At 44.6% G+C, this 64,399-nt stretch overlaps 1 protein-coding gene and 1 long non-coding RNA gene across 2 annotated transcripts; one reads left to right on the forward strand and one right to left on the reverse strand.

Annotated features, from left to right (window-relative positions):
- Positions 1–5,147: 5,147 nt before the first annotated feature.
- LOC114070865 (Golgi phosphoprotein 3-like) lies at positions 5,148–47,443 on the forward strand (the record flags this gene model as incomplete). Its single annotated transcript, XM_027908474.1, has 2 exons — positions 5,148–5,360; positions 47,312–47,443. Coding segments are annotated over exons 1-2 (345 nt in total), but the record flags the coding sequence as incomplete, so codon positions are not given.
- On the reverse strand, positions 24,261–32,980 carry LOC114070864. Its single transcript, XR_003573973.1, has 3 exons — positions 32,951–32,980; positions 29,696–29,698; positions 24,261–24,410 (listed from the first exon to the last, which is right to left on the reverse strand). It is a non-coding gene; the product is annotated as an uncharacterized LOC114070864 (long non-coding RNA).
- Positions 47,444–64,399: the final 16,956 nt, after the last annotated feature.

Consider the following 64,399-nt stretch of genomic DNA (forward strand, 5'->3'; position numbering starts at 1 on the left):
GTTCGGTGTCCCTTTTGTTCCCTTTTGTCCCCTTTTTCCCTTTCCCTATCCCTGCGGGGGGGTGGACCCCCTTTTACTGTGTATATAGCATCTTAACTGTATATAACTGTAATTTATGTAAATATAGATATACTTTTATATAAGCAGCTTGACTGTGGGTTCTTTAATTTTTATAGTTTCTTTTCCTTTAACCAAAGGGAAGAAAGGAGAGGGGAAGAGAGCTGCTGTCGTAACTTTCAGGCATTTGGCAGGGAGCCAGGTCCAAACCGTCACAAGGGGCTACAAGGATGGCTTCTGTGAGAAGCTGCTATAAACTTCCCCCATGTCAGACAGAGCCCGTGTCAGCTGGCTCCAAGATGGACCTGCCACTGGCCAAGGCTGAAACAGCAAGCAACGATGGTAGTGCCTCTGGGATAATGTACTTAAGAAGGGGAGAAAGTTACCATGCAGAAGCAATTTCAGCCAGAGAAGAGAGGTGCAGGGGTTTGAAGTTGATTACTCACTTGTCTATCATTGGTTCCTGTGTTGCCATAGTTATTATATTGTCTCCTTGTATTGGCTATCTAAATGGCCAATCCCCTCTTTTCCCCACCAGCCCTTATAAGCTGGGGGGAGGTTTGAATAAACTCTCTTTGCTGCTGGACTCCCTGCGTGCTGCGTGGTCTCTGGCTCCTGGCAGAGGTGCCTCCGCTGCCTGTCCCTGCCACGAGGGACGGGCAGCGGGGGGTGGGGGTGATCTCAGCCCTGGAAACCTTCACAGAGCAGCCGGGAGAGACCCTCGAGAAACCACACAAACTGCTACAGAGAGGAGTGAGAATATGTGAGAGAAAGGACTCTGCAGAGGGAGAGGGAGGAGGTGCTCCAGGTACCAGAGCAGAGATTCCCCTGCAGCCCATGGTGAAGACCATGGTGAGGTAGGCTGTCCTCCTGCAGCCCATAGAGGTCCATGGTAGAGCAGAAATCTACCTGCAGCATGTTGGAGCAGGTGGATGCCCAAAGGAGGCTGTGACCCCATGGGACGCCTGTGCTGAAGCAGGCTCCTGGCAAGACCTATGGACCCATGGAGAGAGGAGCGCAAGCTGGAGCAGATTTGCTGGCAGGACTTGTGACCGCATGGGGGATTCACGCTAGAGTAGTTTGTTCCTGAAGGACTGTATCTCATGGAAAGGACCCACACTGGAGCAGTCTGTTCCTGAAGGACTGCACCCTGTGGAAGGCACTCATGCTGCAGTAGTTTGTGAAGAACTGCAGCCCATGGGAAAGACTTCTGTTGGAAAAGTTTGCAGAGGACTGTCTCCTGTAGGAGGGATCCCATACTGGAGCAGGGGAAGACTATGAAGAGCCCTCCCCCTGAGGAGGAAGAACCAGCAGAAACAAAGTGTGATGAACTGACCACAACTCCCATTCCCTGTTCCCTTGCATGGCTGAGGGGGAAAGAGGTAGAGAATTTGGGAGTAAAGTTAAGCCTGGGAAGAAAGTGTAGCCGTAAATACCTATGTAGCTTATTAGTGACTGTATAGTTTACCAGTGTGGCCTAAAATATGTAGTTTATCATTATTTGTTAAGTCTCAACAGGCAGGAATTTTAACAAGAAAAGTTTCCTCTATCTGTGAAACAGGACTGATAAAAGGGAACCGAAAGAGAAACAAAACGGGCAAACTGGAGCTGATTGTAGGCCTTGAAACCGTTCCAGAAGAGGTGATGTTGTGTCAAAGGCAAGGGGTCAAGAAAAGGACAAGCTGAGGAAGACGAAGGAGATGAGCACTGGGGGTAACTACAGGACCTCTGACTCAAATTCAAGAGGCATGTCAAGGGTAAAATGGTTTTGAAAGTAGGTGGGACAGATGAAGTAATGCCTGAATTTGTAATTAGGTGACAGAATAAAGCTGTGGAACCTGTGAAATTCAACATGCACAATTTGGAATAGATTTCCTGTGCATCCGGCAGCTGTAATAAAAAGTGCTTTTGCTTTCTAATAGTAATACTTATATTTTCTCTCCCCTGTCCAGTTAAGGAGGGGAGTGATAGAGCGGCTTTGGTGGCCACATGGCATCCAGCCAGGGTCAAACCAGGACAGAATGATATCTGCATATTATATCAAAGGATGGAAGGAGAGTTGTGGCGTATTAAATCATGGACTCAGCTCAGCAGGGATACTGAGACATTTATTTGTTACAGTCACTACCTTTTATACCATGGTAATGTTACTATTTATATCATGTTTCCACCCCCTAGTTCCTTATGGCAGCTTTCCACAATCTCTGCTATTCCCCTCTTGTAGCTTCCCACTACACTTGCTGAACACAGCAAGGCCCACAAATCAATCTCATCACTTCCCACAACCAGTCAAGGCCAAAACACTCCTTGTTGATCCTAATTAACTGAATGCAGCTGCTGCTGGTTTAATTTGTTCCCACAGAGAGTGGTAGTTAATGAGGACATATTGGATAGTGTGGGATGTAAATGGTATGGGATAAGGGGCATAGAATGTGCTGGTTTTTGCCGAGATAGACTTGAATTTTTTTGTGGTATCTTATATGGGGCTACATTTTGGATTGTTGTTAGAAACACTGTTGGTAACACATGGATGTTTTAGTTACTGCTGAGCAGTGCTTACAGGGAGTCAAGTCCTTTTCTGCTTCTCACACCACCACACCATCAAGTAGGCTGGGGGTACACACAATGTTGGGAGGGGATGCAGCCGGGAGAGCTGACCCCAACTGACCAAAGGGATATCTTACACCATATGATGTCATGATCAGCATAGAAAGCTGGGGGGAATGTATTGGGTCTGGCTGAGATGGAGTTCATTTCCCCATAGCAGCCCTCTCGGTGCTGTGCTTTGCATTGGTAGCTAGAAGGGTGTTGATAACACACTGATGTTTTGGCTACTGCTGAGCACAGCATCAGCACTGTAACATTCCTTCCCCAAATGAGGGCAAGATTCTGGGAGGGGACACAAGCAGGCAAGCTGACCCAAACTAACCAAAGGCATATTCCATACCATATGATGTCAGCTCAGATATAAAAGCTAAGAAAAGGAGCAGGAAGGGGGAGGTATTTGTTGTTCACAACTTCTGCCTGCTGAAAAACCATTACACGTTGCCGAAGCCCTTCTTCCTGGGACATGGCCAGCCATTGCTGCTGATGGGAAGTAGAGAATAAACTTTGCTATCTTTTGCTTCACTTCACTTTTGCACATGCAAACTTTCGCTTTTACTTTAATAAACTGCCTTATCTCAACACATGGGCTGTTTTTCATGTTATTCTCTCTCCCCCATCTGGCTGGGAAGGGAGTGATAGAGCAGCTGGGTGGGCACCTGGTGTCCAGTCAAGGTCTACCCACTACAGGTGTAGGGATGTTTGGAGTGGTGGTGTTTTGTCTTCCCGAGACACGATGGAGCCCTGATTTCCTGGGGATGGCTGAACACCTGCCTGCCCATGGGAAACTGTGAATGAATTCCTTGTTTTGCTTTGCTTGTGGCTTTGGCTTTACCTGTTAGACTGTCATTATCTCAACCCATGAGTTTTCTCACTTTTGAATGAGTGGCTGTGTGGTGCCTAGTTGTCAGCTGGGGTTAAACTACAACACCAGGTTAATTACATGACTGTTATCTTGATTGTATTCCTCAGCAAAATATCTGAGTGGCTCATATAGGACTAAATTAATAAAGATTTGAGTAAAATTACTAGTTAGAAAACATTTCCAGAAAACAGATCTTGTAATGCTATTGTGGTATCTCTTCTTTGAGCAAATGCTTATTTGATAAAAATAACAGTGATGTCATATCCTTATGCTTTGTTTTGGCATTTGACCTGGTACAACAAAAAATTTTAATTAAAAAAAACTAGAAAGATAAAAAAAAATCAGAACGTCACACAGTAAGTGAACTGTGAATAATTGGCAGGCCTCCAAACACAGAAGAGGAACAATCTGCAAACACTTGTGCAAGTGATTCAGATCCTCTGGGGATCGGTTTTGTCTGTCTGCTATACTTTTATATCAATAATCTTGAAGAAGCTATACTGAATTATCACCATGTCACATTAGCAAATTATGCAAGAACTGGGGATGTGGGAAATAAAGGAGTGACTTACAAAGTGACTTGGAGCTTTTGTTAAATAGGGTGCACCTAAATATATATGTATAAATAGTTTATTTATATCTTAGATACATGTTATAAGTTTTTTAAAAATCTATATGCTATATCAGTATGGCCAAATGCAATATCCTAATTGTGGGCTAAAAGTATAGGCAGTCTTTGCATCTTAACCACTTTAATAAAATGTGCTACCTAGAACCACATATGGCATTTAGCCTCGATAAGCAGTTTTGAGGTTTTGGCATGCCACAGTCAAAAGGGCTCAAGGTTTGAAAAGATGCCTTATTGACAGTAGAGTCGAGGGACTCACTCCGTTTTAAGTCGAGACTGTTGAGAGCTCTGTGTGCTCACCTGAGTTTAGTTGCTGAGTTTATATATATATATATATATATATTTATTTCTAAGGGTTTGCACAAGCAATCAGACTTGGTCTTGTGGCTAAAAGTGAAATCCAGCAGACACAAGATAGTAAATAAAGCACTTTTTAATAAAAAAAAATATTTATTTAGGAGTGTACTGCCCAGCCTCTGGGTTATGTCATGGCAGGCACCGGCTGTCCGGCCCCCCTTCCCCTCCGCCCAGAGCGTTGGATTAACTGTCCTCCACAGCCCCCGGTAACGGTTAGTAAGAGTCACTAACAGCACCTGCACTCCCTGAAGCTGAGGGGGCTGCATCCCCGGAGCGTCCCGTCTACAGCTCCAGCCCAGTGGAGGGCTCCTCCCGTCCGCAGCGCTTTCCGGTCATACCCTCCCGCCTGCCGCTACCACATCCTCTGCTGACATCAGCCCACGCCGCCATATTGGAGGAGAAGCCACCTCTTCCAGCTCGGCCGCAGTAGGCGAGGAACGCCGGCTCCCACCGCCACTGCCTCCGCCTCTCCTGCTTCGGCTGAATCCCGCTCCCTATGATTCTTCCTGGCTGGCCATTGTCCCGTTGCGGATAAAACGGAGGCAGGAGTGGCTCCTGCCTCTTCTTCTCCCCTCCCTAGCTGTCGCCAAGCTCCTCCCCCCGTAGTGGGCCTTTGTCCTTCCACCGCCTGCAGCCATGACTTCCTTGACCCAGCGTAGCTCCGGGCTGGTGCAGCGCCGGACAGAGGCCTCCCGCAGCGCTACTGCCGACAAGGATCGGGAGGCGGGAGTCGGCTCTGAGGATGAAGGCCGCCGGGACGAGCCCGGCGACGACGAGAAGGGCGACTCCAAGGAAACGCGGCTCACCCTTATGGAAGAGGTGCTGCTCCTGGGCCTCAAGGACCGTGAGGTACGGCCGGGGGCGCTGAGTAGAGGTGGCTGAGGGGACACCGGTTATTCGGGGGATTATGGAGGTCGTTGATGAGGAAGGGGAGCCTAAGTGGAGCTAGGGTGCGGGTGGGATGGGAGCAAGGACTCTGCTGGGTGAGTGTTGCTGTGGGTTTGGGGCAGAGGCGATTTGGGGGGACGGTGGACTGTGATGTTGCTGGGGGTAGGGGCGCGTGCTGAAACAGGCTCGGGATTTTGGAGGAAGTGGGGAAGGTGATTGGATGTTGGGCGAAAGGAAAACTGGTAGAGATTTCGGATTGCCCTTTGAATGCAGGGGCTCTAATATTTGTAACATGCACCTCTGGGCTGGGACAGAGGAGAGTTCACTGATCTTGATAGAGCTTGGTGCTAATAACACCAAGTTCAATCCCCGTATGAAAACTAATCACTTAAGAGTTGGACTCGATGATCCTTTTCGGTCCCTTCCAACTCAGAATAGTCTGTGATTCTATCTCAAGGAAGGCAGTGTAGAGCTTGGAGGAAGAAGGGGACTTGGAGCCTCTGACAGCGTCGGTAGCTGACTTAGAGGCCCTGGTTAGACCAGTGATATTTATACTCTTCTACTTACCTGTAATTCTAATGTGGGAGACTTGTTTACTCCTATGTATTTTGTCAGACACAACTATATGGTGCTTATGGGGTTCTCAGGTGCTTTAGTATGATTGGCAGCCCTTTTTAATAAGGCTTTCCAGACTAATGTGTGTTAAAAACTTTTGGGAGATATGTTTGACAAAAATGGGCCTTGAATAATGAGAAGTTTTTCAAAATGAGGAAATGGCATTATTATATAATTATGTGTTTTTACTAAATTTATAGCTAAATTAGGTGTCATGATACTGTGAATAACAGTCATCGAGGTAGGTATACTTCAACCAGTGTGCTGGATTTTTTTATTTCAAAGAGGTAATCAATATAAAAAGCACGCACACTGCACAAGTCAGTCCTGTCAGTTTAGTTTGATGTGATGTATGGTGAAACATAATATACCTTTATTTTATATATGTGTTATAATATGACTTCAGTTAAGCAACCTGCTTTTTTTTGGTGAGAAGTAAACTAATGAAGCAGCTCACTGATTTGGATCGAAGTCTCTTAAAACTGCATTCATGAGCACAGAATAATGGGAGGAAAGCTGCTAAATTATGTGTTCTTTGACTACATTGCATCTAAAATAGATTTGCTGGTTGATAAAGAATAGGTTAAAGAGTAGCTTTCATAGTTAACATTTGTTTTTAATGTGCATTTGTATATCTGTATATATACTTGCCACTCAAGTGAGTACAGGTCACTTTTTTCATTACAGCTTTGCCAGACATCTTGTAACTCAGTCCCATAGAAAACCGAGAGGTTGCTAGGTTCTCTGCAACTGTTGCTCCATTTAAGTTTTTTATACATGTAGAGGGTTTTATGGTTGGTTTGGGTTTTGGTGTTTTGTTTTGTTTTGTTTTTGTTTGTTTGTTTTTGTTTTAGGTTTAAGTTCTCGCTCAGTACAAGTTGTGAATCTATTAAAATACAGTAATGCACACAGCTGCTCTTGTCCTCCATACAATGTGCCACAACTAAGCAAACTGAAGCAGCTATAGAGACACAGCACCTACTTCTGTAGTTCAGAAAATTAAATTTTGTAAGATAAAATACCTATTTGATCTGTAACTTATTCTTTATTTGGTGAAAGAAAACTCACATAAAGCACACTGAAATAATTTTAATGTACTGTAGCCTGCTGCAACGGTAAATATTTCTAGTTTTATTTACATTTTCATTGGTGAACATGTCCTTTGTGAGAGTAATGTTAAATCACGTAGGTACAGAAATTCTCTTGGATCTTTGCTACTCATGTTTGGCTTTCAGAAACTTCATTTATTGCTGAAGATTTAGTGTTACAGCATAGCTTTTTTCCAAATAGTACATGTGAAGGTCTCCAGTTTATGATACTTTTCGTTATATTGAAATACATTATTAGGGAGCTAGTTTGCCTGCTTGTATTGGGTCTGGCTGAGCTGAAGTTCATTTCCCCATAGCAGCCCTCACAGTGCTGTGCTTTGCATTGGTAGCTAGAAGGGTGTTGATAACACACCAGTGTTTTGGCTACTGCTGAGCACAGCATCAGCACTGTTATCATCCTTCTGGGAGGGGACCCAAGTAGGCCGGCTGACCCAAACTAACCAAAGGGATATTCCATACTGCTAAGGAAAGGAGCAGGAAGGGGGACATTCATTGTTTCCAATGGCTGCCTGCTAAGAAGCTATTACGCGTGCTGAAACCCTGCTTCTCAGGAAAGTGGCCGGACGTCGCTACTCATTGGAAATAGAGAATAAACCTTTTTATTTTTTTCACTTCACTTTTGCGCATGCAAGCTTTTGCTTTGCTTTTGCCTTAATAAACTGCCTTAACCCATGTGTTGTCTTCCATCTTATTCTCTCTCTTTAGTATATATGCCCCAACTCTCCAAGCTGACCCTGCCAAAAAAGATAAATTGTACACTGACCTGTGCTGCCTTACCCAAAAGGTTCCTGCAGATAAGATCATTTTCCTTGGTGATTTCAACGCTAGAGTAGGAAAGAACTCTTAAGCCTGGAAAGGAGTATTAGGCAAGCATAGTGTTGGAAACTGCAACGATAATGGACACCTTCTGCTAGAGTTTTGTGCAGAGCAGCAGCTTACCATCACCAACACTTTCAGCAAAAAGATAGTTTGAAGACAACCTGGATGCATCCTCGGAGGATCCACTACCACCGCGGTTACTAGAGTATGGCACTAAGTGCCACATCTAGTCTCATCTTTAAAACCTCCACTTCCATTCCAATGCCTGATTACCCTCTCTGTAAAGAATTTTTTCCGAATATCCAACCTAAACCTCCCCTGGCAGAGCTTGAGACCATGCCCTCTTGTCTTACTGATAGTTACCTGGGAGAAGAGACCAACCCCCACCTGGCTACAACCTCCTTTCAGGGAATTGTAGAGAGTGATGAGGTCTCCCCTGAGCCTTCTCTTCTCCAGGCTAAACAACCTCAGCTCCCTCAACCTCTCCTCATAGGACTTGTGCTCGAGTCCTTTCACCAACCTTGTTGCTCTTCTCTGGACCCGCTCCAGCACCTCAATGTCTTTCCTGAACTGAGGGGCCCAGAACTGGACACAATACTCAAGGTGTGGCCTCACCAGTGCTGACTACAGGGGAAGGATCACTGCCCTGCTCCTGCTGGCCACACTGTTCCTGATACAGGCCAGGATGCCATTGGCCTTCTTGGCCACCTGGGCACACTGCTGCCTCATGTTCAACTTCCTGTCTATCCAAACTCCCAGGTCCCTTTCTGCCTGGCTGAAACATTTTGCATGAAGTATAACTGAGAAAGTATTGCTGTTAATTGCTAGAAGTGGAACTAAAAGCTAACATCATTTTATGTTAAAGAAAAAGTGGTGTTATTTCAGGTGTTCTTTGATCTTAAAGTAGTTGAAGTACTGCAGCATTTATCTCAGTTACTTAAGCTTCACAGTAACAGACCACCTTTGCAATACTAAATTGACCAGGTTAAGTGTTACAAGACAGTATATTCAAGAATGACTTTCCTACTCTCAGAGCAAATAATTACTACAGCACCTATTCATTTCTGGTTTGCATTACTGGGAAAATCATAGAATGGTTTTAACTGGAAGGGACATCCAAAAGTCATCTTGTCCAACCCCCCTCCAATGAGCAGGGACATCTTCTACAAGGTCAGGATGCTCAGAGCCCTGTCCAGCTTGACCTTGAATGTTTCCAGGGATGGAACATCTATCATCTCTCTGGGCAACCTGTGCCAATGTTTCACCACCCTCATCATAAAAAATTTCTTCCTTATATCTAGTTTCTTATTTTTTCCTTATAGTCTTCCTTATATCTTCCCTCTTTTAGTTTGAAACCACTACCTCTTGTCCTATTACTGCAGACCCTGCTGAAAAGTTTGTCCACATCTTTCTTATAAGCCCCCTTAAAGTACTGAAAGGTCTTAATGAAGTCTCCTTGGAGCTTTCTCTTCTCCAAGCTGAACAACCACAACTCTCTCAGCCTGCCTTCACAGGAGAGATGCTCCAGCCCTCTGATCATCTTTGTGGCCCTCCTCTAGACCGCCTCCAACAGGTCCATGTCTTTCCTGTGCTGAGGACCCCAGAGGTGGATGCAGTACTTCAGGTAGGGTCTCATGAGAGCAGAGTAGAGGGGGAGAATCACCTCCCTTGACCTGCTGGCTATGCTGCTTTTGATGCAGCCCAAGATAAGGTTGTCTTTCTGGGCTATGAGCACACATTGCCATCTCATGTTCATTTTTTCATCCACTAAATGGATGGGAAGGGAAGGCTAGTTGGGAGTAAATGTGTGGCTCAGTTTCCTCTGCATAGACAGCATTTCCAATTTGTTTTCTCATAACTTTTAGTAAAGAAAGAAAAAAAATAGTCAATCACATGCCACTTTTAACTGGGGTTTTTTTCCAGTTTGCAAACAGGTCTCAGATCAATTTCAGTAATTGATTTTCTTTCCTTCCAGAAGTATTCATAAAATGTTACTGCACAATCAGATTTTATTCATTACAATGGGAAATGAGGCTATCAAGCTTTTTGCATATCTTTCTGTTGCTGATATTCTTTTAAGCACTTGTAAGCTTCTGTCCTGGTTCTGACCAAGACAGGGTGAATTTTTGCATCAGCCAGGATGGGCATAGCCAAGACCCTGGGGTTAGTCCATACAACCTCCTGCCATGCACAGGGGGGATGGAGGGAGATGGGTACCCTTCCAATTTGGCTGGGGTGTGTGGAGTGTGCAGTCAGGTGGTACCGTGTTCTGCCATGAGTATGTGAATCATTCACCTATCTTGTACACTCTGCTATTAGTATTGTTGTTGTTACTGTTAGTGAGCAGTGCGTAGTCTGGGGTGTTTCAGTGGGAACACTAAGTTGGGGGAATACCATTCCTAAACTATGACAGCCTTATTTGGTGCCCAATGTGGGGCACTTAGGGTTGAGATAACAACAGAATCTGCCCAGAGCGTGTTGGAAACAAATTCAATCTAAGCATTCATTTTATTAGGTCCAGAGCCACTGGTCAAAATGTTACTTGGTCTGCTCACGTGGTTGTGGTACCTAACCCTGTATATATTCCCATATATGAACTATGTGCTCTTCTTGATGTTTGTCTTCAGAGCAGGGAGAGGGATCAGGATTGTTCTTTTGTTGTACTGTGGGATATCAGTTTATGACATGATAACATCAAGGATAATGAGGGTCATTTGGGATATGTATTCAGTGTTGCTCTTCTGCCCTTACTTCCTACCTATGGGAATTAATTATTAATCGTACCCAGTCTGTGGGGGGAACACGGGAGGATGATTTTCCCCAGCTTTTCACCCCCTTTTTCTCCTTCAGGCCTGTTAAAAGAGCTTTTAAGAATTGTTAATTCCCTTTGGATGTTAAGGAAAGCATGTTCTTGTTGCTAAGTCTGCTGGGTCTCCTCAGTGCGGTCCACACCATGTTTAGAGTAAGGACAGAGACTTCTAGGAAGGTCATTCAGAGATCTGCCCCAAGGGTGGATAGTCATGAGTGGCATGGAGTGTGGGAAAAAATGGGCCAGGTTTTGGAGGACTTCTCCAATGGTTTGGAAGTTCAACAACTACAGGACCCTGATAAAATGACAATATTTGAAAGGGAAAGGCTGTGGTGATTCCAGAAAGGTGCAAAGTTATTATAGAATCATAGAATTAACTGGGTTGGAAGAGACCTCCGAGATCATCAAGTCTAACCCTTGATCCAACCCCACTCTGATTACTAGATCATGGCACTCAGTGCCACATCCAGCCTCATCTTAAAAACCTCCAGGGACGGTGAATCCACCACCTCTCTGGGCAGGCCATTCCAATGCCTGATCGCTCTCTCTGTAAAGAACTTCTTTCTAATATCCAACCTAAACCTCCCCTGACAGAGCTTAAGCCCGTGCCCTCTTGTCCTGCTGCTGATTGCCTGGGAGAAGAGACCGACCCCCCCTTGGCTACAACCTCCTTTCAGGTAGTTGTAGAGAGTGATGAGGTCACCCCTGAGTCTTCTCCAGACTAAACAACTCCAGCTCCCTCAGCCTCTCCTCATAGGACTTGTGCTCGAGTCTCTTTACCAGCCTTGTTGCTCTTCTCTGGACCCGCTCCAGCACCTCAATATCCTTCCTGTACTGAGGGGCCCAGAACTGGACACAGTACTCAAGGTGTGGCCTCACCAGTGCTGACTACAGGGGAAGAATCACTTCCCTGCTCCTGCTGGCCACACTGTTCCTGATACAGGCCAGGATGCCCTTGGCCTTCTTGGCCACCTGGGCACACTGCTGCCTCATGTTCAGCTTCCTGTCAGTCCAAACTTCTAGATCCCTTTCTGCCTGGCTGCTCTCCAGCCACTCTGTCCCCAACCTCTAGTGCTGCAGGGGGTTGTTGTGGCCAAAGTGCAGGACCTGGTACTTGGCCTTGTTGAACTTCATCCCATTGGAGTCAGCCCAACTCTCCAGCCTATTCAGGTCCCTCTGCAGAGCCCTCCTGCCTTCGAGCTGATTGACACTCCCTCCCAACTTGGTGTCATCTGCAAATTTGCTAATGATGGACTCAATCCCCTCATCTAAATCATCGATAAAGGGGAACACCACTGGTGACCGGCCGCCAACTGGATGCAGCCCCGTTCACCACTGCTCTTTTGGCCTGGCCATCCAGCCAACTCGACCCAGCAGAGAGTGCACCTGTCCAAGCTTTGGGTTGCCAGCTTTTCCAGGAGTATATTATGGGAGACAGTGTCAAAGGCTTTGCTGAAGTCCAGATAGACCACATCCACAGCCTGCCCCTCATCCACCAGGGGGGTCACGTGATCATAAAAGGAGATCAGGTTGGTCAGACAGCACCTGCCCCTCCTAAACCCGTGCTGGCTGGCTCTGATCCCTTGTCCATCCTGTAGGTGCTGTGTGATTGCACTCAGGATGATCTGCTCCATAACCTTGCCAAGCACTGAGGTCAGGCTGACAGGCCTGTAGTTTCCCAGGTCCTTTTTGTACATCGGCTTGACATTCACCAACTTCCAATCATCTGGGACCTCCCCAGTGAGCTAGGACTGTTGGTAAATGATGGAGAGCGGCTTGGCAAGCTCTTCTGCCAGCTCCCTCATCACCCTAGGATGGATCCCATCTAATCCCATGGACTTGTGTAGATCCAGGTGGCTCAGTAAGCCACTATTTCCTCCTGGAGTACAGGGGGGCTGTTTGACTTCCTGTCCCTGTCTACTGGCTCCAGAGGACAGTTGTCCTGAGGGCCACTTGTCCTACTGGTCTATACTGAGGCAAAGTAGGTGTTAAGTATCACAGCCTTCTCCTCATCCCTGTTAACTATGTTCCCCCCCAAGTCCAACAAGGAATGGCGGTTTTCCTTGCCCCTCCTTTTGTTAATAATGTATTTATAGAAGCACTTTTTGTTATCCCTAACAGAAGTAGCCAAATTGACTTCAAATTGCACTTTTGTCTCTTTAATTTTCTTTCTGCATGACCTAGTTATGTTCTTAAACTCATCCTGAGTAGTCAGCCCTATTTTCCATAGTCTGTAAGCTCTCTTTTTATCCCTGATTTCCTTCAGAATGTCCCTGTTCAACCAGCTGGTCGTCTACCCCACCGGCTTGCCTTTTGGCACATTGGTACAGCCTGTTCCTGTGCACTCAAGACTTCCTTCTTGAAGCATGTCCATCCCTCCTGTACCCTCTTGTTTTCAAGGGGTTTTTCCCAGGGTATGCTCTGGACCAGTCTTCTGAACAGGCCAAAATCTGCCCTCCGGAAGTCCAGCGTAGAGGTTTTATTGGTGGCCTCCCTTGTATCCCTGAGTATTGCAAACTCTATTATTTCATGGTCACTGTGCCCCGGATGGCCTCCGACCACTACATCTCCCACCAGCCCCTCTCTGTAAACAACAGGTCTAGTGGGGCCCCACCCCTGGTAGGTTCATTTACCAGCTGGAGCAGGAAATTATCCTCTATACACTCTAGGAATCTTTTAGACTGCCTCTCCTCTGCCATGTTGAGCTCCCAGCAGATATACGGCAGGGACCTGCAACATCCTGGGCCCTGGCTACTATTTACCAGACACTGCTCAGTACTAGACAGCACCCTCAGGGGGAGGAGGAGGAAAACAGACCAACAGGCACTATGGCCCCTCAACCTGCAGCTGAACCAGAGGAACAACTCGTGCCAGTAGCAATCGCCCCTATACAGAAAAAGAAATCCAAGACCAAATCCCCAGGTGAACTGCGAGATATGCGAAAAGATTTCAGCTGCCATCTGGGTGAGCATATTATGATCTGGCTGTTCCAATGCTGGGACAGTGTAGCCCACAGTTGGAAATTAGAGGGTAGTGAAGCCAAGCAACTGGGATCCCTGTCCAGGGATGCGGGCATTGACACGGGGATTGGGAAAAGGACAGAAATCCTCAGCCTTGTGAGGCGACTCCTGTCAAACATGAGGGAAATGTGTCTTTTCAAGGACAATCTATCTGTGCACTGACGCAAGTGGAACACCATGGAGCAAGGTACCCAGAAAAAATTAGCTATGCTGGAGGTACTATATAATGATTCAAATAACGAGCAGTCCCCTATAGATTCAGATGAACTCCAGTGTACACAACCCATGTGGTTGAAGTTTCTACAGATCACACCATTGTTGTATGCCAACAGTGGCAGTGATGTCATGGAAAGAAGGCAAACAAATGGATAAATTTGTTGCCTAACTCTGGCAATATGAAGAAAGTCTTTCTTCCCCCCTACAGGCCTTCATCTCAGCTGTGGAAAGACTGCCCAAGGGCTTCCTGCAATTTAAAGAGGAAATTTCCCATGCCCCGCCAATACAGACCAGAGCCTCTGCTATTAGGAGCAAGTGCCTCCTTATCAATGCCTTTCCAGCTACCAATGCAGAGCACAGCATTGTAAGGGCTACTATGGGGAAAATTAACTCCATCTCAGCAAGACCCAATACAATCTCCACCCCTTATTCCATACCATTTGTGTCATACTTGGATCCAACATAATTTAATGCTATATATCTTCTAACTATTCCATTGTATTTAATTCTTGTTACTGAAATCTTTTTGTACCAACACTTACAACATAATCTACATCCTTAAACCTTCTTTATACCCAACATACAGATTTATACATTTCCATTAACTACTATCCCCCATCCTTTCACAGGCAGATATTATTTCCCCATTCCATGGGCTTCCTTCACCCCTACCGATGTTCAAAAACAGGCCATGACTTGAGCTGCATTCTATCAAGATGGGTGCTCAGGACAGGAGAAGCAGCATGCTAGATCCTTGGGTGCCAACACTGGCCCAGCCCAGGTCATCGTTGCACTTGCTTTGCCCCTCATGAAATTCACCCTTTATCATCAGTTCATGTAATTCCTGCTACTTTACTTCCTGTAACATACAACTCACACCACAGATTATTTTCCCCCTGTTGCCTAAAAGGCTGTGGAGGAAAAAAAGACTCCAGGCCAAATTAGGTAGGAGGTAAGATAAGGATACAAAAGGCTTTAATGAGCTCACAGGCTTCCAGGAATACCACCACCATGCACTCCTGAATACAGGTGTTCACAGTTTTTATAATGATTTTCACCCAATCCCCATCCAGCCACCACCCAGGTTCTGTCCCCCAACACGCCTCTCAGGAATTGAGTCTGGGGGAGTTTTGGGACCCCCTCTTCTTCATCTTCCTCAGAGCACGTGCTGTTCTTGGAGACCTTCCAGAGCTCTGGGCCTGAAGGTTGTTGCGTCTATGGCTATATCTTCTTGTGCAGATTTAGGGTGTTTTCTACAATTCTACCTTAAAAATGAGACTAAACAGGCTAATGGAATTTAGGGGAATTGATATGGGAATGGGTAACAGGGTTTGCTATGTGTATTTACTGTGTTAACGGGTAAGGGATAATGTGCTGCTACTTTAAAATCTACATTTACTAGATAACTACTTCTAAAATCTACAAAATTAAAAAATCAAAACTCTAAGACATCACCCCCAAGGTTAAATCTCCTTGAGGCACACACCAGGTGGTCTCATCCTTCCACATTACCCACCAAGTACACCCTGGTCCGTGAGCAAAGACAATCTCACAAATGGGTTTGCCTTTTCCCATGGGAGGAGAAATTCACACCACCTTCTCAAACTACTTCCCTATGTGTAGTATGGGAACCTTATCTCCTCCCACAGTATGTAGGGATTTTGTTTGGGCTAGACCAGGACGGTTGGCAGATCCTCTGATATTAAACAGCCAAGTGGCTTTTGCTAAATTTGTATCCCATTGCTTCCATGCCCCATTGTCCAGTGCTCTCAACAAAGTCTTTAGCAGTCCATTATATCTCTCAACCTTTCCAGAGACTTGTGCATTATGGGGAATGTGATATACCTACTCAGTCACATGTTTCTTTGTCCAGGAGTTTATGAGTTTATTTCAGAAATGAGTCTGATTCAATTCTTTCTGGGGTACCACGTTGCCACAAAATGTACCTTTCAAGGCCCAAGATGGTGTTTTGAGCAGTGGCCTGGTTTACAGGATATGTTTCCAGCCAGCCAGTCATTGCCTTCACCATGGTGAGTATGTAGCTCTCGCCATGGCTTGTTCATGGCAGTGGTCCAATGTAGTCAATTTGCCAGGCCTCACCATATTGGAAACTCAGCCACTGCCCTCTATTCCAGGGATTTTACTCGCATGGCTCACTTAATTGCAACACACGTTTCACATTCATGAATGACCTGTGTGATGGCCTCTATGGTCAGGTCCACCCCTCAGTCATGAGCCCATCTGTATGTCGCATCTCTCCCTCAGTGTCCTGATATTTCATGGGCCCATGGGGCTATAAATAGCTCACCCTTCTGCTCCCAGTCCAAGTCTACCTGAGCTATTTCAATTTTGGCAGCCTGTTCATTGTTTCGATGTTCTTCAGTAGCACGACTTTTGGGCATGTGAGCATCTATGTACCTTTAGAGCCATATTTTCCACCTGTGCAGCAGTGTCCTGCCACAATTTTCACAGAAATTTCACAGCATATTCTGAGTTGGAAGGGACCCACAAGGATCATGGAGTCCAACTTTTAAGTGAATGACCCATACAGTGATCAAACCCACAACCTTAGTGTTTATTTACACTATGTTCTAACAGTGCAGCAGCAGCCCATATGGGTTTAACCCCGCGTTGCCAATTGGCCTTCTTCCACTGCTGTAACCACCCCCATAGGGCATTAGCCACCATCCAGGAGTCAGTATACAGAGACAGTATAGGCCACTTTTCTTATTCAGCAATCTCTAGGGTCAGTTGGATGGCTTTCACTTCGGCAAATTGTCTTGACTCGCCTTCTTCTTCAGTGGTCTCAATGATTTGTTGTGTGGGACTCTGTCCCAGGTTGGACTTTGCTCCCAGCCAAGTGCCTGGACCCCGGGGACAAAACCTTCCCCCTCCCTTTCTTTCTCTCCCAACCAACCGAAAAAAAAAACAAAAGAACCCAAACTGCTGCTGCTCTCGGCTTAGCTGTTGCTGGCTGCAGGCCCTGCTTACAACGGACCCTAACCAGCTGAAGTTTGTGAGTTTTCTTCCATTGGGAGAACTTTCTGTTATATTGCTGTTGTTTTTCCTTCCCCTTCTTCCCCCCCCCCCCCCCCCCCCCCCCCCCCCCCCCCCCCCCCCCCCCCCCCCACCTGGCGGCAGCCAAGGATCTCACAGCGCCGCCTGGTGACGGGCACTGGACATTACAAGTTCTGCTCCTCCAGTGATCCAACAGCGCCACCTGGTGACTACTATAGGACACTACAAGTTCTGCACCTTCAGTAACCCAACAGCGCCACCTGGTGAATGGTACAGGACATTACAAGTTTTGCATCTCCAGTGACCCGACAGCGCCCCCTGCTGACTGTGGCTGGAACTGCACCAAAGGGTGCTAAAAATTGAACTAATTAAATTTTCCTTTTGCTGGTTTATCGGTTTTGTTCTTGAAGGGGATTATTGGTGAGTATAGGAGTATTGCTTGGTTGTTTTACTTATTTTTTTTTTCGTGTTCCTAATAATACACACATACCTTTTAATAAAGGACTGTTATTTTTTTGTTTTCTCTTTTCCATAATTTGTTTTCCTTCAATTGGAGCCTCTTAATTTTGGATTTATAATTGCTTAGAAAAAGAAGTTTGGGTCTTTTCCTCCTAATCCATCCTCAGCAAAAGACCCTTGTCCCATTTAAACTGGGACATATATACATAAAGAAAATTATATACACTATTACACCCCCCAAAAGGGAAGGGAAAGGGAAAAGGGAAAAAGGGATAAAAAGGGATAAAAAGCCAAATACTCCCCTTGAGAGAAAGCGAGCCACACCACACAGCTGCTGTAAAGCTACTTCTACCTTCGGTCCGCCGGAAGAAAGAAAGAGAACTTTCTCTCTCTCCTTAATTATACTCTTGCTTATGTAAAAATCGTATGGAATACTGGGAACATGACCTTGGTTCCTTCGTTACAACCTGGTCACCAAGGAAGGCCTAGACTCAAAACCATTACATTCTCCACCCCTTATTCCATACTATTTTTACGTAACACTTATATTTTATGTATTTGCTTATATCCTGTTCACATATACATATATATATATATATATATAGTCCTTTGGAGTAGTTGTTTTGTTGTAGAAGATCGGCTTCAGCATCAACATTAGCTTGGTTCAAATTCTTGACACTACGGTTACAATCACAGCTCAGGTTTAGGACTGGTTCATTGTCTCATCGTCAGATACCGGTATCAGCCTTGGTCAGGTCTCTCTTATTTGGCGACTGGTCTCCTGTAAAACAACTTGAATCACAAAGTTAGTTTTTACCCAAGGATAAATTTCCTTGAGGCACACATTGTATCTTTCCATCCTTCCTCATCACCCACCAGGTGTATCCTGGCCCTTGAGCGAAGACAACTCCACGAATGGGTTTCTCTTGGTCCGAGGTAGGGGCAACCCAAACGGCTTTACCCAACATACCTCTCAGGTGAATCACTGGAACTTTGTCTCCATCTACAGCGTGGAGAGATTCTGCTTGGGCAGGGCCAACTCGGTTGACAGAGCCTCTAGTATTTACCAACCAGGTGGCCTTGGCTAGGTACTTATCCCAGTTCTTAAATTTTCCCTCATTTAGTGCTTTTAAAGTTGTTTTTAACAGTCCATTATACCTTTCAATTTTCCCATCAGCAGGTGCATGATATAGAATGTGATATACCCATTCAATACCATGCTCCCTTGCTCACGTGGTCACTAGATTATTCTTGAAATAAGTCCCATTGTCTGACTCAATTCGCTCAGGAGTGCCATGTCTCCATAAGACCTGCTTTTCCAGACCCAGAATGGTATTCCGGGCCGTTGCATGGGGCACTGAATATGTCTCCAACCATCCAGTGGTTGCTTCCACCATGGTAAGCACATAGCGCTTACCTTGGCGGGTCTGTGGCAACGTGATGTAATCAACCTACCATGCTTCTCCGTATCTATACTTGTCCCAGCGTCCACCATACCATAGGGGTTTCAATCTTCTTTCCTTGCTTGATAGTAGCACAGGTTTCACAGTCGTGGATAACCTGGGAAATAGAGTCCATGGTTAAATCCACCCCTCAGTCTCGTGCCCATCGGTAGGTGGCATCTTGGCCCTGATGACCTGAAGCATCATTGGCCCATCGGGCTAGGAACAACTCTCCCTTATGTTGCCAGTCCAGGTCTATTTGTGACACTTCAGTTTACGCAGCTCTATCCGCTTGTCTGTTGTTATGATATTCTTCGTTGGTTCGACTCTTGGGCTCATGGACATCTACATGGCGGACTCTCACATCTAGTTTCTTTACTCTAGAAGCGATGTCCTGCCACAAATCAGCAACCCATATGGGTCTTCCTCTACGCTTCCAGCTCATGTTTTTCCATCGTTCTAGCCATCCCCATAGGGCATTTGCTATCATCCATGAGTCAGTGTAGAGATAGAACCTTGGCCATCCTTCTCTCTCTGGGGACAGCTTTGAGTTCTGCAAACTGACTCGATTCACCTTTACCTTCAGTGGCCTCTGCCACTCGTCGGGTGGGACTCCAAGCGGCTGCTTTCCACTTCCGGTTCCCTCCTATAATACGGCAAGAACCGTCAGTGAAAAGAGCATAACGTGTCTCTTCATCTGGCAGGTGATTATATGGCGGAGCTTCTTCAGCTCGACTCACTGGCTCTTCTTCTTCTTCATCTGCCAGACTGAAGTTCCCACCTTCAGGTCAATTAGTTATAATTTCCAAAATTCCGGGGCGATTCGAGTTTCCAATTCGGACACGTTGCATAATCAAAGCAATCCACTTACTCCACGTAGCATTGGTAGCATGTGTAGGAGGCACTTTCCCTTTGAACATCCAACTCAGCACCGGTAGTCAGGGTGCTAGGAAGAACTGCACTTCAGTGGTAATCACTTCTGAAGCTGCTTGTATGCCTTTGTATGTCGCCAGTATTTCCTTCTCTATAGGGGTGTAGTTGGCTTCAGATCCTTTGTAGCTTCGGCTCCAGAAGCCAAGTGGTCGCCCTCGTGTTTCACCAGGCACCTTTTGCCAGAGGCTCCAGGAGGGACCGTTATCTCCAGCTGTAGAGTAAAGTACATTCTTTACATCTGGTCCCGTCCTGACTGGCCCAAGAGCCACAGCATGTGCAATCTCTTGCTTGATCTGCCTGAAAACCTACTGTTGTTCAGGACCCCATTGGAAATCGTTCTTTTTACGGGTCACAGAATAAAGAGGGCTCACAATTTGGCTGTACTCGGGGATGTGCATCCTCCAGAAGTCTATGGCTCCCAGGAAAGCTTGGGTCTCTTTTTTGTTTGTCGGTGGAACCATTGCTAAGATTTTATTGATGACGTCTGTTGGAATCTGGCGCCTTCTATCTTTCCACTTCACCCCTAGGAATTGGATCTCTCTGGCAGACCCCTTGACCTTGCTCTTTTTAATGGCGAAACCAGCTTCGAGGAGAATCTGGATGATCTTCTCTCCTTTGTCGAAAACTTCCTTTGCTGTATCCCCCCATACAATGATGTTATCAATGTATTGTATGTGTTCTGGGACCTCACCCTTCTCCAGTACAACCTGAATCAACCCATGACAGATGGTGGGACTGTGTTTCCACCCCTGGGGCAGTCGATTCCAGGTATATTGCACACCTCTCCAAGTGAAAGCAAACTGCGACCTGCACTCTTCTGCCAAGGGAATGGAGAAAAATGCATTTGTTATGTCAATGGTAGCGTACCACTTCACTGTCTTGGACTCCAGCTCGTACTGGAGCTCCAACATATCTGGTACAGCGGCATTCAATGGCGGCGTGACTTCATTCAAGCCACGATAGTCTACCGTCAGTCTCCATTCTCCATCAGATTTGCGTACAGGCCAAATGGGGCTGTTGAAGGGTGAGTGAGTCTTACTGAGTCTCGGGAAACGCTGTCATCTCTGTCTTTGTAGTCATCCTCATATTGGGAATATTCATAATCTCCTTCCATTCTTCCCTTAGAGCGGGTGGGTTGACGTTGGACATCGGAAAGATCTTCGAAATTCTCTGCTATGCTCTGTATCCACTGACACATTGTTTCTACATCCGGTTCATCCAATTTTGGATGGAATGCTGAAATTAGGCAGTTGATGTATTGTGCAGGGGCACCTTTAATCACTTTTCTCCACATTGGATTGGTACATGGGAGACTCATGGGGTCTAAGATATCATAATAGTCCAGCTTACTGAAGATAAGTTCAACCATGGCCAGTTCCTGTAGATTTTGAATACCTTCTTCTGCAGTTGTCCATTTTCCTGGAGAACTTGTTAAGTACTCTTTAAACGGATATCTCTCTCTCACCGCATTAAAGATCCTAAGCCAGAGACTATGACTATATGGCTCTTGTGCAATCCCTTGTTCAATCTCATGGTCTCGAGCCAGAGATCCCAACTGCTGTGCTTCGTGACCTTCCAGCATGTGACTTCTAGCTCCATTGTCCCAGCACCTTACCAGTCAGGTTAGAATTCGTTCACCAGGCCGATGACTATAATCTTTTCTTAAATCCCGGAGCTCTGCTGGGGTCAATGATCGTAATACTTCTGATGTTCTCACGACTCCTGCTTCTGGATGGACATCCCTCCTATCCATTTCCACCTCTCTTTTGACGTATCTATGTGGAACTGTCTCCACTCTGCCTCTCTCACATGGATGTGGAAACGGAACATGCCTTGGGGATGGGCTTCTGACGGGTGGAGGTAATGAATAATCCTCTGGACCCTGGGATGAGGATTTCAGATAGTCCTCCATCTCTTCTGTGGAACAGTCAAGAAGAGTGTAGTCAGGTGTCAACATTCTCCTTGGCTTTTGTGTTCCATCAGGCACCCAAGCTGCTGCCCCTTCTTCCTTTGGACGCATCCCCCTCTCTTTTGGACGTGCCCCCAATTTCTTTGGGACGTGCTCCTTCTCTCATGGCTCGTTCTTCTTCTTCAGTTACATGCCTCAGTCGTGGGGGTTGGCTTGTGGACCCTGCATCGTCCCTTATCCACATCTTCTCTTTTGTTATGGGGGCGATAGTGATTTCAGGATCTGTGGTGTGGGCCCCGGTCTTGGTCATAGAGGTGGCTGTAGGTATTGACATGTGAGTTCCCATGTTCATGAAGTCCATAATTGGAACTCCAGTGTCAGCAGGTTTGGTCCAAGCTGTGCTGGCTTCAAATGGCGTCTGGACTCTGGTCTTGGTGGACTCCATTCTGAGTGGCGTAGTTTGCGTCCCTGACTCAACCTTAACCGTCTACAGCAGCTCGGTAAGCACTAGCCAGACCCCAACACAGAACAGAGATTTGGGTATTTGGATCCTTGTATGTAAGACAACCCTCCATTAAACGATGGGTTATCTCGTTAGGATCAAAGGCCTGTGCTGGCGTGAAGTCCCAAGTAATGGGAGGTGCCAAGCGCCCTATCCATTTACCAAACTCTTCCCGTGCTCCTTACCAACCAGGAACTGCCCTTTTCAAGCCCCTTTCCAAAACTCCAGGTAATCCCTTTGAAGTATGACCTTTCCTAAAACAAGGAAACTAGCGTAACACAATCCTTCCAATTCTAAATAGTATGTTCATCACATTCATCATAAACAAAATTGTTGCCACACAATTCAGATAATAATTAGAGGCAACAGTCAGTCTGGGAATTTCTAGCATCCAGCGTTTAATGTCAAGATAGGAAGAATACCTTTCCCAAATGTCTCACCAATTGAACACTGTTGGATTTGGATTGTCCCACATGTAGTAACCTAAAACAGGTGCAAAAGCTGCTAAGAGTACATTGAAAATTAAGAAAGTGGCCATTATTTATATAACTGTCCTCACTGTTCTTAAACAAGAGGTATATTTATATAAACAAATCCCGCTTGACTGCGATCCCGGCACTGTTCCCAAACAAAGGCAATGTTTGGTAGAACTTGGCCACCTGCCCAGAAATTGTTACCAAAACAACCTACTGGTAGTCTCGGTAGAACCTCCAAAAATGTCCCAGGTTGGACTTGGCTCCCAACCAAGTGCCTGGACCCCGGGGACAAAACCTTCCCCCTCCCTTTCTTTCTCTCCCAGTCGGCCGAAAAAAAAATCAAAAGATCCCAAACTGAATTAAATTTTAAAGTGGAAGATTTATATATACATAAAGAAAATTATATACACATAAAGAAAATTATATACACTATTACACCCCCCAAAAGGGAAAAGGGAAGGGAAAGGGAAAAGGGAAAAAGGGATAAAAAGGCATAAAAAGGCATAAAAAGCTAAATACTCCCCTTGAGAGAAAGCGAGCCACACCACACAGCTGCTGGCACTGTTTGCCTCTCAAGGCCAACCAGATGCGCTAGACCTCACTCCCTCGCCCTGGCAGAGCGACAGTAAAGCTACTTCTACCTTCGGTCCGCTGGAAGAAAGAAAGAGAGCTTCCTCTCTCTCCTTAATTATACTCTTGCTTACATAAAAATCGTATGGAATACTGGGAACATGACCTTGGTTCCTTGGTTACAACCTGATCACCAAGGAAGGCATAGACTCAAAACCACTACAGACTCCACACAGCAGCTTTCCACCTCCAGTTGTTTACTACCACACAACAGGATCCATCAGTAAACAGAGCATAATGCCTTTCATCTTCTGATAAGTAGTGGTGCCTCTTGAGCACGAGCCACCTCCTCAGGCAATGCTTCAAAATCTCTACCCCCTAGCCAGTCCATAATCTCTTCCAGGATTCCCAGGCAGTTGGGTTTCCCCAGTTGAGCTCATTGTGTGATCAATGCTACCCACTAACTCCACTGGTTGCGTGATGTGTAGAGGGACTGTTTCCTTTGAACATCCTGTGTAGCACGGGCAATGACAGTGCCAAGAGGAGACATGCTTCTGTGATGGGTTGACCCTGTCTGGATGCCGGGTGCCCACCAAAGCCGATCTATCGCTTCCTTCCTCAGCTGGGCAGGGGAGAGAAAATATAACAAAGGGCTCATGAGTTGAGATAAGGACAGGGAGAGATTACTCACCAATTACCATCACAGGCAAAACAGGCTTGATTTGGTGATATTAATTGGATTTATTATCAATAAAATCAGAGTAGGATAATGAGAAGTAAAACAAATCCTAAAAACCCAAAAAATCCTAAATCCCCCCACCTCTCCCTCCTTCCTGGATTTAACTTTATTCCTGATTCTATACCTCCTTCCCCCCCCAGCAGTGCAGGCAGACGGGGAATGGGGGTTATGGTCAGTTCATCACATGTTGTTTCTGCCACTGCTTCCTGTCCAAGGAGAGGATTCCTTCCCCTGCTTCAGAGTGAAGTCCCTCCTATGGGAGACAGTCCTCCACAAACTTCTCCAACATGAGTCCTTCCCACAAACTACAGTTCTTCATGAGTTGTTCCAGCATGGGTCCCTTTCCATGGGATGCATTCCTTCAGGAACAGGCTGCTCCAGCAGGGGTCTCCCATGGGACCACAAGTCCTGCCACGAGCCTGCTCCAGCATGGGCTTCCCACGGGGTCACAGCCTCCTTCAGGCATCCACCTGTTCTGGTGTGGGGTCCTCCATGGGCTGCAGGTGGATCTCCCCTCCTTCACTGGCGTTGGTGTCTGCAGAGTTGTTTTTCTCACATATTCTCACTCTTCTCTGGACACAATTAATTCAGTGCAATAATTTTTTCACCTTCTTAAATATGTTATCACAGAGGTGTTACCTACCATTGCTGATTGGTTCGACCTTGGCCAGTGGCAGATCCATCTTGGAGCCAGCTGGCATTGGCTCTGCAGGACATGGGGGAAGCTTCTGGCAGCTTCTCACAGAAGCCACCCCTATAGCCCCCTTCTACCAAAACCTTGCCATGCAAACTCAATACAGACGTTCTAATCTGTCATTGATGAATGTTGCAGTGAAGTGTTTTCTTTTTCTCTTCCATAATTATCTTCTGTTGTTTTCATTTTCCCTCAACTTCTTACGATTATGTTTATTTATGCTGGTAAAAAGACTTTTAGTTGGCTCTCACTAGAGTTTAAGGTGCTTTATATGCTTACTTTCTGTCTAAGGTTACTTGAATAGCTGAATCAGACCTTTATATAAGTCTGTATAAGGACCTAGTTAAGGAGGAACAAATGCTGCTTGGCTGTGCAACAGGATCTAAGGGCTTCAAATTATTAGAATAAATATGCAGTTAGTTCTCCTAATATTGATCAGTTTTTCTATTTTTCATTGAGAACTTGGAAAAGTTTGTGAGGTTTAGTTTGTTTCTTTGTTCTTGTGTTTTGGGGGATTTTTTGTGTTCTTTTTCACAAGACCTGTTTGCTTATTTTTATGTTGAAGCTTCTTGCTGGAAGAATAAAGTTAGATAAACCTTTTAATTGTACCTTATTTCTAATATAAGAATATTCTGCTCTGAAAAAGGATGTGGTAGGAGTTTTTAGGATTGACTTGAAAAGCTAGGCATCAGATTTGTTGGACAAAGATTTATAAAATATTCTCAATATTAAATTAAGCATATATAGCATCAATCAATGATTTCCACTGCCTTCAAGAGATTCTGAAATTGTATTAGTTATGATGATGCGTCTAAGTAAAATACTAGCTTTTAAGAGTTTTTCTTATTTAAAGAATCCATAAACTTATTACAGTAACTCAGTTATTGACTGATCTGCCTATCTGTTTATAGTTACATTATAATAAAGAGGAGAATTACTTACCTTCAACAGTAGCAGGCAATTTTTCTTTCTTCTAATCAGCAATTTTGCTTTCAGCTAAAGGGATAGGAGCCACAGAATCGTGCAAAGGTGTCAGAAGCTGACATTCACTTATTCTTCTTTGTCCTCTCCTACCCCTATCTGCTATCATCACCATTTAATTGTATGACTTGATGTGAATATCCAAGAGGATGTAGTGTTTCTGTTGTAAAATAACACTGATAACTGAATTTGGAATTCAAAAAATGAAGAATTGAAATTCTATGCTAAAACATAATTTATAATAGACCAGGTACTTTCATTATCCTTTATAAATACATGCTGCTTGTATTTTGTATTTTATCTCTTTGGATTTGGGAACAGTTTTAAGGAGATTTGTTGTAGAAGTTCTTCAGGTGATGTCAGCTGTTTCAAAAAAATTAAAAGAATATTAGTAATTGTAGAGAGACTACGTAAAGGAAACAGTATATTAATATGGTTCTCATCTTTTGGAGATATGATAGCCTTATGCTCCTCAGTCTGCTAGTACTCTTCATTAAAATAAAAATATTTAAAAACAGTGTTTGTCATCAATAATCATAGCCATGAAGCATATTAAAGGTGTAAAGTTGCTTGCAGCAGATTCTTACATTGGAGATAGGATGTAAGGGGAAGGAAACAGCTATCTTTGACATGAAAACTGTAGCAGATCAAAATTCCTATTAACTTTTAACCTGTTGCAATGCATCTGGACAGCATATACTGTTATTCCTTTCCCCTCTATCCTCCTCAGCTTTCTTTCTGTAGATCCAAAAGTTACTACTTCAGACAGGAACTCCTTGACTAAAAAAGCGAGAGTTCTGTCGCAATTATGATCAAGTCCATTATGAAATACAACTTGCCACAGCCCATATTTTGAGGTGGTGTTTCTACCTCACTTTTCCAGTAGGTTTCAAATGGGTGACAGATGATTTTGAATTATTATGTTTTGTCTGTGCTTTGTTTTGACTAACAATAGGGTAGTAGGCACCTCTGAAAGAACTTGCTGTTGCTTCATAGAATCAGAAAGGGATACTATTGCTATCCTGTCAGATTTAAATAATAAAATTTCAAAGTTATGATGATTAGGGTAATTATTGCTGAAGTCAAAAATGGGAAGCTCAAGGTAGTGATGAATATAGCTGGATGATATCTTAAGCATTTTGTCCTTTGTGTTTTCTGAGCAAACTGTGCTCATAAATGGTTTCAGTATAGGTAGCCCAATAACGCATTAATTTTTTTTTGAGCTCTTTATCCCAAAGACTAACTTAATAGTTCTAGCTGTAACTATTCAAGTTGTGAAAACTATTTAGTTTTTGAAATAAGTCTGTCTATTGAACTGTGGGGTTTCGCTGAAGGGGATGCTCTTGCCTTTTGCTATCTGTCCCAACTGTGTTCCTTCCCTTTTCCATGCTGCCTCTGCAATTTTCTCGTCTTCTCAGTGAATCAGGTGAAGAGACTGACCGTTAGCTTCCAGACTGGCCATGTTCTCATCTAGTTGACTACACAAATGCTACTGTGACGTCAAGAGAGATAGCAGCAATATGCTGTGATGGGATGAAAAAATAAATAGTCTTCAACAGCAGTTCATGCTTTCTTGGACTTCATTCTCAGGTTTAGCCCTCAAATGACTAAAAATGAAGACATGAGGGAGGGAATATCTTCTCAAGTTACATGGTTTTATGCAAGGTTAAAATGAGATGCTATGACTGATTTGAAAGGTCAATAAAACTGAAACGAATCTCTTGAAGAATAGTTGAAGTTGTGTGCGCAGAAAGTAGTGGTTCAAAAGAGATGCTTATTTTTCTCAGTATTGAGATAACTGCTCAAAGCAAGCATTCAGGTATTCTCACTTCATGACACTACTGTGGAAATGTTAGAAGTAAGCAGGTTCTTTGCCAATGGTGCTATGCAACATGAAAATCATCACACATAATTTATACCAGCAGACTACTCAATTTGCTTTGGCTAATCCTACAAATTACCTAAACTGACTTGAAAGTTTTTCCAAGTTCCATATTTGCTTTAGTACGTCCATCTCAGGCTATACATCTGTTGACAACTATTTCTTCTCATTCTTATCTTAAAAGTAGAACTGAACCTTGTATATTCTACAGGTCTTCAAGTTGTATTTTTATTAGCTTGACATGTAAATTTTGTGAGGATGATTAATGAGACTTGGAGATAATTGCCCTCAATAACTTTCCATGATGCCAGTAAGCACAGAATATTTTCCAGTATGTCATCTGTGATTTCTGAGAACTGTGGTGGGTTGACCATGACTGGATGCCAGTTGCCCACCAAAGCCGTTCTATCACTTCCCTCCTCAGCTGGACAGGGGAGAGAAAATATAGCAAAAGGCTTGTGGGGCAAGATAAGGACAGGGAGAGATCACTCAACAATTACCATCACGGGCTCAACAGACTCAACTCAGGGAATAAAAATTAATTAATTAATATCAATCAAATTAGAGTAGGATAATGAGAAATAAAAAAAAAATCTTAAAAACACCTACCCTCACCCCTCCCTTCTTCCTGGGTTCAACTTAATTCCTGAATTCTCTACCTCCTCCCCATTCCAGCAGCCTAGGGGGACGGGGAATGGGGGCTGTGGTCAGTTCACCACACATTCTTTCTACTGCTCCTTCCTTCTCAGGGGGAGGGCTCTTCACACTCTTCTGCTGCTCTTAACATAGGGTTCCTCCCACAGGAGGCAGTCCTCCACAAACTTCCCCAACATGAGTCCTTTCAATGGGCTACAGTTCTTCAGGAACTGCTCCAGCATGGTCCCTCCCATGGGATGCAGCCCTTCAGAAACAGACTGCTCTAGTGTAGATCCCCTGTGGGGTCACAAGTCCTGCCAGAAAACCTGCTCCAGTGTGGGGTCCTCTCCCCACAGGTCCACAGGTCTTGCCTGCTCCAGCACAGGCTTCCCACAGGGTCACAGCTTCCTTTGGGCATCCACCTGCTCTGGTGTGGGGTCCTCCATGGGCTGCAGGTAGATATCTGCTCCACCATGGACCTCGATGGGTTGCACGGGGACAACCTGCCTCACTAGTGCCTGCATGAGAATCTGATCTGGCACCTGGAGCACCTCCTCCCCCTCCTTCTTCACTGACCTTGGTGTCTGCAGAGCTGTTCCTCTCACATATTCTCACTCTTTTCTTCCCTGGCTGCAATTGTTTCTGCACAATAGTTTCCTTCCCCTTCTTAAATATGTTATCACAGAGGTGTTACAACCGTTTCTAATTGGTTTGGCCTTGGCCAGAAGTGGATTCTTCTTGGAGTTGGCTGGCATTGGCTCTGTCAGACATGGGGGAAGCTTCTAGTTGTTTCTCACAGAAACCACAACTGTAACCTGCCCCCCTAACCTTGCCATGCAAACGAAATGCAAGAACATTCCACTAAAATAGTCTGCTACATGTCAGAAAGAATAGATGACAAGGAAGAAAGCATTGTTTAAGAAAGCTAGCTAGTTGTTTATGTATAAACAAAACAGTAGTTTTATGTCTCAGAGCTTTTATATTGCTACCGTCAGCACAGTATTTGAATGCCATCCATGCAGAATTAATAAAAGTAATAGCAAACTCCATCAGAGTTCAGGAACTCTAGGTTTTCTATCTTTCAGCATCCAAGTAGAGCTGACATATTTTTTCTCTTAAATATTCTTCTAATGGAAAATAGGCTACCTGTAAATTCAGAATTTACTGTTCTCTAAAGTGAAAGTTTTCTTTAACCTACATTGTGCCTCCTAGCTGAGAAACCCTGAAGTTAGGGTTCTATTGCCTTAGACCTGACTTTCAGATTCTCCAGGAGTTGTAATTGTTGCCTATCTTGTCTTTCTGTTTCTTTCCAGGTTGGCCAGCTCCCTTTCTGATGGGTCTATCATGGCTAAAAAGGGTTAAAACATTTTATTTTTGCTGTCTCTAAATGAAGTTTCAGAAACTGCATTCATTACTAAATTTTGAAGTCTTTTTGTTTGTGTCTTGCATAAAAGAAAAATTTAGAACTTCCTGAGAACAGGAATTCAGGGTTTTGGATAACTCAGGTGATGTTTCTCCTTCAGAAGGTTCGCCTTTGGCTTATTTTAGTTTGTTTACAATATATCTTTTGTTTTGCTTTCAAGTAGAGGGTGCTAGGTGAGGATTTAAGGAGTAAAGTCATTAAGTATGAATATAAAATGAAAAGGCAGTTAGAAAGTGAAGTTTAGACTGGGCAGTGTTACATTATCCCAGAGAAGCTCTGTTGTGGTTCTTCATAAATCTAAATTGAGTCTGAGTCAGGGCCAAGACTTTGACCTAACACTGACCTCTAATACTGAATATGAGTCTGTGTGGATCTGAGGATGGCCCTGAGGGTCCTGTTGTTTTGAAAATAAATACCTATTTTATTTTATTTTATTTTATGGTGAGCAGGATATTGTAACCCTACATTATCTTCACAGATTATTACATGCCTTTGTGATACATTTTTAAAAGACTCATAAAGACTCATAAAAGACCCATTTGCCATGCCTCTGTGGATCTGTAAAGTAATCTATAGTAGCTTGAGATTCACCAGGTTAGATCAGGAAATGGTTGCAGCTACAGTCTACATTCAACTGTAGAAGGTTCTGTAAATAGGTGACCTTAACCAAGTAAACTAAACACATATTTTTTTTTATTTTATTACCATGTATCTTGAAACCTTGGGATTGGAACTCTGCAAGTGCTTCCTTTTCCTTTTGAATTGGAGATTTACATGGATTTTTCATTCTTCCTCAGCCTTTTCTGGTCTGTGTCCAGTATAGTAGAACTGCTGCTCTCAGCTCTCTGCGTCACAGGTTGCCAGGAGTGCCTGATGCCTCTTCTTGAGGCTGGGGCTGACAGTTATTTTGCAGAAGGTGCGCTGTGGTTGAAGAGCTGTGTTGCCAGGTATCTTGGTTTAAAGACAATATATTTGGGTGGGAACTCAAATGAAATTAACCCCTGACCTTTTATAGAGACCAGAAATGTGAGGAGATTTAAGTGAAAAAAGAATAACAATTTTACTAAAAGAAAGTAGCAATGACTACAAAAATACAGGGGAAATTGTTTACCCATAGAAGAGGGATCCACCAACCATGTGACCTCCCCTCCTACCCCTGGGAGCAAAGGGAAAACAAAGATGGCAAAGAGTCTTCCACACTGAGCCACCCGTCACGGCACTGACACTGCCTGTTTGGCTTGGCTGGACTTGGGCTCCACTGGTTCTTCAGTTTACTTTGCGCGGCGGGGGCGGTGGTGGCTATTCCCACATGACTGGGGTGCCAGTGGTGGCAGCAAAATTTGAGTTGGGGACCTCGATCTGCCTGTTCATTGTTATGATATTCTTCATTAGCTTGACTCTTAGGCACATGTGCATCTGTGGTAGTTTTAATCTAGGTCTTCCTTGGTGACCAGTTTGTAACCAAGGAAATGACCATATTACCAGTATTCCATACAATTTTTACGTAAACCAGGGTATAAATAAGAAGGAGGAGAGGCCTTCGCTCTCTTCTCTTCTGGCGAGGTTCAGGAGCAGTGGGTCCTTGCATTGGTCTCCTTTATCTAGAGGCTGAGGCCTGCAGTGACCGCTGGTCTACCATGTGGGGGATTTGGAGAGTGCTGGCTGTGTCTGGCGATCTCGCTTTTCTGAGGGGCATGGTGAGATTTGTTTTGCCAGTTATTTTGCTAGTTCTGGGGTTTGATTGTGTATATCTGTTCTGTCCCCCTTTTTGTCCCTTTTTCCCCTTTCCCTTCAGGGGGTGTTTAGATTCCCCTCACTGTGTACATAGTATTTTAATTGTATATAACTGTAATATACGTAAAATATATATTTTTATATAACTAGCTTGATTTTGGGTTCTTCAATTTTTATAGTTTTTTTTCCTTTGCCCTAAGGGAAGAAGGGAGGGGGAAGGGGTTGTTACTGTGAGTTCAAGCATTTGGCAGGGAGCCAGGTCTGAACCATCACAGTGTCTACATGGTAGACTCTCACGATCAACTTCTCTACCTGGGTGGCAATGTCTTGCCACATTTTGGAAGCCCAGAGGGGTTTATGTTGCCAATTTTATGTTGCCAATTTACCCTTTTCCATCTGTTCAGCCATCCCCACAGAGCAGTAGCCACTATCCATGAGTCAGTGTAAAGTCTTGACCACTTCTCTCATTGGGCAATGTCCAAGGCCAGTTGGATGGCTCTGAGCTCTGCAACTTGACTCAATCCACCTTGTCCTTCAGTGGTGTAGTGGGTTGACCCTGGCTGGATGTCAAGTACCCACTAAAGCCACTCTCTCACTCTCCCTCTGCAACTGGACAGAGGGGCGAAAAAAAACAGCTAAGAATTCATGAGTTGAGATAACAGCTGGGAGAGGTCACTTACTGATTACCTTCATGGGCAAAACAGACTCAAAGTGGGGATATTACTTAAATTTATTACTAACAGGATAAGAGCCAAAGAGTGAGAAATAAAACAGTCTTAAAAACACCTTCCCCCCACTCCTCCTTCCTTTTATGTTCTCCCTCCTCCCCCCCAGCAGTACAGGGGGATGGGGAATGGGGGTTAAGGTCAGTTGTTGTTGCTGCTGCTGCTCAGAGAGAGGTGTAGTGGTTTGACCCTGGCCAAATTCCAAATACCCACTAAAAAAGTCACTCTCTCACTTTCCCTTTGGAACTCCACAGAGGAGAGAGAAATAAACCAGCAAGGATTCCTGAGTAGAGATAAGAACTGGGAGAAAGTCACTTACTGATTAACTTTCACGGGCAAAACAGATTCAAAGTGAGAATAGAACTTAAATTTATTACTAACAGGAAAAGACTTAAAGAGTGAGAAATAAAACAGTCTTAAAACACCTTCCCCCATCCACCCCTCCTTATTCCCATGTTCTCCCTCCCCTCTCCCCCAGCTGTGCAGGGGGGCAGGGAAGGGGGATTGTAGTCAATTTGAGTCCACCCCTCGGGCAGCAGTTCTTTCCAATCTGCTGTCCTGTGGGTTAGTCATCCATGGGGTGCGGTCGGGTCTCTGCACCCCGATGGTCCTCCATATGCTGCAGGGGGACAACCTGCGTCACTATAGTCTTCACCACAGGCTACAGGCGGGCCACAGCTCTGAGTCTTTCCCCTGTTCCCATGAGGGTCCCTTCCACGGGAGACAGTCCTTGATGGACCTCTCCAATGTGAGTCCATCCCTTGGGCAGCAGTTCTTCCCAAACTGCTGTCCCATGGGTCACTCCTCCATGGGGTGCAGTCCTTCATGAATGAGCTGTACCAGCGTAGGTGCCCCACAGGGGCCACAAGCCCTAAGCGGGAAAACCTGCTCCAGCGTGGGCTTGCCTCTCCATGGGCTGCAGGTCTCTGGCAGGACCCTGCTCCATCTTGGGCCTCCCACAGGTCACAGCCTCTTTTGTGCATCCATCTGCTCCGGCATGGGCTTCTCCATGGGCTGCAGGTGGGTCTCTGCACCCCGATAGTCCTCCATGGGTTGCAGAGGGACAGCCTGCTCTGGCATGGTCTGCACCACAGGCTGCAGGGGAACCTCAGCTCTGGTGCCTGGAGCACCTCCTCCCCCTCCATCTGCACTGGCCTTGGTGCCTACATTGTTGTTCCCATGTTCTCGCTCCGGTCTTCCCTGGCTGGAATTCTTTCTGCACAAATACCTTCTGTTCTTAAATATGTTATCCCAGAGGCGTTACTATCACTCTTGATTGGTTTGACCTTGGCCAGTGACAGGAAGCCTGTCCTGGTGTCGTTGTTGAGGACGGCCAAAAAATAAAAACTGGGCACTTTTATGATGATGCTCCGATATTCAGCATTTATTGCTTTATATACAGCTAAAAGTTCTCTCTCTCATACACACACACACACACTCACTGAGCACAGAGCCTTGCATGCCTTTCTATATCTTCTTATCTCTAATTTGTTAGTACCTCTCACATACAATTGGCTGTTCACTCATTGTTTACATTCCTTCTCCAGTGGTCAGGACTGGCACCTTCTCAAGTTCTCCATGGCCCCTGTTTTTCTTCAGGGTAAAGGCCTTAAGGTGTCTAAATCAAAATCCTCCTCCTCTATATCCTCCAACAGCCTACCCCCACCTCCTGGAGCCTTCTGGCATTGACTCCACCAGACAGGGGAAGCTTCTAGCAGCTTCTAACCGAAGCCACCCCATGTAGCCCCCCCTGCTACCAAAACTCATCCACAGAAACCCACTACAAGTTGCTTCTGCAACTCGTGTGGGACTCCATATGGCTACTTTCCATTTTCGGTTCGTCCCTACAATGCGACAGAAACCATCAATGAAAACAGTGTATTGCTTTTCATCTGGGTTGTACGGTGGACCTTCCTCAGCATGTGCCACCTGTTCCTCTTCTTCTGCTAGACCAAAGTTCTCACCTTCAGACCAGTTCATGATTATCTCTAAAACCCCAGGGCAATTAGGGTTTCTGATTTGGGTGTGCTGAGTGATCAAGGCAATACACATTCTATGTAACATCAGTGGCATGATGCATGGAGGGAACTTTTCGTTTGAACATCCACCCCAGCACTGGTAGTTGGGGCACCAGGAGAAGCTGTGCTTCTGTGCCAATCACTTCTGAGGCAACTTGAACTCCTTCATAGGCTACTAGAATCTCCATCTCTGTTGGGCTGTAGTTGGTCTCAGAACTTCTGTAGCCTTGGCTCCAGAATCCAAGTGTTTGGCCTCGAGTCTCCCCAGGCACTTTCAACCAGAGGCTCCAGGAAGGACCATTCTCCTTGGCTACAGAGTAAAGCACATTTTTCACCTCCTGTCCTGTTCTGACTGGCCCAAGGGCTAGAGCATGAGCAATCTCCTGTTTGATCTGTTCAAAGGCTTGTTGCTGTTCAGGACCCCACTAGAAATTGTTCTAGCGTGTTTATGAGGTAGAGAGGATTTATAATCTGGCTGTATTCTGGGATGTGCATCCTCCAGAAATCTACAGCACCTAGGAAAGTTTTTTTCCTTCTTGTTGGTCAGTGGGGACATTGTTGTTATATTGTTAATCACTTCTGTTGGGATCTGACAGCCTCTGTCTTGCCACTTCACTCCCAGCAACTGGATTTTACTCTGTTTAATGGCAAACCCATCTTTCAGGAGAATCTGGATGATCTTCTCTCCTTTTTTAAAGACTTCTTCTGCCAAGTTCCCCCATACAGTGATCCCATCAATATACTACAGGTGTTCTGGAGCCTCACCCTTCTTTAGTGCAGCCTGGATCAGTCCATGGCAGATGGTGAGGCTGCGTTTCCACCCTTTGGGCAGTCGGTTCCAGGCATACTGCACACCCCTCCAGTTGAAAGCAAACTGTGGCCTGCACTCTGCTGCCAAAGGAATGGAGAAAAATGCATTTGCAATGTCAATGGCGGCACCATTTTTCTGCCTTGGACTCCAGCTCATACTGAAGCTCTGACATGTCTGGCACAGCGGCACTCAGCGATGGGGTAACTTCATTCAAGCCATGATAGTCCACTGTCAATCTCCATTCTCCATTAGACTTACACACTGACCACATAGGGGCGTTAAAGGGTGAACTAGTCTTGCTGATCACTCCTTGGCTTTCCAGCTCACAGATCACCTTATGGATGGGGATCACGGAGTCCTGGGTAGTGCTGTATTGCCAACAATGCACTGTTGTGGTGGCGATCAGCACATGCTGTTCTTCAAACTTCAGCAGTCCCACAGCAGAAAGGCCCTCTGAGAGACTGTTTAATTCCTTCTGTGTCTACAGCAGGCATCCTAAAAGCCCACTGATGTCCTTTTGGGTCTTGGAAATACCTGTTCTTTAGGTAATCAATACCCAGTATACACAGGGCCTCTTGACCAGTTTCTGCCACTCTTTTCCAGTCAAGCTCTCTTCAGCTTCTAGCACTGTCAACTCTTGGGACCTCCCTGTCACCCCAGAAATGGAAATAGACTCTGCCTTCACATCCTGATGACATCAGAGTGCATTGTGCACCAGTGTTGACCAAAGCCTTATATTCTTGGGCGTCTGATGTGCCAGGCCATTGGATCCACACAATCCAATAGGCACAGTTATCCCGTGCCTCTACCTGGCTAGAGGTGGGGCCCCTCTAGTGCTTGTTTTGGTAGTCATGGCTTTCTCCCTGTGCATACATCCTGAAGGTCCCTTCCAGAGGATAGGACATGTCATCGTTTCCCCTGTTCTGTCTAGGAGCTTGCCCGCGGGAGACTGGAGCTACATTCACTCTTGATGAATTTCTCTAATAGTCTTTTTTCCTTTTAACTCCTGTACCCATGCTGCTAGAGCATAACGTCCTCATGTCTTCCCCATGTTCTTGTAGGAAGAACCACAAGTTGCCTCGTGTGGTGTACTCCCTTTCCCTAGCTGGGAGATGGATGTTCCTAATAGCAGGGACTCTGGTTTACACCAGCAAGACATGGAGAATGCTCTCTTTAAACTCAGTCTTTGGTGGCCATTTCTAACTTCCTCTGTCAGAATCTGGAGGTCCACAGCCAGTTTCTCTACTGAAGAGATATGGACCTGTAACAGGGCATGGACAATCTCATCGTATGTTGTCATAGTTCTGATTTCAGCAAGGAATTTTTCTTTCCCTTCCCTCTGCGTGTGTGCTCTGTGTAATGGGTCATCAGGTGAACAAAAGAATCGACCCACTAATGGCCAAGAGATTAGTCTCTTAGACAACGAAGGGGGAGGAGTTGGGGGGGGCTACTGTGGGACTGGAGGGAGGTTGGGAGGTGGGGCTGGGTGTCAGCTCAGCTCTCGACCTCGAGCAGAACCTGCTGCGAGCTGCAGACACTGCCTGGTTCTTTTATTTCCTGTCGGAGGGGAATTTTACTGCTGCTCTCTGCTTAGATGTCGCTGGCTGCAGGCCCCGCTTACAGCGAATCCTAACCAACTGAACTTTGTGAGTTTTTCTTCCATTGGGAGAACTTTCTGTTTTGTTGTTGTTTTTTTTTCTTCCTTCCCCCTTCCCCCCCACTCCTTCTCTCCTTTCCCAGTGTGGGAGGAAAGGGGGAGTTGGGTTGTTCTTTTTGGTTTTTGGTTTGTTTTGTTTTTTTTTTTTTCTTTCCCTCTGACATACCGGGAGGGTGTTGTTTTGCCCCATCCCACGTGGCAGTGACCAGGGATCCCACAGCGCTGCCTGGTGATGGGCACTGGACATTACAAGTCCTGCTCCTCCAGTGACCTGACAGCGCCCCCTGCTGACTGTGGTTGGAACTGCACCAAAGGGTGCAAAAAAAAAAACCAAAACCTGAACTGTTTAATTTTCATCTTGCCAGTTTATCAGTTTTGTTCTTGAAGGGGATTATTGGTGGATATAGGAGCATTGCTTGGTTGTTTTACTTGTTTTTTTCCGTGTTCCTGTTAATACACACATACCTTTTAATAAAGGGCTGTTATTTTTCCCTTTTCCATAATTTGTTTTCCTTCAATCAGAACCTCTTCATTTCGGATTTATAATTGCTTAGAAAGAGAAGTTTGGGTCTTTTTCTCCTAATCCATCCTCAGCAAAAGACCCTTGTCTCATTTAAACTGGGACATATGTCTAGAGTTTATTCATTACAGCGCCCACTGTCTCTTGGTTTTCCTTCCAGTGCATTGTCGCTAAGAAATAAGAGTATATTGATGGCCCTTGGCGTGCGAGCTTTAGCCCCATCTGTGATGTGCACTTGACCTTGCCTGGGTGGTTATTGGATTGCCCATCCCCTGCAAAAAGTACCTCTAGCAACACCATTTCTCTCAGGCATAAGATTCCTTGCTCCATGGTCTTCCAGGGACTATGATGCACCTGGAGGTCATCCCTGTAAGCAAATCTATATCTCCTACTTGTTAAAAGCCATGTCCAGAGGTGAAGGGGTTCTGATTTCCTCATGAAAATCTTATCAATACCCACATCCTAGGACAGGGATCCTAAAAACCTCGCTTCAGTACCATCAAGCTGCTTACCTTGGCCTGTGTGGTGGGTTGACCTTGGCTGGGCGCCAGGTGCCCACCTAGCTGCTCTATCACTCCCCTTCTCAGCCAGACAGAGGAGAGAGATTAAGGTGGAAAACAACTCATGGGATGGGATAAGGCAGTTTATTTAAAGAAAAAGCAAAGCAGAAGCTTGCATGTGCAAAAGTGAAGCGAAGCAAAAGATAACATGTTTTATTCTCTACTTCCCATGAGCAGTGATGGTCAGCCACTTCTGAGAAGCAGGGCGTCAGCACGTGTAATGGTTTCTTAGCAGGCAACCATTGAATGCCTGCCTTCCTGCTCCTTGTCTTGACTTTTATATCTGAGCCGGCATCATATGGTATGGAATATCCCCTTGGTTAGTTTGGGTCATCTGGCCTACTTGGGTCCCCTCCCAGGATCTTGCCCTCAACTGAGGAAGGAATGTTACAGTGCTGATGCTGTGCTCATGTCGTGGTTTGACCTTGGCTGAACTCCAGGTGTCCACTCAAGCCACACAAACCTCCTCCCCCCCCCCCCACAAAGGGAAAAGGAAGAGGAGGAAAAAAAAAGTAAAACTGAAACTCACTAAGAAAAAGGCAGTTTACACAGAGAATGAAATAAAAAACCCTAAAACTAAAAGCACTATAAATTCAGTAAAGATAACCCAGTTTTGGCAGTAGTCAAAACACGGGTGTGTTATCAACACCCTTCTAGCTACCAATGCAAAGCACAGTACTGTGAGGGCTACTATGGGAAAATGAACTCCAGCTCAGCTAGACCCAATACAGCCCATTAGATCCCAGACTCAGATCAGCCACATCAAAATGGGCTCACCCAGTCATCGGGTGATGTCTTTCTGCAAATTGCAGAGATTATCGAATGATAGAGATTCAGTAGTTATTTCTGTCTCTGAGTCTACCAATGCTGAAGGTCCTGCCTCCCCATTGTCATCCACCAGGCAAAGTGATTTGGTCTTGTATTTCCTCTTTTGGACGGGGCAACTTCTGCTGGCTTGGGTTGCCCTTCTGGATTAACTACAACCTGAGTGGCCGTGGTGTCTGTTATTTTGCTCCCTTTCCTTTCCTCCTGAAGTTGCTGTACCATACCAAGCAGTGTCAGGTAGGCAGTGACCAGGCCCCAGCATTTCACAGTGAACTGCCCTTCTATAGATCTGCCGTGGCAGCTTTTCCTCACAGATCTCATCACTTCAGCAGGGTCCTGAAGTTGTTCAGGGGTGAACTGCCAGGTCATTGGAGCAGAAAGGTTCTGCAAAAACTGACCCATATCATTTAAAGTTATCTACCCCTGAGGCTGGCCTCTGGACACCTTGCCTAGAGATCTTGGTCCTACCTCCAAACATGGGGTAGACGATACTGAGGAAAACTTGAAGATATAGCAACAGGAGTATGCTATCCCTAGCTTCTAGAGAGAATTCAAACTTTTCAAAAACTTTTGTAGCAGACCTAAAGGAGAAAGGGGTGAAAGGCAGGGAAAAGTCCTCCCCTCCCCAGGTAACATCTTAGGCTAGGGCAGGAAGACAACCCTGAATACACATTCCAAATAAACCTTATGGGCACTGAGTTTGCAGCATTAAAAACTGAGATTACAAAATGGAATATCAACTAGGCAGGGGCAGCCATGGTGGCAGCAATTCCCACATGGCTAGGAAGGTAGCGGTGGTGATAGCTGCATGAGGCAACATGGCAGCAACTGGGACCCTGTCAAAGAGATGGCTCTGAACCAACCTCAGGGAATTCACACTGCTGCTGTGACAGAAGCAAGAAGGGAACTGTTTCTGGTTTCTGCTGCCACTTTATCTTCTGCTCAGGTGCAGGAGTCGGAACCACCTTCTGACAACTCCTAAGACCCCCAAAGAACTCCGACCCATGCAAACCCCTCTCCCCTCCAACCTCCTGAGTCAGGAGGGAGAGGCGCACACACCCCCCCCCTTCCCCCCACCAGATACATAACGGTGTGAATATTCATCACTAAAGTTTTTTCCCTTGTTTGTAACTATAACACCAGGTGAAGGAGCTATGGGAAAAAGTGAACAGGTTTTGTAGTATTTGGGTAAACAAGAAAAAGAGAGACCTATTATTTTCAGAGATGCTACAGTCTCAAGACTCTCTGGAGTCTTGAATTACCACTGTAGTAGAGAATCAGGTGGACTCAGAACCCTGCAGGGTAATTAGTCAAAGGACTGTTGGTCAAGGGTCTGTTAAAGATGAAGGTTGAAAGGTGGTCACTGCACGTACCGGGAGGAAGGTTCCTCCTCCTTCTCAGACTTTTGACAGGTAGGACCGGCACCTTCTACAACAGGTATGAGGCTCTGGAACTAGAAGGCCAGACAACTGATAAGGTGGGCAAATGTCTTTCTGGGGTAGTGGGGCCTCCTAAAACAACACCACCTGCACCCCACATCAAGACCTCCTCTGTTAAGAGGAAAAGAAGGGTAGCTGAAATAGGAGACTGCCTTCTAAAGGGGAACAGAGGGCCTGATATGCAGACATGACCCAACTCACAGGGAAGTCTACTGTCTCCCAGGGGCTTGGGTAAGGGACTTTACTGGAAAACTCTCCAGTCTAATAAGACCCTCTAATTACTATCTGCTATTGGTTGTTCAAACTCACAGCGACAAAATAACCAAGAGAAGTCCAAGGGCAAGCAAAAAAGACTTCAGGGCCCTGGGATGATTGGTAGAGGGATCAGGAGCACAGGTAGTGATTTCCTCGATCCTTGTGGTAACAAGGAATAATATTGATAAGAATAGGCAGATCTATCAGGTCAATGAGTGGCTCTGGGGTTGGTGTAATCAGAAAAATTTGGAGCTTTTTGACCATGGGATGATCTACTCAACACCTGGTCTACTGACACCTGATGGGATGCACCTATGTCAGAGGGGAAAAAGAGTTGTGGTGCAGGAGCTAGCAGGGCTTGTTGACAGAGCTTTAAATTAGCTTGGAAAAGGGAAAGGGACAAAACCAGGCTTGCCGGTGATGAACAATGGGATGGTGTGTCAGAACTTGAGAAAACAAGCACTCATGAGATCCCTCAATCTACCTCACAAGGTATTGGCTACAATGTACCACACCTGAAATGTTTCTACACCAATGCATGCAGCATTAGAAACAAACAAGAGGAGCTGAAAGCTTTGGCCCAGTCCCAGAGGTTTGACATCACTGGCATAAGTGAAACCTGGTGGGGTGAGACCTGTGACTGGAGCATCCTGTTGGATGGTTACAGGCTTTTCAGGAGCAATAGGGAGGGTAGAAGAGGTAGAGGGGTGGCACTGTATGTAATAGAAGGGTTAGAATGTATGGAGCTCACAGTTGGCAATGGCACAGTTGAGAGCCTCTGGGTAAGAATCAAGGGGCAAACAAATAATGCGGATGTCATCATGGAAATCTACTTTAGACCTCTCAACTAGGATGATGATGATGATGAATTATTCTTTGAGGAACTAAGTAACACTTTCAAGTCATCTACCCTTGTCCTTATGGGAGACTTCAACTTGCCAGAAATTAACTGGGAGAGTCACATAGCTGGTACAACCCAGGCCAGAAGATTCCTGAAAAACCTGGATGACAATTTTTTGGAACAGGTCCTAAGGGAACCGACTTGGAAAGATGTCCTCCTTGATTTACTGCTTGTCAACAGAGTGGATCTCATGAGTTAAATGGCTATTGGTGTCCGTCTTGGCCACAGCGACCACAAAGTGATCGAATTTAAAATCTCTGTTGACAGGAGGAAAAGTGCCAGCAAAACCTCAACTCTGGACATGAGGAGAGCAGACATCAGGCTGCTAAGGGAATTATAAGTAAGGTTCCCTGGGAAAATGTTTTTACAGGTGCTGGGGTCCATCAGTGCTGGTCACTTTTCAAACATCACCTCCTGAGGGCACAGAGCAAGCAATTCCCAAATGTTGGAAGTCAAACAGCTTGGCTGATCAGGTATCTTCTCTTGGAAATAAGGCAAAAAAGGAAGGTGTATGTCCAGGGAAAGCAAGGTCAAATTACATGGGAAGAATTCAGAGATGCTGCTTGCCGCTGTAGGGAGAAAATTCGTGCGTCCAAAGCTCAACTGGAGTTGAAGCTGCCAGGACTGTGGGGGACAATAAAAGGAGTTTTTTCAAATATAGGAATGGCAATAGGCAGTATAGAAATGTCATCAGCCCGTTACAGGATGGGGATGGTCACCTCACAGGGACAAAGACAAGGCAGAGGTGTTTAATGCATTCTTTGCCTCTGTCTCCAACACTGATGATGGACCAAAGGGATCTCAGTGCCCTGAGCTGGAGGACCATGACTGCAAGAATGATCCACTCCCAGGCGACCCGTAAATTGTGCTTGATCTGCTGCTCCAACTGGATTCCTACAAATCTATGGGGCCTGATGGGATTCACCCCAGAATCCTCAAAGAGCTGGTCGATGTCATGGCAAAACCTCTTGATGACTTCTGAGCAGTCTTGGGAATCTGGAGAGGTCCCACCTGACTGGAAACTGGCGAATATTGTCATGATTTTTAAGAAGAGCAAGGAGGACCCTGGAAACTACAGACCTGTCAGTCTCACTTCAGTGCCTGGTAAAGTTATGGAGAAGATTATTCTGGGAAGTATTGAAAAACACCTGAAAGACAACGCAGTCATTGGTCACAGCCAGCACGGCTTCATGAGAGGAAAGTTCTGCTTATCAAACCTGGTTTCTTTCTATGACAAGGTAACCCACCTAGTTGATCAAGGGAAGCCAGTTGATGCAATCTTTTTGGATTTCAGTAAAGCTTTTGATACTGTCTCTCACAGGATCCTTCTGGACAAAATGTCCAGCACACTGCTGGGTAAACACATCATGTGGTGGGTGAGCAATTGACTCACAGTTCGAACTCAGAGGGTAATAGTGAATGGGGTAACACCAGACTGGCGACCTGTCACTAGTGGGGTTCCACAGGGCTCCATCTTGGGCTCTGTGTTCTTCAACATCTTCATAAATGACTTGGACATAGGACTGGAAGGGATACTAAGCAAGTTTGCAGATGACACTAAACTCGGAGGAGCTGTTGACTCCCTCAAAGGCAGGGAGGCCTTGCAGAGAGACCTGGACTGCCAATGCCTAAAAGACTATTCAGACACAGTTTTACTTTTTCTGTGATCTGTTATTATTATTAAAATCAGTCGAACTGCATCCCTAAGAGAGGTTTTTCTTCTTTGGTCCTCTTCATCCAGCAGAATGAAGGGGAATGGAATGTAATGTTTGCATTAAGGCATTTTTATCACACTTTGAGTAGGAATTTATAGACTACAGGGTAGATGGCATGCATGGAACTATTTGTCACATGACTATGCATTTTTCAAACTTATCCACACTATTCAAACTTTCTACATACTAACAAAATACTATTATTAGCAATTATCAATCAATATATAATCCATATATAGAACTACTATAAGCAGTCCTTTTTCCTTAATTCTACTTCTGGTCTCAAGTGTTCACAGCATGGTCTCCTTCCTCTGAAGTTAGCAGTTTCTTCTTTCCCTCTCATTCAGTGTCCAAGGCCATCTGATGGATTCCATTGTTATCTCTGAGGCCTCTTGCTGGGCAGTTATTTCTGGCTTTCTTTGCTGAACATCTGTTCATTCTCCCCCACTGGACAAATTAGAGGACTGAGCAATCACCAACCATATGAAGTTCGATGAGAGCAAGTACTGGATTCTGCACCTGGGATGGGGTAACCCTGGATGTATGGACAGACTGGTGAATGAGATACTGTAAAGCAGTGCTGTGGAAAAGTACCTTGGTGTCCTGGTTGATGGCAAGTTGAATATGAGTCAACAATGCCCTGGAAGCCAGGAGGGCCAACTGTGTCCTGGGGTGCATTGGGCAAAGCATCACCAACCGGTCAAAGGAGGTGATTGTCCTGCTCTACTTGTGTGCAGTTTTGGTCACTGCAATATAAGAAAGATATTAAGCTATCCACAGGAGGGCAACAAAGATAGTGAAGGGCTTTGAGGGGAAAATGTATGAGGAGCAGCTGAGGTCACTTGGTCTGTTCAGCCTGGAGGAGACTGAGGGGAAACCTCATTGCAGTCTACAACTTCCTTGTGAGGGGAAGAGGAGGGCCAGGCACTGATCTCTGTGGTGACCAGTGACAGGATCTGAGGGAATAGCCTGAAGCTGTGTCCGGGGAGGTTTAGGTTGGATATTAGAAAGAGGTTCTTCACCCAGAAGGTGGTTGAGCACTGGATCAGGCTCCTCAAGGAAACGGTCACAGCACCAAGCTCGACAGGGTTCAAGAAGCATTTGGATGATACTCTCAGGCACATGGTGGGACTCCTGGGGATGGTCCTTTCCAGGGCTAAGGGTTGGACTCGATGATCCTTGTGAGTCCCTTCCAACTCAGCATATTCTGTACTTTTATTAGAAGTTAACTGAGAATTAGAGAGAAAATGTGTATTTCCATAGTGGGAAGAGATTTTTAGTAACTCATGGGTAAAACAATGAAACTATTCTGAAACAAAACCTTACATGGTCTCATATAAGTATTTTGTTTTCATTTTTAAGAAGGAAGTATTTTTTTGACCACTTTGGAATGCATTAAAGTAACTTTGTGAAATGTACATGTGAAATGGCATCTGCTATTTAATTGTAATGTTTTCACTGCTACTGTTGAGTGGCTTTAATTTGCACTTGGAATAGTGAAAATACTGAATTTTTTTTCGATAGAACTAGCTTGACAACTGCCTGGAAGCTGAGTAGAACAGTGTAAAGGTAACTGAATGATTGCTTCACGAAGGTTGTCTGTTTTGTGGTTAAGTGAAATGATTTTGAACTTTTGTTCAAGTTCCTAAAGAAACATTGATTGTGTAGAAATTGCTAACACACTTTGCATTGATCTCTACCAAATACCTTCAGGCAGTCTGTTCATGTTGGAATCTTCTTGTTCCGATTGTTTGCATACTTATTGAGTTATAGTGGGAATAATGTAAATTAAAGTTTTAAGGGACATTGATAGAGCATTTCCATTCAGGGTGTCTTTCCTTCCTTCCATGTGGGCTATGTGTATGAACCCTGTCTCCTGTTGCACTCTGTATGCCAGCATCTATAGGAGGCTGTGTCCTAGTATATGGTGTCTCAGTTTAAATGAGACACAAGTGTTTTTCTGAGGATGAGTTATGAGGAAGACCCAAACTCCTCCCTCTAAGCAATTGTAAATCTGAAATTAAGAGGCTCCAATTGAGGAAAAAAGTTTGGCAAAAGGAAGAATAACAACCCTTTGTTAAAAGATATATGTGTATTGGCAGAAACAACAAAAGAAAACAAGTAAAACAACCAAACAATACTCCTATACCCGCAAATAATCCCCTTCAAAACAAACAAATAAACAAACAAAAAAGGTTTGGTGCAATTCTAACCACAGTCAACAGGGGGCACTGTTGGATCACTGGTGGTCACCACGCAGGGGGACCCCCCCCTCAGTTTCGAGAAACCTAAAATGGAGGTCCTCCCTCCCCCCCACTGGGAAAGGAGATATGAGGGAGAGGAAAAAAAAGAAAAAAAAGGTCCTTCCCAAGGGGAACCCAGTCCTGCTGGCTGAATCCTCCCAATGTGCACAAGAACCGTTGCCAAGAAAGAAAAATGGAATGGAGGAGGGGAAAAAACCTCCCTAAACAGTTCCTCTACAATGAAAAATCCAAGCAGAATTCACAGCTGGCAGCCAGACTGAGAACAAAGCCACCTCTGAGCTGCCACTCTGACCTTGTTCCAGCTCCGGCAGCAACCTGAACTCCTCCCCCTCCAGGAGACGAGAGGAAAAAAAGTAAAAAAAGAACTCCTTATCCCTCCCCAAGGACAAGACCCTGAGTGACATCAACTTGGAATGTGGTTCCATCAGTCACTTCTTTTGTGTTACTCAATTGCCTAAGCCACAGTCAATCTGCCCGTTCAACATCCCCTTCACACAGTACTCAGGGGGAAGGGAAAAATTCCTACTTAGTTTCTAAGAACCAACAAAACTATGACATATTGTTACACTGTTTTGTATGCAGTCTGAGCTGGGGGATTCCTACAGTAAATAGGAAGAAACTGCAAGAATTCAGCAAAACTAGATCCAGGGTATCTGTAAGGCTTACTTGCTTAAAATGTGTGTTTCCTTGTTTAATTTAAGTATGCTAATATAATCATGTGGCTTTTCTCCCCCTCTTGAATCAGAGACAAGAATGAGATGGCCGCTCACCATTTATAGTGTACATACTTTGCTATCTTGTCTGCATCATTTGTGTGAGCAGGTCTAAGCAAGTCCATAAGGGTCACAGAAATTCAAGTCTTTCAGGATTGTAACAAGTGTTTTCACAGTCATTTCTCAAAAGACAAATAATTTCTCATAAATATTTTGTTTTGTCTTAAATACTGTTCTTTTATATTACTGTTTTTTTATATTTAACTGCTGACTACTCTGTAATTAAAATTGTTGGGGTAGGCGGTGGTTCCACCTGATCCCTGATGAAGGATATAGAGGTGAAGGATTTTGACTTAGACACTTTGAAACTATTTCCCTGAGGAAAACCAGGGGCTGTGAAAGACTTGAAAAGGTGCCAGAACTGACCAGTGAGAGAAGAATGTAAATAAGAAGAGAATATCCAATTATGTGTGAAGGCTAGTAAATAAATTATAGATAGAAAGCTAATAATAGAAAGACATGAAAAGTTCTGTTAACAGTGTGTGTGAGTGCAGTATGTGTGAGAACAAGAAGTTATTACACTGGATGAAGCAATAAAAGCTGACTGTCGGACTATCATCATATAAGGTACCTGTTTTTTATTTTATGGCTGTCCTAACTATCTACGACATAAAATAAAATCTTTTGTGTAAGATTTGGGTTGGAGGGGATGTGTTGTAATCATTGGTCAATGGAGTACCAAAGTCAATACATGTATTTCTAGATTTTGAGTAAATGTCAAATATTCTGTTCTACCATTTAAATAGACAGCCGTTGAGGTAGAAATATAGTTTAAAAAGTGTGGTTCATAGAATAAATGTAACTTGCAGTTTTGCATTGGGTATTGGGTTTGTGTGGCAAGGTTTTGGTAGTGGGGGGCTACAGGAGTGACTCTGAGAAGCTGCCAAAAGCTTACTCCATGTCCAACAGAGTCAATGCCAGCCAAATCCAAGATGGACCTGCCACTGGTCAAGGTCAAGCCAATCAGTGATGGTGGTAGCACCACTGAGATAGCATATTTAAGAAGAGGGAAAAACTGCATGAGAGCAATTGCAACCAGAGAGGAGTGAGAATATGTGAGAGAAACAACTGCAGACACCAAGGTTAGTGAAGGAAGGGGTGCTCCAGGTGCTGGAGCAGATTCCCCTGCCGCCTGTGGTGAAGACCAGCTGTCCCCCTGCAGCCCATGGAGGTCTTTTGACTACATATAAACTACACTTTATATCTCAGAGTTCTTGATATCTAGCTGGTTTATTTTGTATCTTTCCTGAAGTTTCCCTGCTCTTCAAAGGGCAGAGATTGTCAAAACCAATAGGGGATGAGTCTGTTCTCTCTTTCATGTTTTTGATACAGTTATTGGTAGTTGGCTAGTGATGCTACTTCAGAAGTGTATGAGAGCCAGAGAACTGCTTAGAGAATGCAGTAAACCTCTTTTTCTATTTACTTTCAGATGGAAATATCTTACTGCCTTTCATTCTTCACAGGGTTACACATCATTTTGGAATGACTGCATATCCTCAGGATTGCGTGGCTGTATGTTAATTGAATTGGCATTGCGGGGGCGTCTTCAGTTAGAGGCTTGTGGAATGAGGCGGAAAAGTCTATTGACAAGAAAGGTAAGTGGAGGAAAATGGTCACACTTTCTTTTGTGTTATGCTCCAGGCAATACAGTAGCTATAAATTACAACTGGTTGTAAGAAATATACTTTTTTTCTTTATATGGGGATAGGGATTCTGAGTAGTGACCTAAGTTAGGTGCAAAGAGTTATTACCTAAATAGTTTAAATGGTGAGCTGAAGTACCTTGTAAAGTATCTTGTGAAGTATCTTGTGCACTTGCCCTTCAGGTATGTAGCGGGGCGGTACTGGTGTCCATGCCATGATTTGGATCTCGCACAGAGAATCTGAATCAATTACTCTGGGTAAAACAAACAAACCCATCCTCCTGGTTGAGGAACGGCTGATTAGGAGGCCGTGCACCCTTGGGCCGAGGGGTCCCTACACCCCAGTTGGTATTAACACTACGTCCCTGGATGTTATAGTTACTGGCTTTCTGGAGGCCAAGTCCGGCCAGTGCTTCTTGCGGTGGCTGCAAGTAAATAGCAAGCCAATCGCTTGGGGCCAAATTTATTTGATTGCAGGGGGCACGCAGCCTCCCGCCCCACCTGCAGTTTCCCAAGAATGCAGGACTTTTCCTGTAGTCAGCTCATGACCTACAGTTACAAGCCCATTGCTTTCCCTTACAGCATTTGTAGCACTCTGTCAAGGGGAGCTTTTTAGGGCAATTCTTAACAAGATGATTAGTTGCTCCACATCGATAACAACCACCTTTTTCCTTTTCTCCATTATCTACCTTTAGCTGGGTGGCTAATGCCGTTGCTAGAGAAAGTGTGGTGATCAATAGATCCCACATTCTGGGAAGCTCGCACCATTTCAGCAATCGTGCAACGTTCTCTTTTAGATAGGGATTGCAAAGCTCGTCTACAGTCATTATTTGCATTTTCGTATGCGAGCTGTTTGATGCCGCAAAAGGAGCAATGAAAACTGCTTAGAGACAGTTTTGAGTCTTTAGCAGCAAAAGTATTCATTTTAAGCAATGTTGGGGGCTAGCCAACTGGCGCTGGACAAAACTAGCCCAAAGTTATCAGTGTAAAGTCAGGTATTTATACAGTTTTGGTGAGAGATTTCAACATCTTTACATGAATATTCATACAATTGCAACATCTAATCATAATATTCATAATAGGCGGAGTCTGGGAGGAGTCTGGGGTGGAGCCCTCTTTTGGGGTGTTGTTCTGGTGGTCGTTATGGTGTCTTCAACCTCAAAGGGGGTCGTATTTTTGAGTCTTCCTCAGTGAACTCTTCAACTTTCTCTGTTTGGCTAGCTTCCTAGTGGTTGGCTAGCTTCCTAGTAGTGAATTTTGCAAGGTCTTGGACTCATGTCCCTATTTCGCCCCTTATCTCCTAAGGAACCCTTCCTTATATCTATTTAGATATATATGTTAGTATTTTAATGTTCTTTATTTCCTTGTCTTTTGACTTTATGTTCTTTATGTTAGTGTGCTAGCATTCTTTGGCGAGATGTTATCTTCCACTAGTCCTTGAATTCTGGTTCCTTTAGTTCTTTACTCAGAGCTTGCATTCTGAGTTAACTCCTTCAGGACCCTGCTCTGTTTCATTTACCCCCTTTTCTTAGAACTTAAGAATTCCTTCGTCAGGTTCCATAGATCGAGGGCATTGATATGCGTGTATCATTGCCTAAATTATTTGCGTCCTCTTGACTATGGTGCTCCATCCGAACCACAACCAGACATCAAGGATGGAGAGCAGAATTAGGGTTCCTGTTAAGATTAATATTGGATGCATTAGATAGTGAAACACTCGTGTTGCTGTAGGGGAGTACCCTGTAAAAATGTTCCACCAATGGTGTTTTCCTTCATGTTCTATGTCGGTTAAAATAGATTTTATGACTTTCGGAGTCATACTTCACTTGCCAAAGCATGTGCTGGGCTGTTTGGTTCACCTTTTGAACTAGTCTCTCCATGTCAGGGTGCCTAAGCATTGCTTTAAGTAGACTAGTATTCATGCCTATTTGTAATTTAGGTACATCATGATACAGGGTGTAATCAGCTTCAATTAACTGTTTAGTAGTTGCAGGAACAACATTACTGTTAATTTGATTTGTTCTGTCTCCTACATCAATGTATTAATATCTTTGTATCCTACCTGAATTTCATCTCCTTTTTCTCTTATTATGGTGTCTGTCTCCTGGACTTTATTCCAGTCCTGTTGCATATAAGACTGGTTGTTATGCAAAACATAAATGACTAGAATTGGCTTATTGTCGAAAAGTGACTCAACAATATGTGCATTAGACCATGGCTATTCTAGAACGGGGTTTTGGGATAAGGTTATACTTATCAAGAGTCCAAGAATCAGCATTGGGGGGTCGCCAACCCATGGTATCGGGTTTCCTCAGGAGTCCTCTTGGCTATTCTCTGGGGCTTTCTTGACTCGGGAGTAGTGAATCCAGATGGGTTGTTCTTTTATCCAGATTGCAGTGAAGGTGGTCTGCAGCATTTGGAAAGGTCTTTCCTACTTTTCTTGCAGAGGGATCCCTAAAAGATTCTTAACATACACCCAGTCATCAGGATTAAACGGATGCAATTTACAGTTAGGCTGTTTGGGTTGGAGGTCCATTACCACTGTAGCATTTTTATCAAAATGTTTGCCTATAGCTGTAACATAATCATATACATACTGATTGCCTATTTGATCTACAGCTTCGCTATTTACAATCTGCATTGCATAAGGCCTACCATACAAGATTTCAAATGGACTCAGTTTTTGTTTTTTTTTCAATCGAGGTTTAACTCTTGATTAGAGCAATAGGTAAAGCTTGATACCATTGTAAATTAGTCTCCTGTCATATTCTGGCAATCTGTTGTTTGATAAGATGGTTCATTTTTTCTACTTGCCCACTAGCTTGGGGTCTATAAGGCATGTGTAACTGCCATTTGATTTGCAATGCTTTGCTTATTACTCTTACAACTTTAGCACAAAATGTGAACCTCTGTCTGAGGAGATTCTTTTAGGTACTCTAAATCTTGGTATGATTTCGTTTAACAGGACTTTGATTACTTGCCTTTCTTTGTTTGTTCTGCATGGGAACGCTTCAGGTCACCCAGAAAATGTGTCTGTCAAAACTAAGGTATTTGTACCCCCCTTTTCTTGGAAGTTCAGAGAAATCAATTTGCCACACTTCCCCTTGGAATTTCCTTTTGTTTATTGTCCCTATGTGAATTTTGGTTCCAGTATTTGGATTATTTTTCAGGCAACACTCACATTGGGATGTGACTTGTCTTACTACTGTGAATAGTTTTGGCCCCGCTATTCTGGCCTTTAGATGTTGATAAAGGGGGTCTAGACCCCAGTGGGTCTTGTCATGCTCCGGTTTTACAAATTGCCATACTAATTTCCCTGGCAATATTAATTGTCCTGTTTCTAACTGACCCCACCCATTGTCTAACATCTTACTTCCATCTTTTCGTATACATTTATGGTCTGATTCTTGATATTCTGGCTGAAAATTAGTATCTAGTTCTTCTGGCACTAGACCTGCTATGGTTGATTCTTTGGTCCTTGTAGCACCTAATTTAGCCTCTGCATCAGCTTTTCTATTACCTATTTCTGGGACGGTGTTACCCTTCAGGTGGCCCCTGCCATGCATTATGGCCACTTGTGCTGGGAGTTGGACAGCTTTTAGCAACTGTAGAATTTCTTCTGCATGTTTTACAGATTTTCCTTGGGCAGTCAATAGTCCCCTTTCCTTCCAGATTGCTCCATGGGCATGTACAATGGAAAAGGCATATTTAGAATCTGTCCATATATTTATTTGTTTTCCTTTTACTAATTCAAGGGCTCGAGTAAGAGCTATCAGTTCCACTTTTTGTGCTGAAGTTCCTGCAGGTAAAGGGTTTGATTCAATTTCCTGTTCTGTTGTGGTTACCGCACAACCAACCATTCTTATCCCTTGTCTCATGAAACTGCTGCCATCTGAGAACCAGTTGTCTACATCCAGGTATGGTTCTTCTTTGAGGTCTGGGTGGCTGGAGTACACTGCTTCAGTGGTCTCTAGACAGTCATGCTCAATTGGTTCTGTTGATATTCTCCCTTCTAGGAATGAAGCTGGGTTGACATTAGTCACTTGAATGGTTACATCATTTGATTCAGCCAGGATCGCCTGGTATTTCAGGAATCGGGAAGGTGACAGTCAATGGCCACCTTTCTGCTCCAGTACTGCTGATACAGTGTGGGACACTAGCACAGTCATTTTCTGTCCCATCATAAGCTTTCTGGTTTCTTCTATGTTCATAATTACTGCAGCTACTGCTTTCAGGCAGATGGGCCATCCCTTGCTCACTTCAGCTATTTGGAGAAGTAAGCTACAGCTCTTTTATATGGTCCCAATTGCTGAGCCAAGACTCCTAGGGCCATTCCCTGCCGTTCATGGGAGAACAGCCAAAATGGTTTTGTTACATCATGTTAGCCTAATGCTGGGGCCTTCATGAGTTCTTGTTTCAGCCTTTCAAAGGCTTTGTCTGCCTCAAGACTCCAGATTATGACATTTTTGGTTGCTTTCAATAAATCATATAAAGGTTTTGCAAGTATTCCATATTGGTATATCCACAAGCGACACCAATCTGTCATTCCCAGAAAGGCTCAAAGGTCCCTCACCATGTCTGGTTTGGGCATCTGGCAGATGGCTCCTTTCCTTGTTGTTCTTAGAGATGGTTGTCCTCTGTAGATCTCATATCCTAAGTACACCATCTTCTTGCACCAGCTGTGCTTCCTGTTGGGAAACTCAATATCTGTTTAGAAGCAGGAAGTTTAATAGAGATATTGTCCATTGTACACATTCCTCTTCTGTTTCAGTTGCTATTAGAAAGTTACCTACATATCACAGAAGAAGGCCATCTCCCTGAGGCCGTTCCCATTTTTCCAACTCTTTGGCTTATTGGTTTCCAAATAATGTGGGACTATTTTTATATCCCTGGGGTAAGACCGTCCAGGCTAGTTGAATCTTTCTCCCTTTGCTAACAGATTCCCATTTAAAGGCAAAAATCTTTTGACTTTCCAATGCCAGGGTAAGGCAAAAGAATGCATCTTTCAAATCTAACACTGTGAACCAAGTTAGACTGTCTTTTAATTTTGTAAAAAGTGTATAAGGGGTTGACCACTACTGGGTGTATGAATTCCCATTTGCTTACCATTTGCTTCCCAATTTTATATTTAAGGGGTTTTAGGAAGAAAACCTTTTCTGATTGACCTGTTGTTCCCATAACTTGAACAAACTCACTACTTTTTTTCTTGATTTAAAACCAAAATCTAGCTCCAATGTCAATTAGGAAATGTAATTCTTTTTCACCTTCCCCTAGCTCAATTCTGACCAATGGATCTGCCAGGGGTAAATCCATTGCTTTGCCTTATTCATTATTCTGATGAGCAATGACAGCCCCTTCTGGGTTTCTTTTAGGGCAGTCTCGTTTCCAGTGACCTGTTGGTAGACAATAGGAACACTGGTTTGATCCTATTTTTGCTTGTTGGGAGGGGAAGTTTCCTCTTCCCCTTGTAATCTGGCCTCTGCCTCGACCCTTTATGCCTGGTCCTGAGGAATTTGGGTTTTGGGTCACAGCAGCTATTACTCCTGACAATTGTCTATGCTCCCTTTTCTCTCTATTGTTAGCAGTAAGCTTCATTTATTAGTACCTCTAAGTCTTTATTGGTAGGATGGTCTATTTTCTGTAATTTTTCTTTCTAATATCTAAATTACTTTGCAAATCTATGCAATTTTCCTTGTAATTCTTCAAGTAATTCTCCTCACTGAATTTTTCGTTCTAATCCTAATTGTGTTAGATTCCACTCAGCGTCTTCTAGTTGGGTAGTTTTTTTTTATAAAATTCTGACTCGTGTCTAAAAATATTTTTCAGTTTATTCCACCACTTTATTCCACCACTTCATATATTAAATTATCAATTGCTTCGTCCTTTTCTGGCTGCTACCCTCGCGGGCAAGTCAGAAATGCAGATTGGGACTCTCACTCTCTTCGCAGTGACACTGCATCTTAGACACACTCACACACATACACTTGCATGTCTTACTGTTGTTTGACAATAATATTCACTCGCTTGGTCTCCTCCAAGCTCTGATTATTACCACACCTAATGCACTACAAATTCAAAAGTTTGATTTTAACCTTATTCCTTGCATCTCCTTGGGTCCTAAAATGTATCTGTTGCAATCTCACTTACAATGCACAGTTACAAAGGACAAATCTTAATTTCTTTATTTCCTTGTGTTTTGACTTTATGTTCTTTGTGTTAGTGTGTTAGCATTCTTTGGCAAGGTGTTATCTTCCACTAGTCCTTGAATTCTGGTTCCTTTAGTTCTTTACCCAGAGCTTGCATTCTGAGTTAACTCCTTCAGGACCCTGCTCTGTTTCAGTTTAAAAAGCAACTCCCTAGCAGTGTCATCTTCTACTTGTTTGTTCAGAGCAGTTTGTAACAGATCAAGGAATTTTGAGAATGGTTCAGTGGATTCCTGTAAGACTTTAGCAAACGACAAGTTACTGTCTTTGTCTGTACCAGGAAGCTTCCACACTGATCTCAAAACCAGTTTTGATATGACTTCATAAATCTCTCGTGGATAGCCAATCTGGGTTCCAGGAGTTGAGTAAGCTCCCTCCCCTGATAGATGATCACTAGTCATGCCCACCTGTAAACCACCCGGTTCATTTGCATAAGTGATGCAACTTTCCCGAAAGTCTGAAAGCCACACACTGTACTGGGTTATGCTTAAGGTAATTTTTAACAGCATTTTCCAATCACTGGGGGTAAACACATACGTGTTACCTATTGTCTCCAAATAAGAAAACATATGGGACAAGGAAACACTGCTTTCTTTAACTACTTGCCTCATGTCTTCAGTTACCTCATATGGTAAGCTTTGGAATGGAGGGTTTTGCCACGGTCAGTATACCACTGGACATGCATGTATTATTTTCCAATCACCCGATTTAACTGCCTCCTCTAGGCATCTATCCCAGTTTCTTGCTTATAAATCCGTATCCACGCATCTTTCCTCATTCAGAGCTACCTTGACTAACCCTTTTCCCAGGTCCCCCACCATATCACTGTACTCTGGGTCATCACTTTCGGCATCTGCCAGAGGCGCATTACAAATTTGCTGTGCCACCAGTAGAGTAGGGTGTTGCGCCACCAGAAGAGAAAGGTACCTTCCCCCTGCTTGGCCAGTGCAAGATGGCCACGCCACCAGTAGAGACGGTTCCTCCCCAGCCACACGGTTGGGATAGTATGGCTGCGCGGGCGGAAGAGAAAGACTCATTTCCTGTTCTGGGGGTGAACAAGATGGCGCCGCCCTTGTAACAATGTGCTCACCATGAGGTCGAGAGCCCTTGATGGGCAAACAGTACCCAACATCCTGCACTCCCTCCTACCCTCACAGCATGAGTCCACCATTTGCCCCCCCGGTAGTTGCCCCGCAGTCTGAGCCCCGCGCCTGCACCCCTGCAGCAGTTCCATGGCTCAAGTCCCACACCTGGCCCCCTGTAGCAACCCCACGGCTTGAGTCCTGCGCCCGACCCCCTGCAGCAGCCCTGCCATTTGAGTCACATGCCTGGCCTGGTTCACGCTCCCCTGGACCCGAGTGCCCATGAAAAACCCGCTCCAAACTGTAACCCATAACATTTCCCTCCTGTGTCTGGCCACGGTGAAACAACACTTCCTCTGAAAAAAATCCTTCCCTTTCCCATACTCTCTCTTCTCTCATCCCTGGTAAGCACCCCCGTCTCCCAGTTTCATTCTCTACTTCTATAAGAACTGTTTGCCCACCAGGGTTTGGAGGGAGGGGGGGGATGTCTAGGGTTTATTCTGGAGGCTGAATTTGCCTTCCTTTGTGCAGTTAATAAGGCGTTCATAACCTGAGTCCATGCAGTCAGATTTCTAAAGGCCTCCATATCTCCAAACATTGCTTCATATCTCATTGTCCTTCCAATATTCTGCCAAGCAGTCACGTTTAATGCTCCAGCCAATGGAGTTCCTGGTAATGCAACTTCCATCCATTTTAGTAAGTTCACTAGTTTTTCTTCCTTAATTTTCCTTGAATGTCTCTTTAGTATTGAACTTAAAACTTCTGCATTTTCCTGTAATTCACATGAATTAGAAGTTCCCATTTTTCAGCCTTTTACCTGAGACACAGACGCAGCTTTTTCTTCTTACTTCTCAAGAGCTTCTCTCTTTAAATGTAGGACTTCTTCCTACGGTCCCAAGTTATTCGTGTACACTTCTTTTTCGTGCTTATCTGCATATTTTCCCGCCAATACCCATCAGAGGTTTTTTTTCACTCTGGTACCTGGTGTTCTTTGCTTTTCTCCGACGAGCGTCCATCAGTGCTAATTTAGGCTGGTACCTGACACTATCCATATTTGTCCCTTTTAGGGCGCCATATGTTTCAATATTATTAATATAATAAATAAAGGGTCCTGGTGGACCAGAGAGACACCAATGTGGTGTGTAACAGAATCCTTTATTGAGGGAGAACAACAGCTTAAGTAGCAACTTTGAATTGCAACACGTCACAGCAGGTAAACTTTTCAACCAATCATGCCAAGGCACTTTACTGCTCATTTGCAGAGTCCTGGATCTCTTCCTGAAACCCAAAACACCACATTTAATGCTGTAAGTGTCCTGCCCCTCGTAAACCACTCAACTAGCCAGGTACCACCAAGAGGTTGTGTTATTCGACATATTAAATCCTGAAGATGTTGAATGTTGTCCTTTATACTAGTTGATTTGGCAGCACATACCTTCAAAATCTCAACAGCTATTATGATGTTGAAGAGGGAAGCAGTTCATCAGTAATCAATGTTGTAAGGTTCCTTGGTGTACAGCAGTTACTTCAAAATTTAAGGCAACAATTTCCTTTGATGTCTCATTTAAACCTTGTACAAGGGCACACACCAGGTGCTCTATACTTTCTACTTGGAAAGAATAATAAGTTAGTTATAGTAAAAAACAACCACACACAAGTATTTACATATTGATCTTGCAGAAATGTATCAAAGGTATGTGCTCGTAGTACAAGCCTACAAAGCATGACAAACCAACCTGTGATAAAGGAGGAAAACAGGAGTGTCATCTCCTCCCAGTAATACATACACTGTTACTCCAGTTTCTTCAGCCGTTATTGCTCCAGGCTTGGTAACTCAACATGGGGTAATTGCCCACACAGATTGAAGAGCTGTGGCTTGTGCTTTTTCAGATCAATTCAATGTTGGGTTTGTGACAACAGTAAGAGTTCCAATGCTATCAGGAAATCTTCAAAGGTACCTAAAATACAAGAAGTCAAGAATACGATATTAAAAGAGGATGTAAAATAAGGGGAGAAGTTGGAGTATAGGGCCATACTGCATTTTCAGGGGTGTCATGAATGAGTGGTACAGCTGTCTCAATCCTCTGGGGGATTACCATCAGTTACTAGATGTTTTTTCTGTCATTCTGAATAATATAGTCATTTATTATATCTTTTATATTTATCATCTGTTTTCTCATACTGACTATACTACTTTGCATTTCTTTTTAATTTTATTTCATTGACTTTGCACATTTCTTGAAAGTATTGCAGCTGTCTTGCCATTGCAATTCATTTCAGTGTCATCCTGAAAATGTATTGTACTCCTCTATTGTTTGTAGTAAGGATTATTAGAACCATGGAACAGAACTTATGATATGTTTCAATAGGACACTTAAAGCTTTTCCAGGACACTTTTCTGAATACTGTGAAACTTTACCCAAAATAAGATCCTTCACCTGCTGCTTCCCTTGTATATGTGGAAATGTTTTGATGTGGTAATTTTTCTGTCAATTGCCTGTTATCTTTTTATCTGATGCTTATAAAGTGCTAACTTGTCAAACTATTTAAATTGTCAGATTTAATCATTAGTTTCATAAATAGCTTTGAAACAGTAGCAATTCTTCTTTTCCTAAGAAAGATTGAATTTTGTTCTGTTTTTACTCAAACATATTGACTTGGGCTAGAGTAGATTATCTCAGATAAACAGTCTTCTTAACCTAGTAGTGGAACTGAGAGATGAAGTGGAAAGACTAAGTAGTATTAGGTACTCAGAAGAGGACACTGACTGATGGAGCTACCCTCTACCGTGCTTTAGACAAATGGACCTGCCATCCATTTCACAGGAAGTAGTGGATCCTCTACTCTGTCACCACCAGGTGGAGGGAGGGGACCTTAGAGATGGAGGGGAGTAGAAACAGGTTTCTGCTTGGGATGCCAAGTAAATCCCCTCCTGAACTACCTCACCTCCCCAGGTGCCCTTATACAATAGGTATGAGGCTCTGGAATCTGAGGACTGGGGAAAGGAGGAAGTAGATGAAGGTCCATCTGGGTTGGAGGGGTTGCATAGGGCAGGGCAGAAATGCAGTGCCTGATATGCTCACTGGACCCAACCCATAGGGAAGTGTGCTACCTCCCTGGGGCCCAGATAAGGGACGTCACCAAGAAACTTCTCAGCCTGGTACGGTCCACTGCCTATTACCTACTACTGGTTTTCCAGGAGGGTACCGACAAAGTCCCAACAAGAAGGATATGGAGAATCAAGAGGAACCTCAGGGCCTTGGGACAAATGGTCAAGGGATCTGGAGCTAAATTGTGTTCTGTCCTGCCAGTTACAGGGAATGATGGGGCAAGAAACAGGGAAATCATGCAGATGAACACCTGGCTTTGAGACTGGTGTTACCACTAGACTTTTGGTGGTTTTGATCATGGGTCAGTTTTTACAACACCAAGCCTGCTGGCAACAGATGGCATCCACACATCTCAGAGGGGTAAAAGGATCTTAGCTCAGGAGTTGTTGGGGCTTATTGAGATAGCTTTAAACTGGATTTGAAGGGAGATGGGGAGAGGGCCAGGCTCAATAGAGATAAGGCATGGAAAGGGAAGAACTTTAGCAATCACCCTAATAGCAAAAAAGAGGCTATAGAGGGAATACCCCGATCAAGCACAAAAAGCCAAAGACGTAACCACAAGACAGGACTATGGGGCATTCCTTTGTACCCCCACTGGGGTATTGACACAGTCAGATACCTCTATAAAGTACCTGTACAACAATGCACACAGTATGGGGAACAAGCAGGATGAACTAGAGATCTGTGTGCAGTCACAGGGCTTTTGATCTCTTTGCAATTATGGAGATGTGATGGGATAGCTCACATGACTGGAATGTTGAAGGGCTACATGCTGTTCGGGGGAGACAGATCAGGAAGGTGTGGTGGTGGAGTTGCCTTCTATGTGAGGCTACACTTGGAGTGTATCAAGCTCTGTCTTGGGGTGGACAATGAGCAAGTTGAGAACTTATGAGTTGGGATAAAAGGATAGACTAGTGAGGGCAACATAGTTGTGGGTGTTTGCTACAGGCCACCTGATCAGAAGGAGGAAGTGGATGAGGCCTTCTACAGACAGCTTGAAGCAGCATCAAAGTCACAGACCCTGGTTTTTGTGGGGGACTTTAATTACCCTGACATCTGCTAGAGAAGTAACACGGCAAAGTAGAAACAGTCCAGGAGGTTCCTGGAAAGCATTGATGACAACTTCCCGTCACAGGTAGTGGAGGATCCCACAAGGAATGTGTCTCAGTTTAATGAGACTGAAGTGTTTTGTTAAGGAGGGTGAGTTATGAGGAAGACCAAACTCCCCCCTCTAAGCAATTGTAAAATTAAGAGACTCCAATTAAGGAAGTATGGAGAAAGAAAAAATAACAGCCCTTCATTAAAGGATATATGTGTATTGTCAGAACAACAAAAGAACACAAAAACAACTAAACAATAATCCTGTACCCAAAAAATCCCCTTTAAAAAGGAAACAGTTCAGTACTTTCTACCTTTTGGCACAATTCTAACCAAGATCAGCAGGGGGCGATGTTGGATCAATGGAGGAGCAGAGCCTGCAGTTGCTCTGTGTTGACCGGCAGGGGGCGCTGTTGGGCTCTGGCAGTCATCACGTGGGGCCCTGGTGTGCAGGAGAAAACAGCCAGATGACCAGCCGAAAACAGAGTGAACCTCCAACCCTTCCAACACACACCTTACCTGTTAAGGCAAAAGTGAAGTAACTGCTGTTACCCAAGAAGAAGGAAAAAACCAATCACCCTGCCACACACAGTCTTTTGACAACCATCAGTCTGGAATGCAGACCTGCTAGTTAGTTCTTTTGTATTTGCCAATTACCCTAGGCAGACCCCTTCCCTCTCCCTCATTCAACATTTCTTTTATGGTAAGCAGGGGAAAGAAAAATTCCCTGCTTGTTTTTTTTTAGAACAAGTAAACCTATGACAGAATGGTGTGCTGCTTTATCTCATACTAACAAACAAGGAAGGCCTTGTTGGAGATGTGAAGGTTGGGGGCATTCTTGGCTGCAGTGACCATGTGATTGTGGAGTTCAGTCTAGGGGAAAAGACACTGCACTGTCACTGCAGAGACCCGGGTTCGAATCCCGGTCGGGGCCCCTCCCCGGGCAGATGGATCTCTGTTAGCAGTAAGGCAATCCATCTACGTCCTGAGGACCTCGCTGCCACCGTCCAAGCGTGCTTGACCCTGGCAGATGAACCTCAGGATTAAAGGGTGGGCTCAGTTCCGCGCACACTGTGTCTCACCTAAAAAATCCAATGCGCAGGCTGGAAGGTGTAAAGACCTTCCCCGGTTCTTCGTTTGCCAAGACTGGCCACATATATATATATTGGGCAAGGAAGAAGCAGGGCAGCAAGTAAGATTACAGCCAAGGACTTTAGGAGAGTTCACTTTAGCCTCTTCAGGGATCCTCTTGGAAGAATCCCATGGGAACAGACCCTGCAGGGAAGAGGAGTCCAAGAGAGTTTGTTGATATTCAAGGATCACTTCCTCCAGGCTCAAGAACTGTGCATCCCGATGAGCAAGAAACTGGGCAAAGGGGGCAAGAGACCTGCATGGATTAATAAAGAACTCTTGTCATTACTCAAGCATAAGCAGGAAGCACACAGAAAGCAGGAAGCAGGGCCAAGCCACATGGAACGAATACAGAGAAGTTGTCAGAGTAAATACAAATGAGACAAGGAAATGAGTCTGGGAAACTACAGGCCTGTCAGCCGGACCTCAGTGCCTGGCAAGGTTATGGAGCAGATCATCCTGAGTGCAATCACACAGCACCTACAGGATGGACAAAAGATCAGAGCCAGCCAGCACAGGTTTAGGAAGGGCAGGTCCTGTTTGACCAATGTAATCTCCTTTTATGATCAGGTGACCCACCTCGTGGATGAGGGGTAGGCTGTGGATGTGGTCTACCTGGATTTGAGCAAAGCCTTTGACACTGTCTTCCACAGCATACTCCTGGAAAAGCTGGCAGCCCACGGCTTGGGCTGGGGCATTCTGTGCTGGGTTAGGAACTGGCTGGATGGCCGGGCCCAGAGAGGGGTGGTGAACGGTGCTGCATCCAGTTGGTGACCAGTCACTAGTGGTGTTCCCCAGGGATCAGTGTTGGGTCCCTGATTCCAATGGGATGAAGTTCAACGAGGCCAAGTGCCGGGTCCTGCACTTTGGCCACAACAATCCCCTGCAGCACTACAAGCTGGGCACAGAGTGGCTGGAGAGCAACCAGGCAGAAAGGGACCTGGGAGTTTGGATTGACAGGAAGCTGAACATGAGGCAGCAGTGTGCCGAGGTGGCCAAGAAGGCCAATGGCATCCTGGCCTGTATCAAGAACAGTGTGGCAGTGATTCTTCCCCTGTACTCAGCACTGGTGAGGCCACACCTGGAGTACTGTGTCCAGTTCTGGGCCCCTCAGTTCAGGAAGAATATTGAGGTGCTGGAACAGGTCCAGAGAAGAGCAATAAGACTGGTGAAGGGACTTGAGCACAAGCCCTATGAGGAGAGGCTGAGGGAACTGGGGTTGTTTAGCCTGGAGAAGGCTCAAGGGAGCCTCATTCTCTACAACTACCTGAAAGGAGGTTTTAACCAGGTGAGGGTTGGTCTCTTCTCCCAGGCAACCAGCAGTGAGACAAGAGGGCATGGTCTCAAGCTCTGCCAGGGGAAGTTTAGGTTAGATATTAGGAAGAAGTTCTTTACAGAGAGAGTGATCAGGCATTGGAAAGGGTTTCCCAGGGAGGTGGTGGATTCTCCGTGCCTAGAGGTATTTAAGAAGAGACTGGATGTGGCACTTAGTGCCATAGTCTAGTAACTGTGGTGGTAGTGGATCAAGGGTTGGACATGATAATCTCAGAGGTCCTTTCCAACCCATCTGATTCTATAATTTTACGATTCTATGAAAGCTAAGGCCAACCTGGAATTAGATCTGGCCAAGGATGTCAAGGACAACAAGAAGAGCTTCTTCAAATACATCAATAACAAAAGGAAAACAAAGGATAATGTGGGCCCATTAGTAAATGGAGGGGGGACCCTGGTAACAGAGGGCAAAGAGAAGGCAGTTACTGAACACCTTCTTTGCATCAACCTTCACTGACAAGACCAACCCTCAGGGATCTCTGAGCCAGGAGACCAGGGTAAAGGAATGTTGGAAGGAAGACTTCCCCTTGGTCAAGGAGGATTGAGTCAGTAAACACCTAGGCAAACTTGACATGCTGAAGTCCATGGGCCCTGATGGGATGCATCCTTGAGTGCTGAGGGAGCTGTTGGACATCATTGCTAGGTCACTCTCAATCATCTTTGAATGGTCATGACAATCAGGAGAGGTGTCTGAGGAATGGAAGAAAGTAAATGTTACCCCGGTCTTCAAAAAGACCAAGGAGGACTCAGGGAACTACCAGTCAGCCTCATCTTAATCCCTGGAAAGGTGATGGAGCACCTCATTCTGGAGGCAATCTCTATTCACATGTACAACAAGAAGGTGATGAGGAGTAGTCAGCATGGATTCACTAAAGGTAAATCATGCTTGACCAACTGATAGACTTCTATAGTGAAACAGCTACCAGGATGGATGAGGGGAAAGCAGTGGATATTGTCTACCTCAACTTTAGCAAGGCTTTCAACACTGTCTCTCACAACATCCTCATAGGCAAACTCAGGAAGTATGGACTGGATGAGTGGACAGTGAGGTGGATTGAGAACTGTCTTAATGGCAGATCCCAGAGACATGTGATTGGTGGCACAGGGTTTAGTTGGAGGCTTGTCACTAGTAGTGCCCCACAGGTCAAGGGAGATGATCCTGCCCCTCTGCTTAGCCCTAGTGAGGCTGCATCTGGAGTACTGTGTCCAATTCTGGCCTCCTCAGTACAAGAGAGACATGGAGTTCCTGAAGTGAGTCCAGCAGAGGGTGAAAAAGATGATGAGAGGACTGTAGCATCTCTTATGAGGAAAGACTGAGAGAGTTGAGCCTGTTCAGCCTGGAGAAGAGGCAACTGAAAGGGGACCTTATCAATGTCTATGAGTATCTGAAGGGAGGGTGTGAGAGGATGGAACCAGACTCCTCTTGGTGGTGCCAAGCAATAGGACAAGAGGCAACGGGCAGAAACTGATGCACAGGAAGTTCCACCTAAACATAAGGAAGAACTTTGGTACTGTGCAGGTGACTGAGCACTGGAACAGATTACCCAGAGAGGGTGTGGAGTCTCCATCATTGGAGATATTCAGGAACTGTCTGGATGCAATCCTGGACAGTGTGCTCTGGGATGACCCCACTTGGGCAGCGAGGTTGGACCAGATGACCCACTGTGGTCCTTTCCAACATTGCCCATTCTGTGATTCTGTGACTTGGGTTAGTTAAATCTGTGTGTTTTAGTTTGATGTTCTTGTGTTTCTAACCAGAAAAATTTGTATTTGTACATAGTTTATACAACTACTTATACTGGTAAACAAGCAGTTTCTCACATTCTTAAATTTTATTATGTTACTGTGAATGATTCTTATTTTTCTCTCTCTTGTGTTCTCTTGGGGGAAAAATTCAAAGAATTTTAGAAGTTATTTAATTACAAACTTAAATGAAATTTCATTTATGACTGCATATTAAGGAGTTTATCAGTACATACATATTTTGACTAATGTGTGTACTTTAACTGTTAGTGAATGGAACTTAGTGTTGCTGGTTAAAATGTTCTTCAGAGCTGTAAAACTGATGGATGTTTTCTTGAACCTATTTTTTATTCATCAACATATGGAAGAAGAAGAAAATCAGTTTTCCTGCTTTTTCACTTTCTAATTGATTTCTCAGTTTCACATGGCCTAATTGTTTATCTGCACTATTCCAAATAAATTGGTTTGAAGCAGAAAATTTGAGTGCCATCAGAGAGCAATTTATAGTATACTTTGTTTTGGGAAAGAAGCACTTTTTCAGGTTAGTGGATTCTCTTCCTTAAAAAAATAGATATTTGTCATGGTTTTGTTTGTTCTTGGAAACTAAGCAGGAATTTTCCCTTCTCTCTGCCCATAGTATGAAAGGGATGTTGAATAGGTAGGTTGGTTGTGGCTTGGGCCATTAACTAACACAAAAGAAGTGGCTGATAGAACCACATTCCGAGTTGATGGCCCTCAAGATCTTATCTGTGGGGAGGGGTAAGGAGTTCCTTTTTACTTTTTTTCCTCCTCTTCTGGGAAACGGGGGAGGAGTTCAGTTGCTACCTGAGCTGAGACAAGGTCCGGGTGGCAGGAGCTCGGAGGTCGGCTTTGCTCTTGGCCTGGCCGCCAACTGGGAATTTTGCCTGGATTTTAATCAGCAAGGAACTGTTCAGGAGGCCTTTCTTCCTCCATTTTTTTTTTTGACAGTAGTTCTTGTGCACATCAAAGGACAGAGGAAAGCCACACCATATTGCTGCCCGTAATGAGGACACAAACCAACAGAGTGTTAGTTTATGCGGTGCTTTATTCCAGGGCCCGGGATTCCTGTGGACTCGTGTCCCAAGACAGGTACCCAAAGACCCACATTTTGAACGCTTCTTATATACTATTTTCCAAGCAAGGTTACATGATTGGTTTTACATTTCACAGAAGACATAGTAGTAAAACA

This window comes from Empidonax traillii, unplaced genomic scaffold (assembly GCF_003031625.1).
Source record: "Empidonax traillii isolate 1590-97213 ecotype Southwest subspecies unplaced genomic scaffold, ASM303162v1 scaffold1721:size86919, whole genome shotgun sequence".
In the NCBI taxonomy this organism is placed as follows: domain Eukaryota; kingdom Metazoa; phylum Chordata; class Aves; order Passeriformes; family Tyrannidae; genus Empidonax; species Empidonax traillii.